A 72,089-nucleotide genomic window follows, 5' to 3' on the forward strand; every position below is an offset into this window, starting at 1 on the left:
CGCTCCGGCCCCACAAGTACCCTGGGAACACTGATACCTCACTACATTATATTTCAGAAGAAAACGCGGATTTACCAGTCCTATGCAGCAATGATGTTGCCAGAGCTTACAGTTTTAGTATTAGTTTTTCCCTTTTGGGCACTATTTCCCTACTTGCTCAGCAATAACAGAATCTCAGGGGAGACTTTTTTCCCCCTCTTTTTAAAGCATATTTCTAGACCTTTTGACTAGGGCGGGGGGGGGGGGGGGGGGGGGGGGGAGGCTTGAAGAAATGAAACATACAAATTTGTTGGGGCACAGAAAACAGGGGGCTAAGGTTTTTTCATCACATTTTCGAATTCACTATTTTTCATCTGAACTCATTTCCACAGGCAAAGTCATGGGTTTTAGACACCTGAGTCCGGTGTTACTGAAACAGCAAATGCTCCTTGCAGTCCTTCTGTGCTCTGAAAGCTGACACATTTCCAGCACTGAGCTCCCAGCCTTCATGCTTGCTGGACAGGAACAGCATAACTGCTCTGATCTTACCACGTCCAAAACCAAGATAACAAAAAAGGGCATAATAATATGAAGATCAATAAGACGATGAGAACTGCTTATTCTAAGGGGAGAAAGATGCATTGCAAAGAAAAATGCAATGAGCAGCGCCTGTCATGTACAAATTCCTACTCGCAGCTCACAGGAGACTGGAGAAACAGTGTTCTTTAAAAGGCTGCACACTTACAAATTGCCATGAACTATAACCCATGAAACTCATTGCCATTAGATGCTACAGAGCTTAAAACACGTCAAGAAAAAGATTAGTGCATAAGGATGAATTCAAACACTGACATGCACAAGGACGCAAAGAAGCTGGGGAGAATTTGACCTGGTGAGCAAGAGGGTATAAAGCAGTACCTGCAGTATGTAAACTTTATGGGTTTTTTTCCCCCAGAAAATAATGCTCCATTGGTGCTTGCCAAAGTACTCAGCCACCATCTGACATCAGGCTGAGAGCCTGATTAATACGTGTAAGATAACCTTTCTGGCACATTTCTTTAAAATTACTGATTGCATTGTAGCTGTGTTTCAGATTTTACTCCCTCTAGAACCAGACAGTCTGTCAAATGCATTCAGTACATAATATGTTTACTGAATTTCATGATATATTAGAAAGCTATTATTCAAAGGAATGTTCTCAATGGTTCATTCAGCTCTGGTCAAGGCTCTGCTATATGGGCTGCTGTCGGCTAAATTTGCAAATCCTCCTACACATGCAGCAAAATACCAAGGCATCACAAGAACAAGTTAACTTTATAAATCTTAGTCGCCTTTTCCCCTTGCTTGAAATAATGCTGCTGTTGTCTCATTTGCAAAATTCCTCTTGGGATATAATGATCTTTAGTCCCAACATATCGCTGTACTACCACAGAGTTCTTAACTTCTACGGTTTGTTTGCAAAATTAAGCGATTAAGCTTGCAGACTCAAAACTTCTCAAAACACTTTTTGTCTCAGAAATCTGGTGTTTGGAGCTACTTCATAAAACATAAGGACCCTGTCAGTAGTTGTCTCACATTGAGTACAGAGCAAAAGACTGATAACCATATCTTAGAAATATATAGCTAAACATTTATCATAAACTGCAGGAATATTCCGCAGATTATAATGAATATTCATTCATCACAAAACCTGATTAATTTCTCTTTTCTCATTCCATTCAGGTTTTAATGCATATTATGGACTGGATTCCACCTACTTCATGAGTCTTTTCCATTTTAACTCATTCCATTTGTACAGTTAGAGTTAAAAAAACAAAACACAAGTTGGCAATTGCATACTCCATATCTCTGTAGCATACTTAAGAAATTACATATTACCCAAAAAGTTAACTTCTGTTTCCACTGGTACTGGAAAAGCACTTCTAAATTAGCCTTACAGCAAAAAATCACTGTCATTCTGTTTTATTCTATGAAGATTTACCACCGGGGGTGCAAACCCTTCCCACCAGTCCAGAACACTGAATCCACCGATCCAACATGGGTTTTTGCAAAACTGGGCCTTGTTCTTTCTGTATGTCCTGCTAAGTGTTGAATATATTTTGCCTTTTTGTACAGTACAAAATTAGGGCTATCTGTGGACCTGTATAAGAGGCAAGAACAATAGCATAATGCTGGCGACACTATTTCTAGTCTGGCAATAAGCCCGGCACCACAGGCCAGTCAGAGCCTGCTGGTTTTGGCACCAAGCCATGATAGAATTTGTCATAGGGATATACCGTAAAAGTCGTTGAAAGGAGAGACAACGTTTGCAGTTGGTCTGTTAGGGAATTGAAGGCTACCTGTAAGGTCCAGAAACAGGGCTGCTATGGTCACAGCCTTTGCTCGTAGTGTTATGAATGACTGCATATATGGCAACATTGCAATTAGCAAGCACAGCCCAGGGACAGGGGTGTTTCAGGACCAGGCATGATATGAAAGCTCATACAAAATGCAGCTGTGTGCGGCAGGGCGAGGGCTGTATCCTACAGAAGCTGCACAGAAGAACTGCAAAGCTGAATTTGACAGCACAGTTTCAGGCCTGAGTGACAAGCCGTACTGATGTTGTCCACAGTGACAGAGGAGCTGTCTATGAGGATTTGACGGAAAAGATTAAAATCTTCATTAAACTTTAGCTGCTGGCAAGAAACCCTTAAGATGGTGTCAGGCAAAGGCCAGTCAACGAAACTGAAGGCTTGCAGTTTAAAAAATACAGACAATGAGGAACTGTTTGAAACAATGGTCAACTTTCAAATTCTTTTTATAGTTTGCCTTGGGTTTTTTTCCCAGAACAACATTATCTTGGTGTGAAAAATGGCATGCAAAAGTGAATAATTCATATATTTCTGCATTTTCAACAAACACGAAAGAATACTGAATGAATATACATTTGGTGCAAACTTCTGATCAAGAATGACCCATCTTTATAAGGATTATATTAAACATATATTATGATTATTAAACATATGATTTTCCTTAGCCTGCTGTTCGATTCCTTCACACATCTACTGTATTTAAATCATTATGCTCTTTACTATTTGCTCACTGTCATCACTGAAAATCCTTCTATAGCAAGAGCATGACTTCACTGTAGAAGCCTTTTAATTACAGCTTCTTCCAGTATTTTTCTGGCTTTTTCTGGCTTTCCCCAGTTTAGCTCTACCTCAGTCTCACATCCCAGCCTTGGCAGTGCCAGAGCCTGGGAGGGAAACCCCTTCATACAGGGCAGCTGGAGGGGAAATGGAGATGGAGGCAATAAGGCTCAACGGGAAAACAAAGCTTTGTCTCCTAAACTCTTCTGCCTTAAAAAAAAAAAAAAAATGCACCTCCAGTTTGCCTTAAAGGAATCGTACTTCCAAGTCAACAGGCAGCCATGACTGCCACAACAGGGTGCTGAACCCCTGCTCGCCCCGATGCACACACCCCTGGGCTCCTCTGCCGTGAGCCTTAGCACCCCTCCATCTCAGTGCCACCTCCCAGCAGGAACTCCAATGTTCTCATGTTCTTTCTCCCTCAGCTACCTTCCACTGGAGAAAATTCAACCTTGCCTGAGCTATACTGTACATATGCTATGTGGTACATATGCTGTGCCTGGCCTTGCACCTGCCGTGCGACGACGTGGACTTGCCTGGTGGTCACCATGCTGCTGGTTGAGCTTGGTTTCACTGGACACACTGTCACTCCTGGCTAGAGACGGAGTGGGACAGCGCTCGCCCTCGGGGCCACCTCAGCCTCCAGCTTGCCTCCACTCCCGCAGGCCCTGAGATAACATGGTTGGGGCAATCTAACCTTCCAGTGTTCCTCCCCATCGCTTTCCCTGCTCTTAGGAAAGCGATTCTTTCCCTATGGCTGGTACTGAGGACCTGCCTTTCAGTGTGCTCCATCCAGCTGAACTGTGTTGAGATACTCTGTCTTGCTCTTATCTTTTCTGCTTGGTTCCATTTTTGAGCTAACTCAATGACAAGCAGCCCAGCCCAAATAAACAATCCCATACATCATCTTCATCCTAAAAAAGACAATTGTTTCCCAGTTCCTGTGGGACTGGATGGTTATACAGATGGTGTGAACATCCTTCTGTATGAAGATTTTGGCGCTGGCAGTCTCACAACTGAACACTCACTGTCCCACGATGTCTCCTTCACTTACACTAAATTGTTCAGCAGATTTACAAAGTCTTGCATTCAGTGTCTCCTCCACTTCTCAGAAGAACAAGAGGCTCAGGAGAAGCTTTATTGATCAATTCCGCCAAAGTGAGCAAAAGTTTTCAAGGAGATGCTTTATGGTATTAATTTTCCAGTGGCTGACTTGACTTGCCATGCTCCATTAAGACAGCCTTCTGTACTAAGCAAGCCTTCAGAAATGGAAAATTGTGTCTTACGGTAATTTAGACACCAACCCCCCAAAAAACAAGATTAATTCTGATAGGATATGTGCTGGCACAGTTCCAAGCAGCTGGGCTTGCACAAAGCAGCCTTTTTTTCTTTAATAGATTCTGGTGAAGTTTTGTCCCTGTCTATAAAAATTGTATTATCCTGAAAATAGCAGCAATTGAGCTTTCCCTGACCTTATCTGGAAGAAATATAAAAAAAGCTCATTTTGTTACAAAACCTAATTAATTTATGCTCTCAAAGTTCATTACAAGAACATCGTTGAAAGTTATTTGGAAAATCATAGGAAGCCTCAAAAATGTTACTTGCCATCCATTGCATGGCTGTCACCCACTGATTCCCAGGGAGTACTCTGGAAGTTTTCAATGTGTAACAATTGCACAATAGTATCCAAACCAGACACAGGATTTCCTAATCTTCAGTTTCATGCTGGAGAACTACTAAAAGCAACTATTTGTGTGGCTTTCGAGATGCAAGGCCGGGTTTGCAGCATCATCACATTGCTTTTGCAAATTCTAGACCACAAGCAAGGCTGCCATGTGCCCTAAACAGAGATGCTCATCTTGCATGAGAATTTTATTCTGCACCAAGGATTATCTTTAGAAACAATCACCCTGTGTTGAGTAGTCAAAAGACATTTAAGGATTTATTTAATTTTCATTTAATGCTTTTGTCCTGTTTTTTGTTTTCACTGAAGGCAACTTGAATGTGTTTATAAAGCAAGCTTGGAAAGCTCACATAGCGAGTTCTACATGGCTGAATTAAAAAAAAATAAACAAAACTAATCCTACTACTATAGATACCTATCTGTCTTTTTAGATTTTTGGGTTTCTAGGGGTTTTTGTTGTTTGGGTTGGCTTTTTTTTTTTTAAAGCCTATCTTCAAACCATTGCTCTATTTTGGATTTTACCTCTTCCTCTTGAGCAACTGAATTTCAAATATGTCTATAAAATATCTGATTTTTAAGGACATCACTAATTTTATCCTCAAAATCATATGTATTTCAAACCCCCACCAGCTCTCTCTTTACTTATTGAAAATGCGATCAATTCAGGATTAAGGAATTGAGAAGAGGCTAAGGAAACATTCAATCAGAGTGAAGAAAGAAGTTTAAATATCTGATGTATGGCTCCCTTTATTGTACTAAGCATACTGATTTTTGAGCAAAGCGACTTAAAGAAATAGGTCATAGCTTTTGAGGAATTATTTGATACACCTGAAAAAAATAGGCAGGTTTTCAGGCACCGAACCTTAATCAGTGGTAATTCAATGGTACCTCTGTTACAATTTTTAATGTAGTTATTACCACAGGTCAGTCACCATTTTACCAGCTGTAAATCAAAGTACAGATGCAGGTAACTAAAGGTATTGTAAACCAAATGATATTCAGTTAGACACCTAAGTACTCTTACAAATCTGTGCTCTAGCTATTTGCAATGAGACACACAGGGCACCTGAAGTGGCAGAGAGATCTGAGCACTTGTACATAAATGGAACATCCCTTCCCACAATCCCACAATATAATCAAGCCAATGTTTTGCAGAAACATTCAAATACCTTTTAAGCTACTTTCACCTGACTTTTGGGCAGAAAGAAAATTCCATGAAACACAAATTGTGTAAAAACTGAAGCTAGACCTCAAACACCATGCAAACTGAATCCTAATTTGAATGCTTCCAAGTTAACGACTGTTTCCAAGACTCAAATAAAAAACATCTGATTGCATGTAATTTTTAGAGTGCTCTTGTTTTTTCAGCCCTCATGTTTCATAAATGTTCTTTTATGTGACTGAAATGTATTGGATTTGTGAGAAGTTCTATACTTAAGTTCTGAACTACATCAAACCTCCAGGAACCAGGGCCATTTCAAAGCAGATACCTCTACGTAGCCATAGATGAAGCAGCCGACAGACAAAACACCTCCAGCTCTGATGGGCCTGAACCCTGGTATTACTGACTCCTTCAGCACACTGCTTATGATCTCAGAGCTGCAATAAAAAATAATCACTACAAGACTGCAGCTGCCCATAGAGATACAGGAGATGATACCCGCAGAAAAGTGGGAGACAAAAGGGAAATGTGTGTTAACAAGAGCCAGTGGAAGCATGAACGAGACTTCATTAACAGACTCCTTGTCCCTTGGGGACTTTGCTTTGCACCCCCGCCACCCTCCCATCCAAGACAAAGAACTGGCAAGTGCAGCCCATTCACGAACCTGGCTCTGAATCAGAATGGCCTAATTAAAAATTAATGCTCTTAGCCAAAAGCTAATGACTGCTTCACATATCTTAGAGAACGAATTGAAATACTTTCATATTTTTACAAGTAAATTAAGGCTGCCTAATTGGATTGCAGCTCCGGGAACTGCGGGTATTCACCTGGACATGCTGTGATGATAGTTTTAAAGCTGATTTGAAGCCCTATTGTCATACACGGGGCTATCGTCATTACCCAATTAATTGGCTTTCAAAGCTGTTACCAGATCCTAAGTCAGCCATAACTCACAGAATTTTAGGAAATACTTTTCAATAGTATCATTAGATTTGTGTGAAATTTCCCAATTAGAGTTTAAAAAACTGTATCACCCTCACAACGTGCCAAGTCAAAGAAAATTCAACTTTTTCAGTGTGCCATGCTTTTACTAGACTATATCTAAAATGATAAGTAATTGTATGTTTTAAGAACTGTTTGACTGCATAATTTTGTACCTATTTAATTAATTTGATGTGGCATCTAAGACTATGTCTTCAGTGAAAGAGAAATCAAATGAACTATACGAATGAGCTCAGAATAAGGTATTGTGAGGAAAGAGCATCAGAGTCAATGCTCACTTCTGCCCTTTGTTACATTTTCCCTCTGTTGTGCCAGGCAGAAATAACTCCCACTTTATGATTAAAAGAAGTTCTGCTCTCAGGATTCATTGTGATGCTCACACACACATCGTCAGTGTAGATTTCATAACAAACAGGAAGACAGCTTTTACTTTTCAGATCAGAAAAATGTTAGATGTTCAAAGTTTCCCAACATCAGTGCGTTGTAAGAAAACTCACCCACAGAAAACTGCAAAGTTTCTAAATCTGTTTCATTCACTCATCTTTTTCATGATTATATTTAGACACAATTTGCTGCATTATTTTAAACTTCTTTGGGTTTTGCCTTTGATTGTCTATTTGGAGCAAATTTCTTAATGATCTTACTCCACCTTGGAAATCAGAGCTCTACCACACTGTGCTGGGAAGCACAGCTTAGCCTGACTCTCAAGTGAGCATGTATCATCGGTATCACAAGCCTGAGCCAACGATTTCCATACTCCCTGGGGGTTCTGCCGTTACATCTTCAGGAAATGTTCTACCAGGTTTTCAATGAGGAATGACCTTTAGATAAAAAGGCAGCATACAAACAGTTCAGACATCCTGGTTCAGCTGGAAATGTATTTGAAGCCGATATGATTTTAGGATCTTTTTTTTCCTGACATAAATATTCTGCTATACTTGATCCATATTACTTTGCACCTCAAAACTGCAGCATTATGTAAAATCTAGCATGTATAGTTTAGCAGCTTTCAAACTGATTATGAAACCTCAACAAGTAGAGAGCTTTCCTCAGACAAAAATTCATGATATTACATATTTGTATTAATTCAAAGGTGAACTATTTTCCAGAAAACACTAATGTCCTTCCTCATGAACCACACTTAACAATTTCAAATTTATTCTAGCCTTTTACACAAGAGGCTGTTAAATTGGTTTAAATGAAAAACAACTCTGAATTGTATTTGCAAAATATGTGGAATGATACTTGGATTGTTTGTTAAATGAAAAGTAGTTAATATAACATGAACCACAGGTGAAAACTTCAAGTGTGGATGAGAATATAAGGTCTTCATTTGCTTGTGTTCTTGCAAGACCCTCAGAGAAAATTCACAGGATGGCTCTGAGGGGCAGGCATTATATCCGGAGTTAATGGAAAGATGTGTCAAACAGTGTCCAGACTAGCAATTCACTGTTATCTATTGTGATTCTGAGAAGTTATTGCTTCTATAAACAAGTATAGAATATATTTTGGGATCACTAAACATGCTGAAGCACCTTAAGTTAAAGTTACTGTAAAAGTCTGTATTAAAGAACCACCAGTACAAGTAAGAATCAGAACACCATTAGCAACACATAAAGAATGAATGTGGATAATTAGAGGTTTCCGTGTGCCCAGGGGTATATTTAAACATTGTTACTGTTTGGGAGGAGCTGGGTAAACTGAGACAATCTAGACACAACTTCATATTACCTAATCTTTCGTTAGCTATCTTCCTTCCAAATGATGTTACTAGCCTCTTCTTTGCCCGTGATTCATGATGTGCAAGACATGTCACGAAACACAGCACACTGACTGGGAAATCTCCTAACTTAGCCAGAAGGAAATGCTGAAAGCTGGGTGTATACATGCAGGCTGGAGGAAATCACCTATTTCCATTGGGAATTAACGGCTGCAAACTGGGCAGAGGTGGTGCTTTTCCACAGGATCCTAATGGTTGGAGCACACTTGTGAATTGAAAAATAACTGAAATCCTTCACAGCTAAACAGTACTTGAATGTTGGTAACCCACCTCTCTACAGGGGAAGGAACCATTAGAGTTGTGAAGGAACGATCACAATAGCTTTCTGAAATGGATATTTCTGAATTTCTTCTGTGGCATTACAACTGGCGCTCAGAAAATTCACTGGAAAACTTTTCAGGTCAGAGCAGATCTCTGAAATGCAGAGAAATCAAGCTCTGGTCTCTACGACGTTCATCATCCCTAGGAAAAAGACACCCTAGTTCCACTGGGCTTTAAACACAAGTCTATATGAAGACCAAAGGCTTACTTTTATGGAAATTTCCGTATACAGGAAAAGTTTTTTCTCCACTTGTGTAATACATGCTCCATTTCAGTCCAGAATGCTTGAACAGATCTTGGCAATATCTGTACACCAAGAGAGAAATGGGAAACAAAGCTTGGGAATAAGGTGTGTAATTGCAGAAGTTTCCCTGGAACTGGAGATTCAAGTCTGAGCCTTACAGGACACCACCTTTGTTCCATTAATCCCAATAAGAACTTTGTTATGGACTTGAAATACTCGCAAGAGTGGGACAAACTCTAGCAAAGCTAATCACGCACTGTGTTGCAACATCTATTGTGGCTGCAAGAGCTGAGGCTGCTGGAGTGGCCCCAGGGATGGAGTCTGGGGGGCAGGAGATTAGAGCCGGCTACGTGAGGAAGTGTGGCCTCCCTGTAATGAGATCCCACAGGGAAAGTCATCCACAGTGCAGGACTGTTCCAGACTTTCGTCATATAGTGGCAGGGAAGGTGGCAGCTTATAAACACTTTTTTGCAAGGAAGTTCTCTTCATCTTCTTCCAGTACTTAAAAAGCAGAATAACGATGATACTGAGCTCCACAAGCTGTTTTTGCAGAACTGGATTAATATCAGATCACATTTTCAGATCTACACTTCTGAAGTATGCTTTTCTCAGATGATTTGTAGTACCTCCTTACAAGGCTATTTACAGAGATTTTGGCAGGACTTCTACCCCACCAAAGAGGAATTATTTATTTTCCCTTGCTAATTACAGTGTTACCTATACTTAAAGTCAGAGAAAGGGAATAGGCTGAAAATGTGACCCTGAACTATATGGGGGAGGCAGGGTGCCAAGAAGTACTGAAACACATGTAAGTTCTGTTTTCTTAGCAAGAAAGGCCCCGATTGTGGCAGCTCGAGGATATCTACATTGGGTGGTAAAGCTGGCAGCAGAAAATCAAAGAAATCTTTGCACTAAAGCAACAGTGTAACAAAAAATACGCGTCAGCTCTCCATGGCCATGCAGATTATCAGTCAGATAAGACTGTGATAGAGGGTAAGAATTCTTTCCCAGTACGGTGTTGACACTGCACAAGCTTTAATCTGTTGTTCTTTGCTTTTCGGATCTCTTGCTTCGGAACACAAACACTAACAAGTTGACAAAAGCTGTGTTTGCGCATTATAGCTACTTGCAAACTAGCATTTCAAGTTCAAGTTTAGACATACGAGCACGCAAAGCAAAATGAAGTGGAAAGCTGTGATTTTAACGGGGATTTAAACTCTTTTGTTCTTTGACATTTTGTGGCTCTCAGAATACATCAACACTTCTGTCGCATGAGTTGCCTTGTTGGCTTAGTTCGTGCTGATACAGCCAAGCATGCATTCAAGTGCAACTAGAAGTGTAGGTTTTGATGGTATTTTGCACTTTTTCTATCAGCAAGTGCTTATTATAAGCGCTGCCCAGTGGGGTATAAATCCTGTGAATCAGCCCAGGCCCCAGCTGCAGTCCCAAGTGCAGTGACTCCTCCAGCTGGACAGAAAGAGCCTCATCCCACAGTTAGAGAGCAGCTTCAGAAAGCAGCTGATCAGGTAGCTGGCAGCACACCGAGTCTGGAGGACCTGCCGCGTCTGCCAAGCACCTTCTCTGCAGAAGGCCAGAAAAAGGCAGAACAGCACTTGAATAGAACTAAAACATCTCGTAATACAACATTTTCAAGTCTGATTGTTAAGAAAACAACACACTGCATTTTTAGTGTATATATGAGGCATTTTTTATTTCCCCTTCCTTTTCATGCTGCAACACCTTCTCAACTAACAATGCTGTAATGGGAGTTGCCCAGTTAGAAGTGCAATAGGAACTGAACGACTACAAAGGGAACCCACCGCAGAAAAGGAACCCACAGCAGGAGGAATGAGCTAGCTGAGGCCCTCCCCAGCAGCGATCAGTCAAGATCAAGTAGCAATTTGTGGATTACCTATGTGATAACAAGCCCAATATTCTCTCACACCAGACTCTTAAAAACAACAGCCCTGGCTTCTGAGATGTCTCATCACAACCTCTCTCTCGCCTGTGCCCTCCTCTCAAAAATTCAGCTGGATACACTCTAATAATGATATACATGAAATACATTAGAAGATTCTCTCCAGGCATTTATGTATCCAAGCAGCAACTGCAAGTCTGGATAGTAGCAGTGTTAGCTCCTATAACAGGAATATTGTATGGACGAAAAAGATTTGGTAAGAAAACAAAAAGATGTTACTTTTGTATTTGAAATCTGAGAAAGAACTGGTACTGATGCTTCACATGGTTGGAGATCACCAAGAGAAAAATGAAAGGGTATTTGCTGGGTTGCAACAGAGACCTGCATCTTGTAGGGATCAGATGCAAACTAAACACTGCAGGTTTAGTGTTGGGTGTTTATCATTTAAGTGGTTCAGCTGCCAAGGGAGAAAAGGTTAAGCCTATTAGATGGAAAGAATCAAGATTTGGGAGTATTGTAGGTATTCAAACTTAGAGAGTATATAAGTTCAGTAACCTTCATGTGACAGGCCAGTGGCAGCTGTGGTAGTAGAATTGTCCATGTGATCATTAAAAGAGGTAGGAGCATGAGTGAAGGGGAGTTTGGAGAGAGATCTGTTACAGCCATGCGGGCCTGAGCATCCTAAGATAAAGAGCCTCAGATGCTTTCGTCACACAGTGAGTTTTTTTAAAGCTGGGTCTTGTCATATTTAACAGCACAAATCCTTCTATCCTCCTATAAAAGCATGATGCTTTTATAAGGCAGCTCTAGCTGCTGTTTGGGTATCACCTGTTTACTGCAACTATGTCACAGCTGCCTTCAGAGTGCACTTCGGGCAATTCTCACTTTAACATTTTGACTGTCTATTTCTTTTTCAGGAGACTTGAGGTATTAAAAAACCTAGGTGACCAGAAAAGACCCTGTCTTAGGTATGTGATATATCCATGTATATCTGAAAATTAAGGTGTATGGCCTGCAGTTGTTTCCCAGAGCAGAGCAGCTCGCTGGACTGCCAGCTCTTACCATCTGTCAGACATAGTTCTCACACTTCCTAAGGCTGACTTTCACACTGGTGCTATTTTCCTTAGCGATTAATAAATTCCATCCAAATCTCAAAGTGTTTCACATAGCTAGCTGAAGAATATCTCTGATAAGGCGTGCTTGTGCAGCTTAACAGACCTCCATGGAATGCCATGCCACCTTTTCCATTGAAGGAAATACAGATAAAGTTCCTGAATAGTGAATGCTGAAACCAAATGATTATATAAGAAGTAAATGTACTGCAGAAGGTTGAAAAGGAAATAACTACTGGAACTGAACTAATTTTTCGAGAAAACCATTTATTTCAAGATCTAGTTAAGTTAAATAATGGCATCGGTATACCCCATACCAAATACAGATACAACAATGCATCGCAGTGGGGAAAAAAAATGTTTCTGCATTTTGTGCATATTTTGTCTTTTCCAGAAAAACAAAACCCATGGAACTGCTTTTGGAAAACTTTCCTTAGGCATCAGGAGGTTTACTGTCTGCTTGCTTTCTTTTCTTTCATAGAAGACAACGCAGACTCCCAACACCCAAGCATCTCCATCCTTGCAAATAAAAATAATTTTATATATTCTTATAGATAGGGAAAAGGCCTGAACAGCTTACAACGTTGCAGCTGGTTGAATAGCCTTCAAATATAAAAATACATGGAATTCCCTTCTGGGTCCCACCAGTGGGCCACCTAGCCCAGTAGTACATCTTGGTGGAATGGGAGGTGAGCACATGATCTTGGGGCAGTATCTGTGGGCCCTTTCCACTATGTTGCCCAGCATCCAGAATTGTTGTATTAGGAATGCTAAAGGATGAAATCTTGCCTAATTCTTATGAAGTCCATGCATAAACTTACTGTCCTTGAATTTGTCTAATCCCTTTTGAATCTCCTGATACTATCAGCTTCCACAGCTCCTCGTGGCAGCATGTTCCAGAAGCTCAATACCTGCTGTGTGAAGAACTTTTTTATCTGCTTTAAAGAGATACTAGTTTTACTGGGTGCTCTACACCTCCGTTATTGCAGGATTTGCTGAATAACAATTTCTGCATTCACCTCATCCATCACCTTCATGATTTCATAAACTTAAATTACCAGCCCCTCCAGCTTTCTCATCTTCAAACTGAAGAAACCTCTCCCTACAAGACAGCGGTTTCAGCTCCAGGTGCTCTTCTCTCTGCTGATTCTAACTTCAGCTCATATTTCTTGAGACGTGGAGACCAGCCTGCACAGAGTCCAAAATTCAAAACCTCTCCAAGGTTTTAAAAAGTGACAAAGCAAAGCCTTTACATTAATCCCTACTGCAGCTCACCTGCCAGGTTTGACCTGCTCAGTATCATGAGGTTCTTCTAGAGTTCTTCACTATTAATCTGTCATATGAACACACAAAAGAGCTTAGCATCATTTGCATCCTTGGAAATGCCACCGTTCACTGCCTTCTCCATGTCAGTGATGAAGATGTTAAACAAAATTGGTCGGAGGACCCCATTGCCTGCCTCTTCCATTCAGAGAAGCTCCACCTTCTGCTTGCCATCTTTTAATCAGATTTCAGTCCACAAATAAAGCATTCTTCATATACCATGGAAAATTTGTTTTTAATAATGTCATTTCAATATACAGTTTATGTATTTCATGAATTGTAAAAGAAGATACTGCTGCACTGCTCATTTTAGTTTTTATTTCAAATGTTTGCATTTGGCTAGGTAAGGACTTCTCACAGAAATACACGTGGAACAGGCTGATAGTCTTCAAAGAAAACTTGTAGATCCCGCTTGGAGCCCACAGATATTTGTTGAGAGAACTTTCATGCCAAGTTCTATACCTGTGCTGTATCTCAGTTACCTCTTATTAATATTTGTTTGTCACTCTCTTTAGGTCTCCTTTTGACCTTAGAGTTCAGTTCTCCAGTCTCTGAGAACAGGGGTTAACCCAATTCAAACTGTTTTGTCTTAAAATGGGATAATTCAGTGGAATTTTAATGAATTTACACAAATGTATCTGAGATAATTTAGAATAAAGTATGCAGTAATGTGCAAAAATCAACAATTATTTTAATAAAACAAATCAAATTACTTCGTATGGGAAAGAAAATGTTTGAAAATGTTTCAACACCTTTGCGTTTCCCATTAGTCCCTCTTAGATCATGGGGAAAATGTAAACGTCACAGACCAAAAGTCCCTAGGCTTCTTTAACTCTGTGTGAGTCTCTATTCCACATGGAGTTCAGCGTCTTTCTCCTACTCCTGTACTTGCTCGTGGTCTGTTATGTGAGTTTACCAGTCACATACGGGCACCACCTTTCCTGCCCAATGTCAGTGTAAGCAGTCGTCGGCAGAATGGCTAAAGAAGGCAGCACACACTGATGCCGCAGTGACCAGAAGCTCCACAGCTACAGTGACTCAGCTCAGTGAGAAAGAGTTACAAGTCTCGTGAGTAAACGGCTAGAAAATATTTCCACAGGAAGAGGTTCATAATCTGGTTTGGATTGTTTCTGTGAAGAAGCAGTTTCAAGGCCATAGTTCTTTCTAAACAGTATCTAATGAGACGCATATTACATTAATATGTATTACAGCTTTGGTATTGCAACTTAGAGATCTGAAGTGAAAATCTGATGAAGATAATGTTTTATTGTGTGCATTCCTGGACATTATATGACAATAGCAGCAGAGATCCAAATACTTCATTACTTGCACTAATGCTTTTACTGTTTCTAATATGAGGACAAATAAACTGCACAAATTCCAAAAGAAAATGGAAATTCAATACCTATTATAAAACTCATTAAAATATCTGAGTTGATACCACTCTGGCAGTTTAGCTTAGATACAAACATATTGCAGTTTTTTTCTACAATTGTAAGTAGAAAACTTTTAAGGTTATATCAATGTGTTAGCAAGGGAAGAGTTAATCCTTTGAGAAGAAAGCTTTCATCCATAATAATGTTTTGTTTAATCTTCAACTTGTGTATATCCGAAATTGGACTTAGGCTCACAAATACAATTTTACATGTAAACAGCAAATTGAATAAACAACTCTTTATTAGCCAAACTGACCATTTTACAGAAACAAGTCAAGGTATATATACATATACATGTATGTTTGTGTTCACATACCCACACATGCATGAAAGTGTTCCCAGAATTGCTACTGGAAGGTTGTCCCTTAATGTACCCTAAATCTGTATTGGCTTGTTTGAAACTGGAATTTATCTTTTTTTTTTTTATATAGTGCATTATAGAATAAACACACAAAAAAAGAAGGAAACTGCTCTCACAGTGCTCCACAGAAGTTTTTGTGTCCTCAGCTTCTGAAACATTTGAGATTATTGACTTGCTGGCAGGCTCCCGAGGAATTTTAAGGCATCTGTGCCTGTGCTACTTATTTTAAGCTCTGTCTTCCAATGTTATGAAATCAGCAAACTCTCTTGACTTTCTTAGTAATTCCATTTCATGTGGTCTGGCTTTCAGGCAGACTCAAGAATGACATAATCGTCTTTTCCCACCCACAGGTTTTGGACTGTTGCCGCTGGTTACACCCTTCCCAGCAATGCGCGACATCAACCTCTGCCTGAGCCCATATGCCCCTAAATGGAAGACAACCCAGCGAAGATGACTACAGTGCAGTTTCTTGGCTTTCTGTCAGTCTCCACCAGAGGTAGAGTAAGGCTTCTTCCTCTTGGTTAATATTACTTAGGCTACAGCAGGAATGTCAGTCCAATGTCACACTTGTTTAAAAGGACACCGACTGCTCTCCCAACAAACCTTACTCCTGTTGCTGAAGGGAGAGCAGATACCTCCAATGTAACAGCAGTGAATAACCAAGCTCTGAAAAGTGCTTCTTTTGTTTTTTTTACTGGAGCATTTATGCAAATGCACTCCAAAAGTACAGAATTTTTCATTTCTGTAAAAAATCTGGAATTTGGCTGGTGTGTACTCATAAGCACTATCGCAATCAGACTTTGCATTATTAACAATACTGGGTTCAAGTACCAAGCTCCACAGCAACAGGATATGGAGAAAAGGCATTTTCTGAAGTTTGCTATCACCATTAGAGACTTAGAAGCAATTTACAGTGCTGCCCCACTGCCCAGTCTCGCACACCCTCTCCTGACTTCCCCGAAGACTTAGGAGCGTGTTTGTATGCAGAAGTGATGTGGCATGTTGGCAGTGCACACAAAGCAAGGCCTCCAGCTGCGCTCAGTGCAATGCTCAGGCACCGTGGCAAGGTGACGGCAGGATGCACTCAGCCTTGCCCTAGGCACAAATTCAGACTTTCAGAGAAAGAAGTACTCCTTTGCCCTTGGAACGTGTGATGTGTGCAGCAATGGCACAGCCCAGTCTGCCTTGGCCGTCTGCTCTGGACTTGCTGGTCCCTGCAGCAGTTCTGAGAAGACAGTGCCTTTATGTGCCTCTCTGGTCCGTACTGGACAGCACAGGGAGACACACCTGTTCTTTCCCTTGTACTTTCTACATAAACCTAAATACTGTTTTGCCCTGCAGATTAGCTCTAATGACAACTTGATCTGTACGCCTCTGACACCAAAACTGTCTAGTAAAAAACACCATTCATTTCCTAAGGGACATTCATTTGCAGGATTTGTCCCCAGGAGGTCTATTCTTTACAGTTATGCTTTTCATGCTTGGTCAAATTTTTAAGTACTGCACAGCATCATGGCTACTCAAACCTCAAACTCAGGACTCCTGAGAGGCATTGCTCCAGGTCAGCTTCAGGGCAACTACTTACTAGCTGGCAATTACATTGCTGCTTTAAGAGCTGGCACTGAACTGCCAGGAAAATAAAAAAAGCACGTATAGTGCTCAGGGAAACACTAGTTAAGTCCAGAAGAAATGGTAAAGAACACATAGAGTTATCACCATAAAAATAAAGGACATAACTTAAAAAGATAAAAAAATCCTGACTTCTGATTTCTTTCTCGGGCAATGAGTCAATTGTGGGAAAAAATACATCTGGGCAATGTGAGGCAATGACTCGGCATCAGGACGTGCAGGCTAAAGATAGAGGAGGAGTATTTAGAAGATAGAGTTCTCATGGGACTTTTCTTCATGATCAGGTGCACTCTTGTATCTCCACTTGGCCCTCAGAACCAAGTTCAGCGCAGCTGAGAGTCATGCTTTTCTCTCAATCCCAGCAGTGTGTGCTAATCCATTTGAACAGATCTACCAGGAAGAAAGCTGTGAGATCAGCTAGGAAATGAGACAAATTGATCGCAATGGTCATCAAAGAGTGAAATTCACTGCAACAGGAATTCCATGTGAATTGGATCCAGAGGATTATTTCCTTCTCTAGGTTCTGTTCACAGTGCAAACTACAGTAATATTTTTGTTTCTGTGATAGAAATTACTTGGCTAACAAGTCACAACATTTTAAGAAAGTGATAATATGCAAATCCCATAAAATTCCACTTTGGTGCTATTAAAAATTTCAAGGCACTCTAAAACGTGTCCTCTCAAGGCAATAGCTAAGTTTTAGGAAGTTTTTACAAATTTATCTGCCCTTTGATGACAGAATAAAATAAAAGATTATTTAGATGGCCAAGCTCTTAAAATTTTACTAAGCATCTTTAACGCTGCTTATAATGAGATCTATTTCTTCTACTAATGAGAATATTGTTACCAGCTGTTCTGACACTAAGAAAGAAAATCTGGTTTAGCTGCAGTGGAATTGTAGTTATTTAAAACGTTAAATCCACCCATCCACATTAACATCAACATGAAACATTTTCGTTTCTCATTAATACATTACACAAGCACTTTCAAAAACATGTAAAAATCTTATACACCCTGTATTTCTATACTATACCTGAAGACAAGAGTAGCTATGAAAGTATTCAACTTCTGTCATTACCTTGCAGCAAGAAGATAATAGATACTTCTCTAGAAAGGTGGTAAGAGTCTTTCTAAACTGATGGGTAGAAGGTATATATCATGATAAACTATATCAGCTGGTATTTTATTTCTGGAGCAGGTGAAGGTTAAGAATCCAAAGCACTTATCTAGTCTTCTCCAACAACCTTACCTGTGGGAATACTTGGGGTATTGCCCCTGCAGGGGTCAATCCGAATGGAAAACCAGAGCCTGAATTGCCGGCTGGGGCTACGCACACAGCACAAACATTTTCTGTACTGAGTTTAACAACATTCATGTCCTTAGTAGGTCTGCTTTTTGATAATATTCTAAAAAAATTCTTGTCAGGAATGTTGCAAAAATTAAACATACATTTCTTTAGCAGCATATGCATAAAATGCTAAAGCTGAATTTCTTTTTTTTTAAATAGTGATAATAAAGGATGATTCAGTGAGTAATGGCCCATTAAGGAATAGACAGAAAATATCAGATTATCCACCCACACATCAAAACAACCTGTACTGAAAACAGTACATTGTAACAAGTGACTCATGATGAATTGCACTCCATACTGGACAGGTTATAAACTGTATTTGTCAAATTAATTATTAATGTTAAAGCCATGTTCACCTCACTCTGTTTTTACTTCATGTCCAGTGCAAACACCCCTGCATTTAAAAGAGCTGAATTTAGTCTGCAGATTTCAAAAGATCAAAATAAAATAAAACAAAATAAGTCTTTGGAAATGCTGGCATTTTAGTACTCATAATCAAAAAGACAAATTCCTGTACTAGATATGTTTCATCAGGTAGATGGCAATGACAGTTTTCATCAATGTATTAAGTGCTTACAAATCTCTCTTCCTATTTAAATTTGCAATAAAACTTTTACTGACTTGAGTGAGGGAAGTAAGAGTAATCCAGCCTGAGGTACTGAAAATCCTGTTGCTAATTTTCAAACAGTTTAACAGAAGGAGTTATGGTACCTACATATTACTACATTATTGTACCATTTGGTTATTTTTCGTTTCATTTCACTGGTGACATAGAAGAGACTGCACTGTCTTAAGCTGCAACAGACATTCAAATGTTGCTTTTAAACCATGTAAGATTTCTTATTTTAAAATAAACTTGAAAGTTTGCAGAAAATAAAAATTAAATAACCCTATGAATTAAATCAATTTTACTGTCAGTTTTGCCTCATACAATTTTTTTTAAAGACTGTCTCTCAGACAGAAACAAGGCTGCTTCATTCATTCATGGGCAATACTTTGGCTCCATGTGCATTTATATAAGTAAGAAGAATTTTGGACCTCCTTTCTATTACATCAATAAGCTTTTCAATTCCTTTTCTGCCTCCTTGGCTCTCCCAGTATATTTTGTCAAGGAACAAAGACTGGAGCAGCTTCTCACGTAAACGCTGGCTTTTCAGCACTGAAACTGCAGATTGAGGGAATCTGGAAAAGCACAAACACATTCATCAGCTTTGCCATCGCTCTGAATTGCAATATTTATGTTGTGGTTTAGCAATCAACTCTATTGATACAGACTGAGACTCAACAATGATGTCCATGCATGCCTAATCATATGCACGTAAATTGTATCTTTACAGTTAGTAAATGTAGTGGGATTACTCACACATTTTTAGACACACCCTGTAAATGTCTTGGACCGATGATACCTATTCCCATAATTTAGTGTCTCATGCTCAATCTGGAAGAAATTATCAACGCCTTTACAAATTTAATAACTTAAAACTTACTCATTGATTCCTTGTAGTATTTTGAAGTCAAGATTGTCCTCGTTTCTGTCAAAGAAACCCTTATTGTCTATAAAGGTCAAGTGCCTTCGATCATGCCTTCTCTGAACTATGTGTGTCAGGTCAACAGCGTCCTGGTCACTACATTTCGACTTCAGTCCTTGCTGCATGCAGGAATCCTCCTTGAGAGGTTTGAATCCACAGCAGTTTCTGTCTAGTCGATTATATATCTAAAACAAAGCACAGCAGAGTGCCAAGTGAAAACGATACCGAAGTATTGGGGGCAACGTTCCACTGTAAGACAGCGCTCACGAACACAGCTGACAGGACAGCAAGCTCAGGACAAGTACCAGTAAAGTCAGCCATGAAACGGCATTGAAGACCTGGTCCCCACACTTCATGTACTGTTAGAAGCGATTTCTTAGAGAGTGTAATATTTTATCCATTGTATTTGTTATGTCAGTAGAAACTCTTTGAAAATAATGGAACAATACCACTGTGTAACTGCAATAACAAGATGGTGAATACAATTCTATTCTTTGCAGAAGGCTGTAGGTTTTTTACATTTTCTCTGCTGGAGAACAATAGAAATGGCACAGCCTGACACACACAGAGGGTCTCCTTTTGCATGACCTGCTAGACAAATACTATGCAAACTAATTGAAAAGATTAGTAAGGGGCACAGCAAACCATCGGAAGCTAAAAAACACATTTACAATCACAGAGAAGCCTCTCTGAGTTGCATTGTGGCATATACTCTAACAATATGATGGTCTAGGCTATTTTTTTCCCCATGTGAACCCTTGCATATTCATTGTACAGCACTTAGCTGGAAAGAATGCATCTGGTCTAACTTTAGTGGTGTATAACATGAAGCATCTCTTCTGACTTAGTTGTTTATGTTCCTTTGCACAAACAATGACTAGAACGAAGCACCCCCGGAGCAAAGGATGCCATTCTATGATAACCACGTAATACAGGAAGGATAAAACTCCTTGAAAGTGCTTCTACCCCTATTGACTAGATGAGAGTAAATACATAACATTGCTAGCAGCCTGAGTGCACAAATAGGCCTTAATTGCCCTAAACAGCCCCACCTGGGACCCACACACATGCCCCCTCCATCCATTGGGCCCCAAACCCTATTTAAACTCACCTCAGCCTTCCTCTAAGCCCTTTTGGGGGGTGAATTTGCTGCTTGTCCTGCTCCCTCCTGCTCCTGGATTGCCGCTTGGGGTTTCTGTTTGTTTGCCTTTGAGCTGGCTCACTGTCTTGCCTGTGCCTGATGCTTGCTGTGCTCTCCATGGGACCTATGGCTTGCACCATCCTTCCTGCTGGGCTGCCTGCCCTGGTGCTGTGGGGCTTGCCCTTGGCTCTGCTCGTCTCCCCAGGGTGCAGCCCTGACCCTTCTGGCAGAAGCTTACAGACTGGGAGTCTGGTCTGATGCATCTAGGGCTTAGTAAGTAACTTATGAAAAGTAAACATTATTTTTTGGTCCTTTTTTGTTGTATACGACTAACTCTTCAAACTGCTCTAAGCATAAAAACATTAACGTTCACATCAGCCTTCTAAACTTAAGTTTTATTTTTGTGACACTCTAGTGAAATGAACTGTTAGGACTCTTCTGATGTAGGCCTATGCTGGCTGTTAAAAAAAAAAACAACTCCTGATTTTGTTCATCAAATGGAAATCTGAGGGTTGTTTTGGGGTTTTTTTTTTAAGTTTATAGCACCATTGCCATCAGTCTTGGTGGCAGTGTTTATTTTCAAATGTGAAAATTCTGAGGAAAAGAACACATTCCTCTCTCATTAGCAGCATTCAGCACCTTCTGGCACTGTAGCCCCTCTTGCTTGTGGTGTTCTAGTTCATGGGATCCCTCGTTCAACTCATCGTAAGGCTTTGCAAAAAGTGAAGCAGAGTCCTTCTAGACAGACTCCTTTGATGTATAGCCCTAATTAATTCACACCAAACTTCATTACATGCATTAAATAGATGAGGAGATCATGTTCTTACAGACAGCCTCTTCATAATGTCACAATTCCAGTGTTAAAACAGAATGATGGGACACTCTGGAATTGATGCTGCAAGATTAATAGTTTAGCATTGCTTTTTGTCATGTATTTATGTACATGAGAGGTCCAAATTCCCAAAATTAAAGAAGCCATTTTAAATTTAATGTCCTTATTTTACTTGAGTTCTTGCAGAAGGCAAGTGGAGGTCAGCTATAAGCATTTCTCAGCCTGCTCCCATGTTTCATAGCATTTGAAACTAGAGATTAGGAACATCTATTATGGGCACCAAACTCCTTTTGAAGGCAGTATATTTACTAGAGAATACTTTTTACCATTATTCTTTATTTCTGAATGACTCATGAAGCACCGATTGTTGTTTTCTTAAACTCAGAACCCCTTCTTGGCATTTTTTTGTCTTATAGCCTTCATGTTCTACTGCTGATAAACTTTAAAGTGAAGTCTGAGAGCTCCCAGATAAATTTTTAATCTTTAAGAATGGTAAGACCTACTTTCACTCACTTTCTGGAATGCATGTTCTTGTCTGCTAGGCAAGTGGAGCTATAAATCACTCTGATACCAGCTACTGTTGTAGGAGTAATTTGTTTCTTTGTCATGTAAAGTTCAATCCTGCTGATACAGTTCAGTCTTGTTGTATTCTACTTTACTTGACTGGTCCTTCTGGGTAATAGCACTTCTGTTATGAAGATTAGAAATTTGCCTTAAAGACCTTAAAATTCAAAATCAACGCAACTCATGAGAACTTTTAAACTGGTCAACAAGAAAACAATGGCATGAATACATTAACTCTGATGCAATCTCTACTGTTCCTGCAGGGGCATTACTATGTTAAGCATCAGAATAATCCACACATGCCTTTATACTTGCTTATAGGGGGATTAAAGATGGAGTCATTAGTCAAGTGATGATCTATTTTCAGAGAAGAATTGAATGCTCTTTTTAATGTAACAAGTCTGCAAAAATGTAACCCCAAAAAAATGGAAACATCAGTTTGTCCTTGAACCAGACTGAGAAGGATGTGGTTAGGCTCTGTGTAAGCCAAGTCATGATTTTTATATTTGAAGTAATGTAACTCTATTAAAAGCTGAATTATATGAACAACCAAACACAGTGCATAAAACTAGTGCTTGCTGCAGTTTTAAATAAACCAGTAAGTGCTGCAGGAAGCTCAGTCACCTCAACTTGCCTGGTAGGCAAGGACAAGTGGAAGTAGTGCCATATCTCAGGAAGCCATAAAATTGGCTTCCAACCAGGTGGTTTTGTTCACTCTTATTAATACATGGAATGTATTGGTATTCTACTGCGTAATTGCTAAACTTTAGCCACACAAGATACCGCTGAGCAGAGCCCTGGTTTGGTGTTATTTGCAGAGCCAATGATTATATGCAATACCTAATTGAAGAACAGCAGCCATATGGTTCATCAGTTGCAGTTCCACTCTCCTTACGAAGTCACTGGCTAGGTTTTTAAAAAGAAGGAAAAATAGTCACTACAGTTGTTACCTTGATCCAGCTTTCAGCTGACCAAAACCACCTGAATTACCTCTGGGCACTGGGGAGGTGCAGGAAGAACCACACAGTAAAAAAGATGTACAGTTGTGAACATAGTCAGGAGCTATGTTGGGAGAACCAAGGAGTCAGTGTGCCTGCCTCAAGATGAAGCAAAACAAGGCAAAAGCCTTTGCTTCCTTTTTTACAAAATGAGTCAGTTAAGTTCCTGCTCTCTTTCTCTGATTATAAATTGCATCTTGGATATTTTAATCATAAGAAACAACCAGAAACAAGTCCAAACGGTGCAACTACAGCTTTTCCTCATTTCAGAAAATGAAATAAACAAGAATTACTTTTCTAGGAGTCCTATGTGTGCTCACATGACTTTTGAGGTAGATTGTTGCATTCAGTAAATGTTTTACCTGCAGAAGAAAATCAAAGAGTGCCATCTTGGACCACTCGTGATGATGGATGTCAGTACAGCCCCACTCGGCTTTAGGAACTTTACCATTCTGCCAGCACTTCTGCTTCAATAGCTGCTGATACTGCCCCCAGGTCAATCTCACTGAAGAATGGGTACGATTATCTGTTGGGATCAGTGAGGAATCCCAGAGAATAACAGGACAGGCTTGACCATCTGAGAAAGGAAAGACAGATCATCAGAGTAGTGCGATACTGTAGACTTACTTCATCATTCTTTAGACATTGCTTAAGTATCAATAATTATGCCTCTTTGCAGATGGGGCAGGAAAAATGACCAGACACTAAGAACTTGATATCCTTTGGTTAACGTGGTCTTACTCGACATCTAAAACCAGCCACCACAGAAATGGAAGAAGCATAGACATTACAAACACCTTCAGTGTACAGAAGGCTTTCTTTGTTTGAAGCAAGAGATTAATGTACAAAATAGTGTACTAAACCAAACTACTAAAAAGTTTATAGGTAGGTTAAGGAGCTATAAAGCCACTGTGAATCAGTGGTGTAATTCTCAGTGAATGGCTGATGACTTTCAAGAGCTGAGAATTTGTCAAACTATTTTTTTCTGCATAATGGGCATAGAAACACTACAAATACTTTACTCAAAGTGGATATATATAATCTTATGTATTTTAGACCTATAATATATGATTTCACAGCTTTGAAATGACATATGAGAATACTAGAGTGAGTTTAATGTGAATAAACACCTTGACAAGATTTTTTTTTTACCCAGACATAATATGAGATCTGTCTTGTATAGCTGGTATTTTGACCAAATTCTTTAGTTCTTCTATGTAAAGAATATTCTGCTCTTCCCTGAAACTAAGTCAAGAGCCTTAGCTTTGATGAATTCAAGTGTCCAGAGTTCTTAGTGGGAAGAAACTTCAGCAAAGAATTTAAAATTAGCTTTCCCAGTATAAAAACTGATAAAGAATTTCCCCCAGTATCAGGTAACGGGCAAATCTATCTTCTTGGGAAAGTGGGACTCTCCTTTTCACTGTTGATGCAATTTTGCTGCTGCCTTAAACTGTCCAGCACCCAGGATTTACTGTGATTATACTTACACTAAAACAAAGAAATCCTTTATAATTTTGGATGTAGACAGAAGACCAAAATATGTCTTGGGTACTGAAAGGAGAAACAGTTTAACCACAAAGCTGCTATTTACTAAATAGCAAGTGCTGGAATCTGTATAAAGCTTTAAAGTTTATTTATTTCATCTGGAAAGCCAATGAATGTAAAGTCCAAACTATTGCACACCTGTCTCAAGCCAACCCAGCATGCAGCTCCACCACCTCTTTAACCACCCTCCCAGTTGCCCAATCTTTCCTTAGAGAAAGTGTCCTTCCACTTGGAATGGCAATTTCCCTTTCACTGGAACCAGTACTATATCAGCACCATGCTCCACACTTTCCTCCACCGAAAAGAGTGCTGAGCACTCCTGAAAATCAGCTTCTCTACTGAGGTGCCTGGATAAGTGTTTAGGAAATTAATTTGGGAAATCCTAGCCATTCTCTTGCTCTGGCTGCATGACCTACACTGTAGATGACTTTAGCCTACTTGGGTCAACTGTTGGCTAAACTTCTTTTCCAAACCTGTTTGAGAAATAAACATTGGGAATTATCACAAAAAAAAGACAGCTTTCTTCAGGACCAAGTCTGACCCATTATTTTTGTCTCTCCAATAACAGCTTACGTAATGTAACTATTCACAAATTCTTCCACAAACCAAATATGTAAACTGTCTTCTAACAAAACAAACATCTCCTGTCTACCTACATGATAAACAATAGTAATATAAATACTTGAAAAATATGAATAATAGCTTGCCAGTTTCCATTAAGCGACAAAAACATTTTTAAAAGACCAAGGCTAAATACAGGAAATGTTTGCATTTCAGAGGAAATGGGAGCAGAAAAGATGAGCCAAAATAAAATCTTTAAACTCTGTAATAGAAATTGAATTACAGGAATATGAAGCAGCAGCTTCAGTGAAGAGCAGTGACTCGAATTTTTGACACTTGCTGGAAAAACATGATGTTGAAATAAAGCAGATTAGGGGTCCGATTCATAGCTGCATGAATTGGCGTGACCCCGCTGAAATCAGTGGAGCTCTTCTGATTCAAACCTCGAGAGAAGGGGACTGAAGCTAACTGAATGGTGAGGAGTCAGGCCTGGCTAAGAATCAGCTTCAGCCTCATACGGCCAGAACTGAGGAGGTTCAGCACACTTCAGAATAAGTCCAGTGTGTTCTGAGTGTGCTTCTTTCCTAATCAGCTTTATTCATTAACACAAAGAGCTACTGCTTTGCTGCTGCTGTAGCAGCATCGCACTAAATCTCACCTAAAGCTGGTTGACTTAATTTCGCTTTCATCTGCCATTTTAGATCTATATAGCTACTTTACTATCTAAAAATGGTCTGCAAAATGGTATAGGAAAGGTTTTTCAAAATTTTTGTGGAAACTAGCTTCCTAGTAATTCCTATAAACTTTTAAAAGTCAAAATATTTCTAGACATTGCTTAGGCCGTTAGGAGCTACTGGCTCAGGATATTCAAAGTTGAATAAACTAACAAGGTGAAACCTCGGGATGCTGAGATGAGACTCCCTCAAAGTGCTCAGACTGTTCCATGCGCATTAGGTAATGCATTGCTGCATGGCTTCTTCAGCAGCATCACCTTATGGATCCACATCACTGTGCAAGTGGTCTGTATGCTGCTGAACCCCAGAGATGCTCTGGCAAATGTTACTCTTCCATCTTGTGCTCTAACTTCTACCTACAGCATTTTTTCCACCTTTCTCAAAAGAAAATATTTTTAAACATGCCCCTGAGCGCATTACTAAAGACCAAACCTTTCACGAAGTAATTAACACCCTTTTTCAAACTCATTCACTGTAAAACAGCACAGCTCACTACTGCCACGTTTGAAATAAACAGTTTAGTTGCCCAGGTATTAGCAGGAGAGGGTAATTTAGTGTGGAAAGATGAGAGGGACTGACATGCAGAGCATTACTTTAGAGTTTAAGATAGAGTTTGGGGGGAATAGATAAGGGACAGAAGCAGAAAGCAGAGAAGTTAGGCCATTTACTTTTTTTCCCTCTGCACCTTATTTGCATGTTTCTATCCTTTGCTTATTGCTGGATGTCAATATTAAGGAATGCATGAAACGTGCATTAGTTGCTCTCTAGACTATGGGCTGCATTCTTTATCATATTTTAACTTCTCTACCCAACACAATACTGGAAATATGCCCTCTGGTACCCCTCTGAGAGCTACAATGCTGGTGTAAGTTGTTTTGTTATTTGACAGAAAACATGACAGATAAATTGAAACATTTTAGAGCATTCTGAATGCATAAGGCAGTGTTAGATTTTTCTTATTCTTTGCCCTGACATTAGCAATTCATAATATCTTTGACTGCTTTTCCACAAGTTTTGGTGGGATGGCAAGGGCAGGCTGACGGTGCAGGGTGTAACACAGGAAAACCTATGAAACTCCTTTATCATCACGTGGAGGCTGGGGAAGCAAAAGGACAAGTACAACAGCGGAACCATCTATCATGTCATTCATCTATTTGCACTAAACCAACCATGAAAGACGTTACTCAAAGGAAGAGTTTCTTGCATGTTTTATGAAATAGAAGTGGTTCTGGGCAAATAGTGGGTTCAGTCTTGAGCTTAAAAAAGCCCCAATGAATTGATTACAGCTGTGCTATTATTCTCAGCCCAAAGTAAAACATTTAGCCAAACTTATGACAACAGAAAACCAGGGGGGAAGAGCAGTGGTTGCCAGCATGCAGTAATTTAGGCTCTCAGCAAGTGGCACAATAAAACTGTGTGGCGATAGCCATGTATTTTGTACCAAGAGGTGGATGAAGAGCTCAGCCTTGTTCCTATGGTGCAAGGAGGTCCCTACAGCTGTCAGCTGCAACACAGAAGCGAGCCTGCTCCAGCCTGGCAGTTACTGCAGTTGTAGCTCAAGCCCTGACAAACAGTGGCATCATCCCAAGGTGCAAGTGGTGCTGCTGAGTTGGGGGCAATATGTGCAGTCATTTTACTTCTGTGTAAATTAAGGTGTGGTTGTGACACCAAGCAAGGTCACTTATGCCTTTTCTGTTCCTCAGGATAGGGTGATGAAATAAAGAAGATTCTCAATCCTGTGATATTAATGTGACCATCCCAAAACTCTGACACAAACAGTCAGCCTCCATTTTCTTCACAGTAGACATATTTTTATGGTTATTTCTTGGTTTACAGGCTTATCCTTCTTTGCTTATAGGTATTTTGGAGCTCTTAACATTTTTTACACGTTGTAGGTAGCAATAGGAGTAACAAATGGCTGTTTGCATATGCTCAGAATCATGCTCTTTGAGACTAGAATACTGAACTGGAAACGGCTTTACCCACCAGTACTGCTCAGGCTTTTTATGTTCCACCAATTCGTTGCAAAAATATGAGAAAGTTATCACGCCTGATTTTTCCATCTGATGGAAAAATAAGATAAGCCATAAAAAACATCAGTTAACACTCAGAAAGGTTTCTGACTGACTAGGGGAGGCAAGGGCAGCAGACAGAGGACTTGCATACAGTATTCTGCTAGACTTCAAAAAAAAAAATCAGTGGGGGATTTGTGGGAATAGGGGAAACAGAACCTATACAGGGATTTACTAAGTAGTTCTTTGAAAATGCTTTGGACAAAATGAATGACAGTTTTGAAAAGTCCATTTTTTAAGATTTTAATGCTACATCAAACATGTCCTGTTAGATCACATCACAACTGAGGCAAGCTAAAGGGATGTGTTGTGGAGTGAGAGAGATGTCAGCCCAGAAATTGTGTACATTCATATACACATGCCCAATCTCTAATCCTGCACTGCTTGCTTTCCCATATGAATAACCATAAGTCACGCAAGCTACCATGTAAAAAACTTTACAGTGCAAATGGGTTATAGAAATGAGCTCACTAATTGTTCATATTATTTCTAAGGATATTTTTTTGCTTATTTTCTCAACATAGATGTCTTCCAGATTATGCCAAACACAAGCATGTAAACAGTAGTGAGCTCAAGCAGATGTTAGATGTTGGGCATCTGAGGTCCAGCATATTTCCAGGCTAAAGAAACGGAGAGAGAAAATGTACAATAACTGTTCCAAATGCTCCGTTCCTCTTTTAGCTGGAAAAAATGAAGGGAGACCAAAACAATGTTATTTTTCCTTCTCATCACCTAGCAACACTCTTTTTACTATAGGAATATAGCCAGTTATGAGGAAAAGAAAACTAAAGAGGGCAGAATGACACTCTGTCCCAGACAGTCCAAAATATACTGGAAGGTGACAGGCATTAAGCAACACAATGGACAATTAGCCTAATAGCAGTTTTCAGAGGCTTGCAGTCTGTCATCTCCACAGCCATACTGTGCACAGATCCTCTAACTGAAATACCTTAATGCCTTATGACAGCTCTATAGCAATAAAGCTCGATCCTAAAAATAAACCAGGCACAATGTATCTTCCATGCTCTGCAAGTATGAATAATATTCAGAAGCCTCTAAAATGTTGTTCCTAGAGATTCATTCACATTGTTGTACAGGCTGCCAAAGGGAAGGTTTACAAAGCAGGAAGAAATTGAAGATCACTGGGTCATCTTCCTGCTGTCAGACTTTAGAAAGTCATTCTTGCACTTTTTTTTTTTTTTTCCCAGAAACTCAGACTGGTATATAAGTATTTGGTTTAAGCTAATTTCAGCAGCAAGAAATGAACAGCAATGATTCATTGAAATGCAACGTAATCCTTTTGGATTGTGATTTGTGACTGTACAAAAATAGCAGTTAGGCTAAAGACATTTAACAAGACAGCAATGCTAGAAGTAGACCTCTAACTCAATTACATGTCTGAAATCTGCCTTTAAATTCACTAAGTTTAAAAATTGAATTTTTAATTGAAAACTTTATACCAATCTTGTAACAGGCATATTGAGATATTTAATGTGTATATTTGTCTGCATAAGATATAGATGTGTGTAGTGAACCTCAAAATGTACAGCAAGATGCATGGAAATGTAGTTTGGATTTTTTTAATTACCAGGGGAGAGGGAAGCACTTTTTAAAAATGTTACAGTTTCCAGATGTATTAGTGCCATGCAAGTAGCAACAAACTTCAGCAGGAAGGTCCCCTACCTCTCAGAGTAGGTTATCTGACTAAATACAAAACCTCCCCTTTCCTACCACCTGTTTGAGACAACAATACTTTATTAAAGTCAATTCTAAACAATGAGAAAACCTTTTAAAAAACAGAACTGCCCATGGAATCAGAGGGTATTCTGGAATTTTTTACTGGTTTCACTTCAGGCAATCCAGGCAATCTGTACAACATCATGCAATCTATGGATGACTCCTATTTTTATTTTTTTTTTTCCTCTCCTCATTCGACTTTCATGGAAGGGAAACTGTTACCGCCTCCAGCAGCTCAGTGGTATTTGAGCTAAACTCTGGGGTACTACGTCCTTCGGACAGGATAATTGCTCTGCAGAAGTTATGCGCAGATACCAGCTTGATTTCCCTGTAACAATGGGGTTAGTTGTCAGGCTCACAGGAGTTAAAGGTGGTGGCTGTTGCCCCATTGTTAATGTGGGAGGGGGAAGGAAACCTTGGCACCCCACCTGCAAGCTGAAAACGGTAGGAATGCATTACCTTGGAAGAACTCCAATCTCCTGCTTACAGAAGGTAAGCTCCTGTTTAGCCCCAAGATCCTATCCAAATGAAAGGCAAATACCTCGCTCATGTCGAGGGGTCTTTTGACGATGCCACAGTGTCCCTGATTACAAGCAGTTCCTGTGGTGCTGGGACCTCTTGCAAATACTACCAGGACTGCTTTGCGAGAAGGTACTTCTTGGATTTTCTTTATCTGGGAATCCGCCAGCGTGCGCATGTGCAGGATGTCATCTTTGCTCAGCCATGGGGGAGAGCTCTCGCTGTAAATCCTGATGTTGTTTTCCTCAGGCTGGAGCTGTGCCTTTTTTATAGCTCCAGAAATCCCCCCAGGTCTGCGGTGCCCCCTCTCCCTGATCGCTGTTCCTTTATGCCTGTATTCATCCAGCTGGCGCTTTCTTGCTCCCAGAGCTGCTCCCGTTGTGCCCACAGCATGTGTGGCCCTCCCCGGCCGATGGCCAGCGGCCTCTTCCTGGCCCAAAAAAGCAGCTTTTGGAAAATGCTGCCCATAGGACAAAGGGGTTGCATGTTTCTTCCTGCGCTTTGGCTTCACCGTGCCTCTGATGTTAGCAGGCTTGCTGCGCTTGGACCTCAGGGTGATATAAACTACATTGGGTGGCAGCAAGGTCCCATTGCTACCAAACTGGGGTTCCTGGAAGTTCGGTGGTGACAGGGTGCCATCCAGTGGGATGCCCAGAAAAGGAGTTTGGGCTGCATCTTGGAGACTTCTGGAACTGATCTTCTGGTGTCCTCCTTTGTGCTGGGGCAAAACGTGACCCACTTGACTGACGAGGAATCCCAGGTAGATCACACATGCAGTGCCCACTAGCAGATTCCTCCTTGCCCTTGGGCGCCTGCAAGTCCAGACCCTCAGCACCCGTGGGGAGCACAGGCAGCAAATAAACAAGTTTTTGATTTTACTTGGCTGAACAAAGGTGGTCATTTCTCCAGTGAATCCACATGATGAATGCAGCATAAAGTCTTCTGTATGTCCCAGCCAGGATGATGATGATGATGCATGATTTCCCTTCCCCAATTTCTATTTCTCCTTTTCCAAACAGCTTCCAGCATGGGTGTTGGACAGAGGTTACTGATATGCCTGGGAAAATGTTTAGCACTAAGGATACTGACACTCCACCTTCTCAAGCTGTAAAATTCTTATCAGCAACCACAGGGGAAGTGACTGGCTTCAGAGAATGAATGGAGCCAGCTGCGTAAGCAAAGTTTACTGACTTGTCGTCTAAAATATCTGAAGCATCTCCTTTGCAAACTGCTAAAAGAAAACAGTAGTATTTCATTACTCATATATGGCACCTGTGGCGCTCTGTTTTTAAGAGATAGAAGTTCTAGGCGAGACAGTATGCACGTAGAAATTTGTCACAATGTTTTTCACTTTCTCATTACAGTATAAATTAAACACCAAAATCATACAATACAGGCTCAATTTGCAATCTCAGCTAGCTGTGTTCCAGCATTAAAGAAAAGTTTCTCAAAGCCAGATTATTATCAAATTTTTTTGTCTTCACTAAGCCTCATGTTATATATAACTATATATGTAACTATTAGTTAATTATGTACATATTCACTAATAAAAAATATATTAGCAGTGCCAGATTTCCATAGTTGATTATGACTATAGTTCACATGATTCATAAACACAAGTTAAAGATGAAAGACTGTTAATTCTCTTCACTCTTGTGAAGCCATAAATAGGAACTAGCTATACTTTTTCAAATAAAATGACAGTGATTATATATCTTTTCAAAGAAACAAAGATAGAATAAGTGCACATTGTGTGTGTGTATATATAACTATGAAAATATAAAATCTCTTACCTATTCAAGTTGACACATCCATCCTTCTGGTAAACTCCTTAGGTTAATGAAAATAGCTTAGTAAAAGATGATGTTCTTAAAGTATTCTAGCACATATTTCAGTTTTAAGTATGGTTCACATTTAGGAATTTCATTGTGAGCTAAATACTGTTTGAAGCTAACTGTACTGAGAGGTGGTTTGCATGTGAACTGCTGTAAACTTGCATGAACCTCATGTTATTAAAAAACAAAAATAATCAAACAACAAAAAAAAACCCCACCAAACCAAAACCCAGCAACTTCTATTTTAAATTCTGTAATGAGAAGTCCTGTGAATTATGTGCCTTCCAAAAGTGCATTCCATCCATTTCTAACTCCTGAGGGCCATCTAGTGCACTGCATGCAAACATACTGAAGAAATTATTCTCCACGGTTTTGGTTTTCTTTGGTGGGGGTTTATTTTATTTTATAATTTAAAATACACAGACACACCACCCCCTGGATTTTAGAACTTTTGGGAATCGTATGTTCTTGTGACGTTAAATGAAAAAACATAGAGTGGCTTTTCAAATGCTATTAACGTGCTATTAAACAGCTCAGCAGTGTTTCCTACTTGTGCTTTCCAAAATGAGGCATAGCATAGTCACACACAGCTGGAAAAGTTGAGGCAGAGACGTTAAGGGCTTGTGCGGAGTTAAGCCGTGAGATGCTAGCAGAGCTCTGACTTCTGACTCCTTGCACAGTCTAAGTACAAAATAATAATTGTATATTATTGAAAAAAGTACATGTTCACTGTAATTCAAGCTAATGGAGATATTTTCTTCTCCGTGATTAATACTAAGGGGAATAGACAGTTAAGGAATTCTTTTGTGTTTCAGATGAGTCCAACCTGAATTTATAAAGATTTGTGAGTGAATTTGTTCACTGGCCGCCACCTTTCTTTACTTTTTGTCTAAATGTGTATTATCAAGTTATGATTTCAGCATCTGTGACTTATCAGAAAGAGCCTTCATATCACCTACTTTTTCCAAATCTGATTTATTGAAGGGTTAGGGATTTTAAGAACTATTTCTGGCCACATCTCCTTTTTTTTTTTTTTTTTTTTTTTAAGTTCAAACTTGACTGAAGGGACGTAGCCCAAACAAAAAAATAATATTTCAAAAAGCTCCAGACAAGTGCATCAGTAAAGGCAGTAAAGATGCGGCTGCTGCTGCTGCTTAATTTTTTTTTATACTTTACAGAAGTTGCCAGAGACTAACATTATTAGATCAGTCCTAGATGCCTGAGGGTCCCTCTGAAAGAGGTCACTAGTGAGAGGCACCAGGTTTCCAGTCCATTTGACCGACGGACACTGCACGTGGCTCACAAGGAGAACGGCCTTCTATACCCCATTTCATACCAGTGCAAAATATCATCAGTTATATGGCTAAACCCAGGGCAAATAAGGGTAACTGGGTATTGCAGCCTGACAGCAGGATTTCACCCATAGTGCGTATTTACACATACCCACGGAGAAATTGTTTTTAAATTCTAAGATAGGCTTCACTTATTATTTTTTTTTAAAAAGGGGGGTGGGTGGGGGTTACACCTCCTGGATTCTGTTTTGACTTACTGCTGATTTTGACAGCAAATCATTCGGCATGAAGCTTTTATTGCAGTATAAGAAATGCAATTGTCTTTGAATTATTTGGGGGGATTTTACTTTATATTGCTAATGGGCACACAGCTGCTTTTGTTGGAAGTATATCATGCTGCCAAAATTGTTTTCCAATGCCCAGTTCTTGCATGTAGACAGCACCATGACCTGTCCATCACAATAAAGCAGTGCTGAAACACAGTCCGTTCCAGTTACTAACAGCTTTCCTTTGCTATGACATTTCTCTTAAATTTTAATTTCGGAACTTATATAAACCTCCTACTGCAACTGTTTAAAGAATATCTGGATGAAATTATAAAAGGATATGGAGAATTTATCTTCACTTATTTCATTTGTAGCCTTGAAATCAAAATGTGTTGAACCCACTGATGTACAGTGTTGACTGCTGAGGGGTTTTTTTGAGGCTTTCTAAATGTGATGATAGCAATAATATTTCCTTTATTTTTCATGTTCAGAAGGGAGAATTCATTCTTCAGAATGGATGGTGGTAGGAATCCAACTAAATAGGATTCAATATCTTGTTAATTTAGCAGGCTTTTGCCTCTAATTTAAAAAAAAATTAAAACTAACATATCAAAAGACATTCTTTTCTCAACTCTTGTGGTATGCTGCTCCAGTGCCCTTCTGGATTTCACAAAATAGTTAAGGCTGGAATGGCTATGGACTTTTTTTGAAAACAAATGTTTATTTTGTGCTTCAGGAAAGACAAAAAAAATGCTTCTTGTTCAGGTGGGTAGTATTCCTCTTTCTGCAACCATTACTAACCCAAAGCTGCAGCAGGGCACTAAGGGGCATTACTAAGCTTCCTTAGGGTATTTCCTCTGCGGTCATAAAATATTCAAGACCAATTTTTTGAAAGATTGGACTGAACAATGCTAGCTGTCTAACCAAATTCTGGCCTACGTTATTGCAATTTGCCTACCTATATTTACCCTGCAATGTCAGTTAGACTCTGTATTTATTCCTTGCCCTAAACTACATCTGTGGTATTGCCATCTGCATCCATTAAACTCAGCTTCTCATGTCATTTCTTTATATACCCATATTTCATGGCCAGTGTTATCCCTTCCTATGTTTAGGAACACAGGAATATCAGAACTGATATTGCAGAATAGCAATGAATGGAAGAGGGGAACTTAAATATAGTTTGACAATGTAAACAAAGAGCTGAATTGCAGATTTGCAGTTATTTTCTTTGCAATTGTTTAACTTCTGAAATTCACCTCCACCCATACCTGCATTAGTAGAAGAAACCAGATCAACTTCTATTTATGTGAAGGACTGTCCCCCAGGGTGCTACGGACGGTGCTGGACAAGCTAAGGCTCGGAAGTCTTCCTAGCAGGCAGGCTCTGGCCAACCTGCAGAAGAGGGGTGGGCTGAGCCAGTGACCACGAGTCACAACCTCCTGCACCCTGAGCCATCTGCTGGCAACCTCAGAGAGCACCATCCAGTTACTGAAATGCTCTGCTCCATTTTCAAATCTCTGAAGATGGGAAGACAACAAAAAACCATGGGCAGGCAGGTCTTCAGCCACCCCCAGGACAGAGGGCTCCATCACGCGCAATGGTTACTCGGGAAGACAAACACCATAACGTCACATGTTCCCCGCTTCCTCCTTCTTCCCCCAGTTTATACACTTAGCATGATGTCATATGGTATGGAATATCCCTTTGGCCAGTTCGGGTCACCTGCCCTGACTGTGTCCCCTCCCAACTTCCAGTGCCCCCCCAGCCCTCTGGCTGGCAGGGCCCAAGGAACTGAAAAGTCCTTGATTTACCACAAACATCACCCAGCAACAACTAAAAACATCAGTGTCCTGTCACCACTAAGAAAATTAACTCTATCCCAGCTGAAACCAGGACAAATAGTAACCCATTTCTGCGGAAATAACAAAAAGTCGCTAATTCACCAGAAAGTTCTCAAAACCACCTATTCATAGGGTTTACACATAAATCGCCCTCCCCTATGGCATCTCCTATAGCCTTCCTTTGCATCCTTCTTTGTCCTACCAAGTACAGTTTCTTCCTTCTCGTCTGAATTATAATTCATACTCCTTTTTTACAGCTTCTTTTGTAGGTGATCTTCCTTCTTTAACCTAGACGAAGTACAGCCTTTGGGGATAGTGAATACCACAGCTGGAGGACTTAAGAAAAACACAGAGGAAACCATTTGTAACACCGCACAGGTAACAATATTATTATTAATACAAAAAAAGCTACCTAGCAGCTAGTATGTTTTTGCTCCAAAATGTCAGATTAGGTATTAATTTTTGCCAGTATCACTTCTCTATTTTGAAGCAATACATCTCCCGTTTCTTCATCTAACGCTTCCTTCTTGCTCCAGTCAGTCATGTCAGTTTTAAGGGAGAGGGGATTTAAAGATACTTGGGCTTTTTAGTTTTCCAAGATGTCTCAGTTTGGTTCCTCACACTGTAGGTATGACTGCAGAAATTGCTGTGATTCAGCAAAGAACAAAATACTGTCTGTGGTGGACTGTAGAGCATTTTGCAATAAAAGGCATTCTTGAAGTGGACACTTGTTATATTCATCAAAGGCTCTGAAATTTGAAATATGAACGTTGTCATTTTCCATTTTAGTAAATGCTCTGCATTCATGGACTTCCTTTCCCATATACTTTTCATCTCCAACAACCTATGATTTCAATAAAACCAAACAGCACAAGTGAACGCATTGGAATCTGTCCGCACTTGAAGAGTTTCTTGCTTACTCTCAGTGTAATTTCAACTGGTGTGTTAATGAGGAAAGTAATGCTCCAAAACCAGCGTGGTTTGAAAAATAGTGAGGAACAGATGGAACAGTGAGGAACGGGTATCAGCTCACGTGGGGTAGGGACAGTAATGAGAAGTGATTGCTGATGGGCTCCTCTGAGACCCATTCTTCCAAATGAAACCAGGGGCAGGATTTTTGGAAAACATTTTTGTTCAGTATCAAGATTCTTCTGAGCCAAACCTCAACACCCTTCTCTATCCCTGGACACCTGAGAGGATGTAGATTCATGCTGGGTCCCTTACTGTACATGCTCTTGCTTTCTGTGTGCAGGCAGTTCATTGCAAAGGTTTAACATTTTTCTTAGTTTTCCTTTTTTCTGAATAATGTAACATGTAGACTCACATTGCCTTTAGAATCAAACGCACTTCTCCCCCCGAGGCTACATTTGTGATTATCATAAGGGATGTTGTTCCTCTTTCTTGGATGCACTGCAGCTAAACTGTTTCCATAGAGATGTTCCACAGTTCATCTCTCTAAATGTCACATGGACAGATAATTATGTTACAATAATTGATAGCTGGTGCACTTCCAGCTCTACCAAGTCCGTGGGGCTGAGACCTTTGTCTCCGGAGGAAAAAACCGTGTGTCTTTATTATGGGTGATGCAGATTTGATTTGCAAAATCGGAAGCGTTACTTTAGGAAGCTCGCGCGGTGTTAGCACGGCGCTGGATTTGGAATGCCCCTGGGCAGCAGCAGCGCGGCAGCACACGGGTGTGCCTCCACCGGAGCCGCGGCGCCGCCCCACCAGCGGCCGCCTAAGCCGGCGGAGGGCAAAGCGCTTTCGCAGGCCCTGCGCGCCGGAACGTACGGGTTCGCTCCGCGCTGCGCCCCGCCGGGCGGGCACCCGCCGCCACGGGGGCTGCCGGCCGCGGGGGACGGGCGAGCGGAGCAGCCCCGGGCCCGCCCCGGCCTCCGCCTGCTCAGCCCCGCCCCGCGCCGGGATGGGGAAGCGGATGGGGAGGAGGCGGGACGGGGCGAGGGGAAGCGGATGGGGAGGAGGCGGAACGGGGTGAGGGGCTGCGCAGGCCTGGGCGGGAGGCCGGAGCGGCGGGGGAGGCCGGAGCGGTAGCGCGGCGGGGCTGGGGTGGCGGTAGCGCGGCGAAGGCTCGGGCCGCACGGAGGGCCCCGCCGGCTGAGGGAGCGGGGAGCGGAGCGCCGTCAGAGGCGCCGCGGCGGCCACCGGGGTCAGGGCGGTGCCTGGCTGGAGGGGCTTCCTCAGCTCCTCCCGGGGCGCGTTGCCGAGCGGTTGTGCCGCCCCGCGGTCCCAGGGCCGGGCCTGCCCCGCCGCCTGGTGGCCCTGCCTCACGGGAGCCCGGCCGCCGTGGAGCCCCTGGGCGCAGCGTGCGCCGGTGCCGGGGCCCCGCAGCGCCTGTGCGTTGCGCTCTCCGAGCTGCTGCCCGAACTGCGGCGTTCGCTTGAGGGAGCGTCTTAGGGACGCAAAGAAGCGTTTCTTGAGCAGCTGGTCAGAGGCCGTGGTGTCCCCTGAGGACATCGCTCAGAGCCGCCTCGGGTCTGATCGGAGCCTCCTAAAACCAGGATGGGCATAGCCACCCTTGATGGCAAATAGGCGATAGGAGAAATGCATATGTCAGTGTGGCACACCACCTTTAAAAATACCTGTTCTGTCGGACCTGCCCTGAGGTGAAAGCTTGTGATGCCCTCGGGCAGGCTGCTCGGTTGCACGGCTGCCTGGTCAAACCAGAGGGTAGCAGTATGTTAGTGTTGCGTTCAGGGAGCATCATCATTTGTTGTGTCTGTACAAAGGAAGAAAATGGCGGCACATCTCTGAGGAAACTGTGAAAATACAGAGTGCAACCTTCCAGCAAAGTGAACCAGTGAAGTCAGTAGGATAAGGGCAGTGTGTGGCAACAAAATTCCATTATATTTCCTCTGCAGCTTGGAAACCCCAAGTGCCCTTCATTAAGGGCTACTGGGTGAGAAAAAACCCTTCAGTAACAGCAACTATTCCATTTGTCTCTGCTTGAGTTTCAGATACAACCACTATATTCTAGTATCTTAGCAGCTTCAACAAGCGCATCTGGTTTGGCATCTAGTAGCTATAAGTCTTTGAAGGCACGTATGCTGCAAGCGCATCTGGCAGTAACATGGGATTGCAGATAAGAAAAGAGGCTTTTACTGAACTCTCTGAAGCTCTCTGGTGTGCAAAGCGGGTGCAGGCGTGCCGGTTCATTATTTGCGCTTGACCTTCAATCAATTGTACAAGAAGGGACCTCTGGAGGTCATCTAGTCAACTCTGCTTAAAGCAGTGCTATCATTGAAGTTAGAGCAAGTTGCTCCAGGCCTTGTCCGGTTGAGCTTTCTCTTAAAGGCTTGAAAATGGAGTTGAAAGTTGGGTCTGAAATTTAGCCAGATGTGGAGCTAAGTGGCCCAACAAATTTTAAGCAGTCTGAATGAAACAATGCTCTTTCTTCATTTGAACTGGAAGTTGTGTTTCTGCTTTTGGTGTCATGATTCTGGTTCTCCAATTGCGCAAGACTTCAATGTGCACAGTGTAGAGATTCTTGGATTATAAAAAGCAAGCAGAAAAGTATATTGCCCCACAGCACACGGATTTCTCTTAGTAGATACAAAACCAAAATATTTTTGAAGTAACATTTCTCTGTACGTTAACGGAATAAAAAAGGCTGGTAAACCACTTTTGATTTAAAAGGTTCTTAGTATTTAACCAGCATAATGACTTAGTGATTTAAAGGCTAAAGTGCTGAGTCCCGCATTCATGGAGGTACAGTGTAATCAGCTTTATTGCTATGTCCTTAGCAGGATGAAGTTCCTGTGCAAAACCCAGCTCTTGTGCCTTACTTACCCACTAAATGAATTAAATGCCTTCACTCCATGAGTCAAGGTTGATGGAGTGAAGATTGCTGATCTAGGCCTTTATCTGTGTTAATCCATTCTTGTGGTGTCACAGTGTTCCATAGCCTGTGAAGTCAGTCTTTGAAGAATCCCTAGCATTGTTATTTGCACTGCTCAGTGTCTACAGGTCCCAGGTGAGACATACTTCATTGGAAGAGTCTTAAATAGAGTGAAAACTTCCAGGAGAAGCTAGTCCTTTAAGTAGGCAAGAGAGATGAAGAGTGAAAAAGATAAATGGAAACACCCAGGTGCCATTGTACCTTCATGATGTGGCTTCTAAATGTCATCTCTGTTTTCATTAAGTACTCAAATTTAACATATGCTGAGGATTTCAAGATTTTAAAGGGGAAAATTGTAGAACCTAAGTGGTCATATTAGTTGTGGGATTGAACTTTTCACCTGCTAATGCAAATAATTAATTTCAGCCAGTACTGGTGGCCCTGCTGAAGCTGTAGATAAAAGCACCACCTCAGCAGATGCAGTTCTCAGTGTCCTGAGGACTCCAGAGAAGGTAAGGCTGCCGGGTAAAATAAGATGAAAGCATGTGCAGTTGCTGATTTCTTCCTTTTTAATAGAGTGTAGTCACAGCACCCCTTACAAGAATTGGCAGAATTTCCACCATGCTATTTCAGCTTTTTTCCTCCAGGCAGTAGCTAGTCCACCGCCACTGGTGGATGTTGAACTGCATAAGGAAGTAATTTGATTCAGTATAAATAGCATTACTATGACAACAGAATTGGATGCGTAACTTTATATATGTATATATATGCCCCTTTATACTGACAGCATATTAGGTATCCCGTTGCCATTTGAAGTTAAATTTCCAAATGCTTTTCTTACATGTAGTCTTTTAAGTGTGGTATGCAATGATCATGTTACTGTAGTTGTCCTCGGAGCTACCTCTTCTGTCCATGAAGTTCTGTCCATGAACCTCTTCTATGAAGTCTTAATTCATATTGAAAGTGTATATGTGGTACTTCTGTTGAGTGTAACCTCAAGATGAATCTCCCACTTTAAAAAACCAAAAGGGAGGAGGGGAAGGGATAATTTAAATTTAATAACTACTACTTTAGATATGGATACAATAAATTTAAAAAGGTATTTGCTTTCTTATTATAGTTATGTGGAATGAATGAAGAAACTTTGAGAGGCAGCTTCTCCCTTTGTTCCCCACAGAAAATACGAAGCTTTATGGACATTTCGTATTAGCTGGAGCAATTCCTGTGATTACTTTATGATCCTACATTGATCTCACTGTGGCATCCATAGAATCTCTGTGCCTGTTTCTGACTTCTAGGCAGTGGGGCTGCAAACTGCTGTAGCTTCTTCTGCCACTTCAGATTTTGCCTAACCACTGCTTTTTCTACACACCCCAGTGTGATTTGGCTACTGGAATAAAGAATATCCTGACAGGGCATCACCCTAAAGCATCAGGGCTTCCCGTAGGCCTCACAGATTCAAATCCTCAAAACCTTGTAGTGCATCTCTGCATTCACGTTGCATGTTTTCTAACATGCTTTTCTGTGAAGCAGATTATGGAACAAAAAATTGTCTTTTTTTTTTTTTTTGGTGCATCTGTTCTTAAGTTACTTCATTCACAATGACAGCGTTTCATGGGATTCTACAGTATGCTTTGCAGACCGTTCCAGGATTTAAGAAATGGATAAGTAGGGTCCTTTATGTTTCAGATCTCTGAATTTAATACTCCATGTGTTTAATTCCACCTTCTGATTTCAGAATCTGTAAGGACCTGCAGCAAAACAACTCCACAAAAAGAGGCATCTTCAGAGCAAAGATGAACATCGGGAAAGCTTACAATACCTTTAACATGAGCAATGGAACAGATCTAGCTATTGGCTTTACCTCTTCCACAGTAGCTATCCTTCTATTTGGGACAAACTTTGTGCCTATTAAGAAGTTTAATACTGGTGATGGTAAACTTATTTTTTTTTTTTGTTGGCTTTGGTATATTTCCTAATGGGAATAGTATTTTTACCAGCAAATATGAGAGTTTCTATTGCTAGAGTTACAAATATCATCACAGCCTTAATCCATAAAGCGTGTTTTAATTTTCTTTGCTATTGTTAGGGTATAAAGCAGTAATGTATTGGTTCAGGATGTGGCAAATCTTTAGAAGAGCCTTTTTTATGTGGTGGTGTGCATTTTAACAGTGATGTTGTATGTTTCATGAGCATTTTGCAATGGAGAGTGAAATGTCCTTTCTCCTACCCTTGTGGGGATTCTTAAATACACAGTGGTTTTAATACTGTAAAAGTTGTTGGACTTTAGAGTATTGCCTTTCAGTTGTGGACCTAACATAAAAACAACCAAAAACTGAGATTGTAATACTTTTATCTGGTGACTTACTAAGAGGAAGCAATCACTTCTATTTCCTGCTTGGAATTTTATCATTTTACAGTACTAGGTTCATGTTGTATTTGCATGTTTATAGGAAGCATAGACAATTACCAGATTCCTGAATGAATAAATCTGCCATTATGTTTTGGCAAGAATGGTATCTGCATTACAGGCTGGATATAACCTCTCTCTGCTTTGTGCCAAATATGGTCCTAACAAGACAAGGCTAGACTTCAAAGTGAAAGTCTTAGTTCACCTGGCATGCAGTTAACAGGTCTGCCTTGTTGATCCTTTAGATAATCTACAAAGGTAGAAGAGATCTGTCCGAAGTTTTTGTCATCCTCAGTGTCCTGGGTTAGTGGAACAGCCTGAGCCCTGAGCTTTGAAGGAGTTTTGTCCTGTGCAGTCATCTGTGTTATCTGTTGCTAGGGTGGTGGGAGAAGTTTGCAGTAACTGAATAGCCTCTTTGTCAGAAGCCTATCAAGATTTTTGTATGTTTGAGATTCAGGGCCTGTGTAAATTTTGTCCAGCAAAGCGTCTTTTGCAGCTGCATAAAAAGAATGCATGGTAAGGAAAAGACTGACAGAATTATAATACCCCACCCTAAAATGCATCTTTAAAATATATCGTAACACAGTTCCCAGAAATTCACAAAGGAGGTGGCCACCTTTTGATTTTTTTCTGTACTGTTTTATCTAAAATATAATATTGTTAAGAGATTCACACATGCAGTATTCTACAAGTTCTCTGTTATGTGCATTTGATTTTTCCGTAGGTATGTTCTTCCAATGGATTCTCTGTGCCTCCATATGGATAGTTTCTTTGGTGGTCAATTTAATCCAGAATTGCCCCCGGTTTTGGCCTCTGGCTATGGTTGGGGGTTTTGTGTGGGCTACAGGTAAGGATAAAGAGATTCTATTCCTTAAAATGCAAAGTAATCCTAACTCTTCATAAAAAAGAAGCAGTGATAAAAACTTTTCTATATATAAAGTAGTAGTTATTTGACTTTTTAAAGTCTCAGTATTAACAGAGCTGTACCCTTACAGCAAATAGCATTTTATTATGCTTATCTTACAAGCAGCAAATTCACACCAAAAATAACTATTAAAATGGAACTGAGGAAAAGTCCACGTTTAATGTTTGGAAGTTTTTAAAACACTATCTCCTACCACCTAAGAGTTGCCTGAATTTCTTTGCCTTCTGAACAGTCACAGAATCTAAAGCTAAATATGCAAGATCACAGTCAAGCTTTTAAATTGATTTTAATTTTGTTTTTTGTATTTCAGGCAATGTCACAGTTGTCCCTGTTGTTAAGACTATTGGCTTAGCTCTTGGTCTTTTGATATGGGCTTCTTTTAATTTGCTGACAGGTTGGGCAAGTTCAAGGTGAGTATGTTTAAGTCATACATAATTAACGTTGCTAATTTTTCATTAATAACTGCAATAAAAACACTTATCACTAATAAAGAGTATTTATCATAGAAATGAGTTCTTTTTCCCTTTCAGTGGAAAGTACTCAGGTTAATTATTTTATCTTCTAGTGTTTCCTTTGTTTCAATAGGAAGAGGAATGCCCAATGACGTTCATTAACAAAATTGAGTGAATAAATAATGTCTCTGTTAATGTAAAACTAGTACACTGCATTTTTTCTTCTACAGCCTGGGCTGATAAGATAAATTAACTTCAATTTTTAAATAACCAGATTAAAAAAAAAAAATCAGTGTAAATTAAATTAGTTTAAAGATTAATTTTGTAAAGTAAACATAGCTTTTTTAAGTCATCTGAAGCGCTGATCCAATATTGCAAATATAAACTCAAGCAGAATTATTTACATGAGTAAAGTCTTCCAAGACTGGGTTATAATCTAACTACTTGTATGCAGTCAGTGCAACTAAGTGAAACTGGTTAAATTTTCCAGGTTTGGCTGGTTTGGAATTGACCCAGAAGAGGTATCCAGACCAATCTTAAATTATATTGGAGCTGGACTTTCACTCTTAAGGTAAAAAATTATTCTTAAAATAAATTTCTGTAATGTAAAATATAAATATAATAACCACAGGGACAATATAACTAAAGGGTAAATGTATTGAAGTATTTTTTGCAAATTGATTTACTGCACAGTTCATGAGCTATCCATACGTACCTGGTCAGTGTTGTATGTCAGAATAGAAACATACATGATATGCAGTACAGAGGTGAAATGGGTATTCATAATTGCAGAAATGTGTTTTTATGCTGATAGGCATGGCCAAGGCAGAACAGTGATGCACGGATTGTCTCTAGCTAGGTTGTTCAAGTGGCTCACTTCCCCAGGTTTGTGAGAGAGGAAGAACTGTCTAGAAGAATCTTGGTGAGAAAACGTCTGATTTCTGATCTGTCGGGGTACAAATCCTTCCCCTTAACTGCAGATCCCTTCCCAGATCCTTCAGGGTCCATGAAAAGCCAGACGCTTTGCATTATCTCTAGTCCTTAATAGCTCCCTGTCTTGTAACTTAAGCCACACTTACAACATCGCCCAACAGTGGTGCCCTTTGGGATCTTTGGAAGGGCTTCTACTCTTATTTTTTTGTTTATGATTTGTACAAGTGCACATTTTGGTCCAAACACAGGAAAGAGGGTCTTTGTTACATAGCAGTGTTCTTGCTTTCCAGCTGGGTGGCCAGGAAGGTCTTTCTAGGAACGTAACACTGGCCCTAAATCCTAGGGGCAGTAGGCTTGCCATAAGCGTGCTAAGCAGCCAATGCACTTTAATGCCTTTAGAAAAAGAAGGGCATTAAGAACATGGAGATGGTGGAGCCATAGTTGATTGCTGTGGAAGAGCCACTGCCTTAGATTCACGAATTTGGATTGCAGTCTTCCTCTTTCCTAAGAGTCCACAGCTTTTTACCCATTACCATTAGGTGTAGCAGATGATTTTGTATGGTACCCAGAAAATGGTAGCAGTACTGCTGTTTTTGCCTTGTTGAATTCATTCAACTCACCACCTGCTTCCTGCCTCTTTCTGAGATATTACGGACAAGTGATTAACAGAGAAGATGGTTGTGACAGAATATGTTTTCCTGGCAAGCTGCACAAAGCCTGTGTATGTTGCTCTGCAGTGCTCAGAAGCATGCATTTCATTTTAGCCTCCTGTGTGGAACCGGTATATGTTTGTCTAGTCCCTCTGGAGGAAGCTGACATCGTTTCATATCTATCCTTATTCCTTCAGTAGGAGATGAGTCATTCTTTAAATGGAGACATTCTGTTTACAATTATGAGAAGGAATCTCTAAATCATTAAAATAGCTCTCATAAAAATATAAAAACAGATCCTGCCAGTTGTGGTTGCACATACTTACCTGATTTCCTGGGGCTGGGGCACAAGTAGTTACGTTTACCCTTTCTTCTCCATTTTCTTCACTTCGTGCACTGGAGCACCACTGAGCCATACTCCTTCGACATATGCTTGACCCCCTGTAGGAGCAGCATTCCCTCACTCACATATGATAGAAGACTGAAAATGAACTTAGTTTCTTGAGCACAGAGCCAATTCTGTGCAGGTTTAAGCTTTTCCATATAGAATTTTCGTGCAGAGTTCCATCGTGTGTGTGGTTTAGCACAAAAGGGCACTGTTAACTAAAGCAGCTGTTGTTAACATGTGGTTGTAACTGCACACTATAAAATGGAGACATTTCAATCCCATTACATAGAGGAGAGATCTATAAAGTAATACAAAGACTAATTTATATACTTCCACTTAAGTTGTTTAAGACTGTTAAAAGCAATTGCATTTTAAAAATACATTGAAGTGACTCTAGGGCAATAATGAAAACAAAGTAATACGCCTACAAATATGTTTGGTCTCTGGACACTAAATGTTATGTCCTTGTGAGCTGACGTGATATTTATTGGTCTATTTTTCTCTTCTGAGTGCTGTCATATTTCTTTTTATAAAAACTGAAGTCCAGACTTCTTCAGCTTCATTAGAAAGCACACCTTTACTGAGAGAAAGTGTAAGTACTCTACAGTTGTTGTTTTACAGCAGCGAAAGTACATACCCATTTGAAAACAAGAAAGTTGCTTAATGTTAATCAGATTTTCTAGGATTTATGGTGGAATACAACCAATGCAAATGTATGTAGTTTTATGTATTTAATTTAGGGATCTTGCATATCCAGTTGAATGTGAGCAACAGAAAAGCTTTTCCCTTAGTAGTCCTATTTCGTTATGGCAGAGGTTATATGAAAGATAAAATGTATTACTTTGCTACCAGAGAAGAGGAAGCAATTTTAATTAAACTGTAAAATTAGGAAGGTGCTTAGATGAAAGGCAGCGGCGTGTGATTCTCATCCACCAGATTTTTGACACATTACAGAGCCAGGAGATTGTCAAGAATTGCTGATTCTCAGCATCAGCTGTGACACAGGTTGGAGGCCAACAAGGGTTGCTAGATTGGCTGTTGCTCCTTTGGGAGCCCAAAGTACAGAACAAAAGCTGGAGAGCAGTAGGCTGCTAGTACTATTGTACCTTACTCTTGTAGGTCGGTGCTCAGTTGCTACCTGAACAGAGAGTTTCTGTCTGTGCTCCATGTTCATAAGAGGTGCAGTCTACCAGACCAAATCACAGAAGACAATCTGATTGCAGGATTAGAATAAAGGGATGTTGCAATTTCTTTATGCTATGGGCAAGTGTGGTTATTTCCGTGTTTGCAAATAGTCCTAGTATTCTGATAGTAACACCAGAGCTATCAACGAAAGAAAAAACTACATCATAAATAAATTCTGTAGATGAAATCATTTTACATTTGAGGAAGGACAAGTTCTGAAAGTCAGATCTACCTTCATGCGGATAAAAAAAAAATGGCTAGCAAGTGCTCGATTATGTAGTAAACCCAAAGTCCATATCCAAACTCATAGTTGTAAACTTTGAGGTTCAGAGATCCAATTATCAGTTTATTTTATTTAAAAAAATAAATATTCTTCTTTCTTCAGAGTATTTCTTTAAATTCCTTTTGTTTCTCTTTCCATTTTCACTTTGTTTTCTTAGAGCAAAATGTTCTGTTTAATACAGTGTTTGACGTTTGGTGGTTTTTTTTTTTTAATCAAACTAAACTAAACTTGTGTGAAAACTCCTTGGTTTTTGCAGTCTATTAATGTTTCTGAAGATGCATCTGACTCATGGGTGGACAGATTTTCTCCAGCAAAAAAGAGGCTGATGTAAGTTATTAACAGTTCTTTTACTGGTACAGGCCAAGTAGCCAGAGAAAGTAGTTGATGAGCACAGCATAAGAGCAGAATTTGTGTCCTGTGGTTTTCCTAGCACAGCCATGCACTAATAAATAACAGTTTTTAAAGTACTAGTGTAGTGTGCGTATCTATACATACATAGCTGCACAGATAATTATTTAATTTGCACTGTTGAGTGTGCTTTATCTTGCCAGTTAAGTACTAGTTAATACTACGAAAGAACAACATTTGGCAAAGTAAGTAGCAATAGGAGCTAAGTTATTACAGAGCTGGTTTTTATCACCTGGTTGATTAGCACTCCAGCATAGAAGGAGCCTGTGCTAGTAACGTACTTCCAGGTGTGGTTTCCAAGTGAATACATCTGGAGAAGGCACAGTAGTATGGTAAGGAAATAGCAGAAGTGCTCCAAGGTGGAAGCAGCAGCTAGTGAGGGGCTGATGTGAGGAGTGGAGGCAGCCAAGAACACAATGATCTGGAGGTGGAGGAGGGGACTAAAAAGACAACAAACCTGGTTGTTTATAATAGTTACAAAGAATAAGTAGACTGCAACGGTGAGGCTGAGGGATGGAGCATTTTAATTATTTTGTTTGTTTTCTCCTAGCTCTGCTTTTAAGAAAACCTAATTAGTTGATTTCTTTTGTTTTCGTATGATTCATAGTCTTAACTGCTGTATTGGATTTGCTTGTGTGGATTTTCTACTTCCGTAATTAATGCTAGGCTATTTTCTCTGATTTTTTTTTCACTTTTTAAAGAGGATGTAGTCTGGCTGTAGTAGCTGGAATACTCTATGGTTCCAGTTTTGTACCAGTGCTTTACATCAAGGACCATGGAAGAAGAAACGAAACTGTGTACACAGGAGCAAGTCAATTTGGTAAAGGCTAATAGATCACTTCTACTTGATTTCATTGTATATTGTGTTCTCCTGCTTTTGTAAAGGCATAGAGTGCAATTCTTGATGTGCCTGAAAATATGTTGTGACAGCTTACCAGTTCTGCATTACATGTCGCCGTAATCATAGTAGTAGCACTCCTTTTTTCTCAGAGGTGAATTACACCATTAAAAGAACAGTGAGAAACAGCCCAGAGGATACCATAATAACTCGTAGCTATGTTTCAGAAGGCGTTAGATACTAGCACTCTCAAAACACAAAATTTGTATGCCTGGAACATGAGGTAAACAAGGGCAAGGCTGCCAGTTGCCCAATTGGTACACTGATAGAGGAAGAGCTTGATCAAAACTGATGATCAGAAGAGATATATAACAACATAAGTAATTAAAACCTTGTAGGGTTTTGAAATGGAAACCTTTTGATGTAAGTCTAATTGGCAATTTCAAACAATGTTTCCCCAGAAGTATTTTCCTTAAGGTTTAGTGTATAGTCTGTCAGGTCTTAAGAGCAATGTATTGCTGAGACCGCATAATGTTCTCATTAAGAAATTGTTTGTTGTCATCACATACGATTTGTCTTGAATACTGCAACTTACGTATTCCCCAGCTAGACAAAACAGATGTTATCGTCACTGTAGCTGCCTTTCCTCTTGGGAATTTACAGCTCCAAGGAGATAGAGATCACCTTGCTACCTGCTTCTGCTTTGCCAAGTCGGAAATACTTTTTTTAGCACAAATGAAGTCCATAAGGGATTTATTATTGTTAATGATTATAGTGGTCAAAATTGTGATACATTATTAAAGATTTTTAAAAAAGGATAAAACTGTGCTGTGTTTAGCTTATACGATACGTGGAGTTGTCTTGCCCTTAAATGTACAGAAAACAAACAAGGCTATGCAGGAACACAGGTGTAGATGGTCAGGACAGGATGTAATTATGTAAAATCCCCACCCTAGTTTTGTAGCCTCATCTGAGGATTTTCTTAAGGTTTTAATAAACCAATTCAGTAGTTTGACTATTACTAAGGTTCCAAAAATAACAACTGGCAGAAATGCCTAAAAGCCCATAAAAAAATGTTAGGGTCAACGCAGCAATTAATTCATGTTTAATGTATGTGTGATTGACCAATTCCATCCAGTCAGACTAGCCGCTGTCTTCATCACAATTGAATGTGAGTTGTTAGCAGTAGCACCTTACGTGGTTTTTTTCTTATGCAAATGCTGTCAGTGAAATAAAGTTAGTTAAAATTAATAACTGATGTTTTAGGCTGATATAATTTTGTCATTTCTCTTTCAGATTTAGATTATGTTTTTGCACACTTCAGTGGAATATTTCTTACAAGTACCATTTACTTTTTGATCTACTGCGCAGTCAGGAAAAATAGACCTAATGTTTATCCTCAAGCCATATTGCCAGGTATGACTTTTATTAAAATTAGCAATTAATTTCAGTTATTCTGACCATTTTGCAATAATTAGTTCAAGCTGTATGTGTTTGAATTGTAATTCACCTTTCACTTTTTGGTCTCTTTTGAAAGATCACTCCTATTAGGTTAATTAATTAAGGTTAAGAAACAGTGATAAATTTTGTTCTAATCTGAAGCTAGAACAAAATGACATTGCATACAGCAGGTTTTCAAAATTTCATTCTGCCAGAGTGGAGAGTGCATTGCCCAGAAAATTGTGAACTTTAATTTGCTACTTCAGTTGTACTAGCCAATTTTATCGCTTGACCTTTGGTTTAGATTATCGGAGCCAGCTTGTTAAAGTGGTTAGCATACTAAAATACATACAGTTTCTGTATTGTGCTACAAATATAAATGTTCCACAAATTGCTGTCTATACCTTACTGTGCATGTTGATGATTGGGATCTGTTTTTTTAGGGTTTGTTTCTGGTGTGCTTTGGGCAATAGCCAATTGCTGTTGGTTCATAGCCAATCACTATCTCGGCGCTGTGGTCAGCTTTCCGATAATTACTGCAGTAAGTATATAAAAAATAAAATCTCTGACTAGAATTAAGTGAAGGTTTTTGGTTTTTTCCCTCCTGTTTGTGGAATTAAGTTGAAATTATGACATGTCTAAAGCATTTGAATCAAGAGTATACATTGCCTTTTCTGCTTGTCTGTGCTAGGCTTTGGTTTTCTAGGAGGATATGTGGCAGTGACAGGCACCATCTTGGCAATGCCAAGCTTAAAACCCCAGAAGAATTGAAAGTGTGAGTCCTGAGGCTATGTAAAAGTCAAAGCTTTGTAGTCAGAACTATATCAATATTGAGTAGTAAACTGAAGTGATTAAAAGAAACATTTTATGCTTTCGGCCCAGCAAGTACATTTTGTTCCGGATGTTCTTATTTGTGACTTTTATCGTCTAGCAGTCATTTTGGTTGTCAGGTATATTTCCTGTTTACAGTTCTTGAACAAACAGAAAAGATTAGGTATTGCTGAAAAAATGTTCTTATGCAAATGAGGGGAAAATAGGTTGGCCCATTTTGTCTGGTTTATTCCTAGTTATGATACCATAACCTTTAAAGCACCGTTTATTTCCAGAAGCTGCATAAATTCCATTACTATGTAAAAATAAAACTTTGCCTTTACTCTCTTCCCAATCTGCTAGATGGTGATGCAAAAGCGGATAACTTCTGACAAATGAAATTTCTTAAGTATCAAAACCAAAGTTTTGCTGAACAGCTGTATTTTTAGAAGCAAACTAATGAAACAACATTAATAGGGATTAAGCTTTGCCTCAAGATGCAGTAAATCAGAATAAACTCTGCAGTGTGCAATGAAAAAAAGACAGGCTTGGGATCATTCTAATTATAAATTGGAAGGATTAATGGAAAGCAGCTTTAGTAACTTAGTTATCAGTATGCCTAAAGGGCAAGGATGTAAAGTCATGAAATGAAAAATGTAAGGACAGCACAGATGAGAAACTGCCGGTCTGGACCACAGGTTCAGAACTGCTGCTTTATTTCATCCCAAAGTGAATTTCAGACAGCTATTCATCACATTCCTTTTAGAATTTGTTTAATTTCTAAAATACATTCCTCTCACAGTGTACGTTATCTAAAAAGTGAAATAACACCTTAGCTATTATTCAAATAATAGTTGGTAATTTCACTAGGAAACAGCACCCACAGGTGTGAGGCAGTTTCCTGCTGGCCTGAATCTGTGTCCTGTCAGCTGTACAGAAGATGGAGAGAAGACGATCACTGTCCAAACATCTGTTTCTGGGAACAGCTCTAACGGGAAGCATTTATAGAGCCAGTTTTTGCTTCATTTTCAGCTAATACTTTTTCATCAGTCGTGAAAATTCAGATCACTGCTCCCACAGGGGAAAAACGATATTACTAAAAGTGCCTGGAAATTGTCGTTGTGTATCGCTGTCTGCTGTTAGCTAGGAAATCTGTACAGCAGCATCGGAGATAACCAGTATTTTCCTGACCTGGCTGGCTGGCTTTGTGCTTTGTCCAGATGCCTGCTATACAGGAAATGCATGTATGTTCCAGTCTTTTGATACCGTACTGAGCGATAAAATCAAACTCTGTCCAACTAGTTAGTCATGCCAATAAAGGAAATGTTGGGAATATCCATGGTAGCTGCTAATAAACCTGAATAGTCCTCTGAAATGTGGTAACGTCATGGACTGTACTTTGGACTGAAGTAAGGCGTATTATTTGGAGCCTACTACAAGAATGTGTAACAGCCAGCACAGACTCCAAAGTGCAATTTAAAAAGAAATTGTGCCTCTGGCTAAAGAGGCAAGAGACTTCTTTTTTTCATTCTTGAATATTTTTACTGTGTCTTACTTTATAAAGATTTCAGTGATGTTTTTGCCATGAGTGCTGTAATTATGTGGAATGGAAAGGCCTAAATTTGTTATCTGGACAAAATTCAACCACCCTGAGAACAGTAGTGAGAAGGCAGTACATTTTAATGAAGAGCTGTAATGTACAAATGAATCTTATCCTTTAGGGTCCTGGCCTTGTTGCTGCAATGTGGGGAGTCCTTGTATTTAAAGAAATCAAGGTAATCTTATTAGGTCTCTTACCTGATCTCTTCTGCTTGTCTCTAGCTGTAGGAACAGCATGAGTTGGTGTACAGCTGTATCTCTGTTTCTCTTCCTTATCTCTGTTTCTCTTCCTTACAAGTATTGCACTGTGAAGCCGAAAGTCGTATCATACAATGCTAAGTTTTCCACGAAAGATGAAGAACTGTGAACAATTTTTACAGGAATGAAGATTTGAGTTCCGTAACTGTATGAGCAGCAGTAGGAGTAAAGGAAGACTGTAGCAGGGCCAGGAGGATGTCAGGCACAGCCCTAGAGCAGCCTTTATTCGAGATAGTTCTTTCAGTGTGGGCAGGGGAATGAACAGTTGTCCTAATAATCACATGGACAAGTAGACTAGACTTTTAGGGTCAGGTTCACCAAAGGACCAAAAAATGAGGTGGAGGTTAGTTGGCCTTGTCGGCTACTATAATGTGGAGATCCTAAGCTCATACATACGGCAGTGATTGCCTAGAACAGGCTAATTTACTCTACTGGATATTAACATATATGGCAGAAATTAATTTTTTAAGTAGAATTTGAAGCATTAAACACTAGCAGCTTAATCCTCGGGTTCACTTAGCTAATCTGTCCAGGATCCATAGTTACCTAATTTGCCATTAGACATGTTCTTTCCTAATGTTTCTGGTAACTGTGTAAAATGTGTTAGGCACATTTCTGGATCAGGAACTAGAAGTTCTCTCTTTCCCCCACTGCAGATCAATGTTTCGCCAGACTAAAGACCAACATGTTCATTATCCAAGTCATTGTCACTCACCAAGTCTTTTATCCTTCTCATACATTTTAGAAGTCTATGCATAAGTGCTTACTCCTTAAAAATAATCTGAAAACAGGCAAAGGCCTTTAAAAATACTCTTTGAAAAATTGCTGAATTAGTTCTGTAAATATTTTCATAAGTGTATGGTGCCATAGATTATCTGTATTAAACTCTTTTGAGCAGCAAATACATTACAAACTTTATATAAAAGAAAATGGTATAAAGTTTACCATTTCATGTTAATGGATTTATTCATTTTGTCATAAAATGAAACCCTAGTTCTTTTATTTTAACTTTTTATTTTCTTTTGGTGAAGTGATATCTATTATGACAACATGATACTTCTCTTTTTCTCTCCCATTGCCTATCCAGGGACTGAAAAACTACATTTTACTTTCAGTAGCATTTTGCATCATTTTGGCTGGATCACTCTCCACAGCTTTTTCTAAAGCTTGAAAGGATCTTCTGGACCAGTAGATGGTGCTACTGTTTAATATAAATAGAAAGACAATATTGGTATATCGCAATATATAATAACTTTCAAAACGTATGTCCAGTGTTTACCCTGATTTGCTTCAGACAAGTGGAAAATAAAACTTTTGCTAAATGTTCCTATTTGGCGTGAAAGAATCTGGAAATGATTGTTTCTGCATGTCTTGGAACACTAAAAATATCAAAGGATTTTATTAAAGCTAAATGATTTTACAGTTAATAATTTTTTTTCTGGTTCAGGTACTAAACTTCATGTCATCATAAATTGCAGTTCACTGTGGTAATGGTGAATAAAGGGATTTTAATTATTGGGCTGTAATACTGTATGTATTTGCAAGCTGATTTGTTTTACTATAATGTTCTGTCTTAGTGACTTGATTATAAAATGTCTTGTAAAAACTCTTATGGAACTGATACACGTGCAGACGTGAAACATTTTTAATTTAGAAGCATTATTCTTTAAAGCCATCAGTTTACATAAAAACACTGTCTTCCAATCACTTCAAATTTTGAAGGAAATAGGGGGGAGAAAAAAAGGTGCTGAAAATAAATTACTTGTGTTTGCTGCTGAACTGTTTAGTTGCAAGAATATTATGTAGAAATCGGTAAAGGATGCAAATAGTTGGGGAATATTGTTTGGCTTTTTTGTTTTGGTTGCAAGTAAACATTACATTTCTGCACTGCAACATGAGCTAAGTATGTGATTCAGTTTGTTTCCAAATAACTTTGAGCTTTTTCTGAATACTTAATTTTCTATGTAGCATATTCAAATCTTAAAAATTATGTATGTCGGTATTTATTACAGTGAAGCATCATGCTAAACTACCCAATCATTGTTCTGCCCAAAGCAAAAGGTTATGTATGTAGATGTAAATTGCTTCTGACAGTTGTTGTCTAACTTGTTTCTTTAAAAAAATAAACAAAAGAAGTAGTTTTCACAATATTTTTAGGCAAACTAACCAGATTCTAACTACCTGTCCTGCTAGAAGCCCTGATATCTAAAGGAAATTCCCCTTGAGGAATGTTACGACCACACTAACGTGGAGAACTTTTTATTTTCTTACTGATGGCAGCTAACCTTTATGTATTGAAAGCAAGTTGTCTGAACCTCCCCTTAGTCTTTTCTTCAGTATGTTGGACAACCCTGGCTCCTGCAGTCTTCCCTTGTTTGTAATGCGCTCATCATTTTTCTTGCTCTTTCCTGACCTCTCACTAAGTAGACTAGATCTCTGTAGAAAAACTGGACGTGGCAGTCAGCCTACAGTCTGAGAAAAACCAAGAGAAGCAGCAGTAAATATTTTTTTTTTTCATCCAATTTGCAAAGCCTGTTTGTGATTACACATCGTTGTATGACACTTTTTGCCATCACGGCTTGATAATTGTTAATGTGCTCAGACTGCAATCATAATTTCTCCTTTTTTTCCTTCCACCCTTTTTTGTCTCCTGTTTATCAGATTTGATCGTAGAACTGTTACTTAGCCTGCTTTTTCCCATCCTGTGTTGTTGTTTCCTACCCAAGTGTCAGAACTTGGTGTCTGACAGGGTTTTTTTCCCCCTTAAGGCATTTTGTTAATTGTGCTTTGTATGTCAGCCCCATCCTCCAACAAATTGGGAACATTTTCCAGCCAGATGTCATCTGCAAATTTAATAAACATGCTCTCTAATTATTGTCAATAATTTATGAAAATGCAGCATGCTACTAGCCTTTACTTACTTTTTGGAATCTAATTGAACACTTTTCACTCTGACAGGGAACAATTGAATGTTCTGGAGTACAATTTCCCTCTGTCTTATGGTGGGTTTATTTAGACTGCATGCTCCCAGCTTTTATTTAATGTCTGATAGAGTTGTTAAAGATACATGATGTGCACCACCCTAATACCTGATACCCAGTATCCAGGTCGGGCACAATTGCTTCTTGACAGATCCTTGCCCGTTAATCACCTAGCCATTGTTCTGTTAACAAGGAAGAGTTTGTTCACATGTTTTTGAAATAACTTGAATTCAGTTGGACATGTCTAGTTTCCCTAGATCAGTTTCCCTTCTTAAAGATCACAAGAACTTCTATATTCCTGGAATATACGCCATGCTGGAAATTTTCTGATAAACAAAGAATATTTTTTTTTCCACACAGTTACTGAGAAAAACACTAGCCTTGTAACTCACTATTTTGCTAAAATAATTATAACTCAATACAGTGGTTTTAAAGACTGTGTGATTACAGCACCAGTCCACTTTGATGTACCAATGCAATTGCTCAGGGAAGATCATCTGTTTAGTTTACTACTACCTGCAGGTCACCTTCCACATTTGGTTGAAGCCTGCAAGGACAGTCTACGCTAGTCAATGAGGTATGCTCTTCACTAGTTTATTTTAAGCAAAATACTAATGCCACAGTCTGGAAAAATGCTTGGAAAATGTTCAGCCAGAATTCTCGGGGTGCAGACCCCTGACTGTGTGAGCTGGGGGTGAGCTAGCCTGTGCACGCTGCCAGTGCCAGGGTGGAGCTAGCTTTAAGGAGTGTGTAAAATACACTTTGTACAACAGGTCTCTCAGGCCCCAGAGCACCTCCAAAGGAGAATAGGAGCAAGAAGAAACAAAGGTCAGAGAACCAGGAGATACAAGAGTGCATGGCATGATTAAGAGCTGAACTAAGCATCAGAAAACCGACAGAGCCTTTTCTAGCAGAGCAAAACTCTGGGAAGAAAAAGAAAGAGAGGAGCAGATGAAGCTGTGTGGAGATGTTTGGAGGTTCAGTGTGTCACAGCTGAAGCAGGATCTGATGGTGTCTCCCAGTTGTCTTCCACAGCTGGGCAAGCCACAGTACTCGCTGAAGGGTCAGTGCCGAGGGGCTGTCGTGCAATTGCTGGTGTGCCTGCACCTGCTCTGCTTGGCACCTGCACCCCATCTGTGCGAGGAACCAAGCGGGGTTGCCCAAGCCCGGCCACTGGATCCTACTTTATCCTTAACCCTGGGCAGTGGTTCCCATCCTGCACGACAGGGAGTGCCACAGGCCATGGCGGCGGCTGCGGTACCTCGAGGCTCTGCTCAGTGCTGTGAGTATCCTGAGTGAACGTCTTGGGTGTTTCAGATTTTTGGTCCGTAACTTACAGTGACAGGACAAGCTGGCTGCCAGGGCTGTAGTGGGAACGTCACGAAGGTTAGCAAGCAGTAGAACAACTCGTCCTGGCAGTGCCTGGTTTTCCTTGCCTCAGTTCAGATTCTGCTTTGCTCGTTGCATTTGTAATTGTTGTGGGTTACGGTGAATCTGAAAATGTTCTATGGCAATGGACCTGCTCCATCCATCCCCCATCAGAGGACTGGCCGTGTCTCATGCTGGTTGTGCAAAAAAAGTTAAGCTGACTGTCCCTTGGCAGTGCGTTTAGGTTTTGGTGTTGGGTGTAAACTGTTACCATATGCTTCAGCTTGCTGTATGAGGGATGCTCTTACGTTAATGTCTGGATGTGATCCCAGGGCGCAGCTGAATCGGGGCAGGAGCATCTTCACATTCCCTGGTTTCTGTCCAAGGGCATTTGCTTTCTGAAACAAGCCGAGAAGCTGAACTGCTGACCCTAGCGATTGCCACGCAGTCGTACGCAGCTTGGTGCAGTTCTCCAGTCTATGTTGAAATGCTATCAGATGTGCAAACTTAATTGCTGACTGCTAGGGCGTTAATTAAAACTCTTGCTTGTGAAGGCTCAAGTATGACCTTTATTAAATGCTTTCTTAGCAGCTATCCTGGTGGGTTTGTCCTGCCAACAGCAAAAAAAAAAACAAACCACCCCACCTCTTGCAACTCTTTTCTGTGAAAAATCCCTTGCAGTAATTAATCAGGATTTATGGTTTAAATACTTATTTATTCCAAAATACTTTCTTTTGATGTTCACTTGGAATATATTGGATAAATATTCCAATCATTTCTGAGATTGTCTTGTTCCTGAAGTTTTCGAGTTTGAAGTAACACTGGCACTTCTTTCGTGTTAAAATGCTGGATTAACAGATATCTGTTTATAGAGCTATTTATACAAAACAGTCTGGCAGCAACTCAGTTTAATAAAATTCTGCAGCTAATATAAATTATCATGGCTGTGTTTATATCAGCATGTTTTTATATCTGTGTAAGAACTGACCCAGAATATTTCTCTTCTTTTTTTTTTTTTTTTTTTTTTTTTAGGTGATGGTGGTAATTTTTCTTTTTTCATACATAACTGAACAAAAAACCAAAAGTAGGACCAAGGTAGAAGATTCACATTTCTTGCAGAAAACTATGCTTTCAAATATTTGTGCCTGTTTAATAACTTTGAAGAGTATATTTCAGCTTGCTTTACGAATTTGTCTCTGGTAATGCTTGGAGGCAAACTAGCCTTTAAAACATAGGTAGTCTGGGATTTTCCAAGTCAGATTTTTGTGCAGTGCTGGGAACCAGGGAATTCAGTCTTTTTTAGATTTTCCTTACCTGTTTATTCCTTTCCCTATGTTTATTATCAATTAATTTTCTGAGACTTGCTGCCCTTCTTCCAGATTTACGTTCCTTCATAGTATTAGTAAAAATAATTATCTGGAAAAATAAATTGAACACATTAATTCCTATGGCTTCAAATGAAAACAGTGAAAACTGGCATTGTTTTTATCCCTATATACATTTTTATGTGTTGTCTATAATTTTCTTTCTGAACCAATATTCATGGTTGGTTAAATGTTAGTTCAACAGTCTGACCTGATCCTTGAGCTTCCTTGCATCTGGTGTGAAAAGAAAATGACAGCCAAGATGATGCATGCTATCGCTTAGTGTCTTTTTATTTTTATTTTGACCTTGCTTTCAAATAGAAGACTGAAGTTTAATACCATATTCCATAATTACTGAATGACTAATGGATTCCACCTTCATTTAGCTATATAGTGACTGCGGAGCATTGTATTTTAGCTGGTACAGCTGAAGTGATGGTTCATGCTTTTTTCATGCTTATCACAAAACATTTCTTAAAAATCTAAAATTTATTTTCTCTCGAAACACCAGACAGTTGCTGTGCCTCTTACTGCACCAAGGGGCCTGTTTGAGAGCCTGAGAGAGGAAACAAGGCTCAGAGACAACGGGACCTGCGTTAGTCCTGCTGGTGTCAGGGCTCCAGGCACTGTGACACCACCCTGCGTTTTCAGATTGTGTAACTAACTACTGATGACCTTGGGGTTTGGTACTTATATAGCAACCTATACATTAGTAATGAAATCAATTAAAGTTGGAGATACATTAGTTATTTCCCACGCCCTTGCATTTTTCATGCTGTGGATCTTCTGAAAACACGTCCTGTAGAACTGGGAGGCAAACCACCCAGCTGCCAGGGCCAAAGCAGGGAAGGGGAGGGGAGGGAGAGGGTCTTCTCACTGGTTAATGAAACGGGAGGAGTGGCGGCAGTAATGGTTCTGAGCCCTTTGCTTTGATAGATTAGATATATATGTATATATAGAGAGAGATTGCTATATATAGATACAAAATACTGTCTCTCACTGAGCCCGTAGGCAAGCCTGTTGTTGCTTATTTATTTATTTAATTATTATATATTTATTATTTATTTTTATATATCTATTATTTATTTTTATATATTTATTATTATTTATTGTTGCTGTTCATGGACCAGAGAAAATATTACAGCCTCTACCTGATGAGTCACGTTTTGGTTTTGTTTTTTGTGGATGGAGCCTGGGGAGAGGAGGGCTCGCTCAGGCGCTGCTGAGTGATTGCTGCCCCCACTGAAGTGACACGTCTGAGCTTCGACCCTAGCCCCGAAGAGCCCCAGGAATGCGAAGGGCACAGGCTCTTCCCACATCCAGCTCGGGAGAAGGGCTGATCCGGTACTTAACTGGATAGTAGTATTCCCCATCAAGCAACGCTTTGACTCTGCAGTTCGGTTTCCAGTTGGTTTTGGATGCTGTGGAAAGGTTGGAACTTGTATAAAACCACATCGTGGCTTGTGTTCCCAGAAGCGTGCTGTGCCCCCCAGTTAAAGGCAACTGGTGGACACTGTTGGCGGGTTGTGAGTCCTCTGGCAGCACGTGCAGGGAGCGTGCGTAACGTCGGCTTCCGTCCTGCCCCGGGTATTTGTGTTGGGCATTTGTAAGTAGTTGAAATGTAGTTCATAAATCCATACAAAAGCTACTACTTCTACCGAACCAAAGCTGGATGTGATTAAAAAAGTGTGCTCGTTTGAATATTTCTAGAGGTTGGCAGCATTTACTATTATGATGGTTTTAAAAGATATTTTTAAAAATGAACGACACACTTGGACTGTAGCAACATACATTGTATTTTCATGGCTTTTGAGAGGCAGTTTTCTTTCACTCTTCTAACTTTGCAGACATCCAAGTCATATGCTTGCCTTGTTTTCTTCTCCACTGGTTACACTTATTATAGTTCAGTGCCTGATACATTCTTTCTCTTAACTTGGCAAATAACAATCCATTCAACGAAGCAATATTGAATTTCATAAGAAGGAGGGTAAGCTGAACAATGTGCTTGTATTCATGCAGGTACAATCTTACGGTTTTGCTGATACCAAGCCAAGCTATTCTTTAGCAGATAACACGTTTTGTTTTAAATTACTTTTTATTTGGCAATCACCAATCTTGCCACATCCCCTGCATCTCCTTTGTTTAAGGGAAATCGTGGTACCATTAAGATGGACTGATCTAATTAATAGACTCCTGCCTTAGAATCAGTTGGTTTAAGATGCTGCCCGCTACCTGACTCTTCGCTACTAACAGACACCTCACAGTGAAAGCAGTGGTTAGGATTGTGAGGGGGTTTGTGTATTTATGGCCAAGAAATTAGGTAGATTAACTTGCTTTGCTGTGAAAAGGTCAACTGAGGAAATTCTGGGAGCGGTGAGTGGCACTCAGCCTGGCACGTTAAGAAGAGCACGTCCTTGCTATTCTTTCTTTATCTGATTGTTGTGACAGAACTGCTGTTCCCTAAAATATTTTTTTTTGTTTTCCTTTGGTAAGAAGATTTAGCTTTAATTTTTACCTGAAGATAATACATTGCAAACATCTGTAAATTTACTGTGCCCTGCTAGGCTTTGCAAATTTATTTGCTCCCTGTCCTACTTAGCATAATTTCCTTGCCTTTACAGGTAATGTCTTGAGTTTACTAGAAATTCAAAATCTTGGCTGCTGTAAACACAGTTTTTAGGTTTTTATCAGCTATGCTTTAGACATTGCATATTAAATACTGTTTGCTGTTTCTGGTTAGGGCTGATTAAGGATGTGATGTGTAAAGTTTGGTGGTCTCCTTCAGTTTTAAGTCTTCGTAATATGTCAGTGCAATAACTGAAGCTGAAAACACAAGAAAATATCTGTTTGCTGGGCCTCCGTGAAATATGCCCTGACCAGAATTTGGTGACCTCTTACATGAGGGAGAACCAAAACAGCATGGTTGGACTTCAGCTAATGGATTTCTATGTAGCTAGAAAGCACAAAGAGCTGCTACACCGTGAAATCATTTCTGAAATTTTAAAAGGAAGAAAGTTTCAGCAAAACTATTCCCCTCTGCCTTACATTAATTTGTCACATATCTGTTGCTAGAAGCATTAGCTTTTAGATCAGTGACAACTTGCTGATGGAAAATTATTCAGCATGTCAGATTTTAGGGCTGCCATCAAAGCATGGCAAAGAATGCCACAGATCAAAGGGACTGACTTGTGTGTATCTGCAAAATACAGTGACCCTAAAGGTGTAAATGTCGGTAAGCGTGTGTATAGGCATATGGAGATACACCCTAAATTGGATGCTTATAATTAAGAAAGATCTGGGAATTGTTGCAAATAGCTGTCTGAAAATGTCAAGTCAGTGATTAGCAGCCGTTGAAAAAATGCTCACGTGTTTGAAATTACTAAATGGAGAAATATCACTATGCCAGTGTACAATTTCAGTTCACTGATCTCTGAAATACATGTATAATGGATTTGTAAAAGTCATCAAGAAACAACATAATCTTCCCTTGTACAGATTAATTATTTATTTAAGTAGAACAGGATGACTCAGCCTGAATTGTAGAACCAAAATGTGAAAATAACTTCCCAGTACATTAATAATATGAGGCACATGACTCAGGAATGATTAGTCATGATGGGTTACAATGCAAGGACAACTGAACATACAACAAAGTTCTGTGAATACAAAGTCTGAAAGATTAAAATGAGTTTTTTCAAAAAAAAGTGTAATCTGTATTTCAACAGTCATTCTCAGAAGACTTAAATAAATAGGTTCTGAAGCAATTAATGCAAAATAAGGCTGTTTCTGACTATCAGTCACTCCAGCTGATCTGGATGGAACCTGTGGCTCAAGCCTGTAAGCCACCTGAGGTCCAGGAGGTGGTATCTTCTGATAGAGACTTGTTAGTCCCAGTCCCAGTCACTCGAAGACTAGGATTTGCAGACTTTGGCTATTCTGCTACATATACGGAACGCTTGATATTCATTTCATTAAGATGGTCATATCAATTTCATGGCTAGATTAAGTATATAAGCATCTTTTCAGTGTAACTTTTTAATAACTCACTGGAATGTTCCCAAGCACGTAGATGTCATGGGGAGTACTGACATGCAATGCTTAAACTAGAACTTAAACTCCATCATTTAAAATCTGTTTACGTTGATCAAGAATATTAAAAGCCATCATTATACTAAAAGCTTTTGAAACATGCATTCTAACACAGAACCTCACACCACCACAGACTGTTTCTAACAGGTGTTTAGAATTCAAGCTGTACCATTTGTTTACATTGCATCTGCTGTGGCATCTGCCCTGCTGTTACTGCACAGCCAAGACATTTTTCCAAGGAATCCACATGTGATCTCTTAGTACAGGTGGGGAGCACTTTTGCTTAGGGGTAATTGTATTTTTTTCTGCGACTTCTGTGCAAATTTGTGACCGTGGCTGTGTTAATTGTGATGGCAAACACAAGGAAAAGTCTAAGTCAAAAGGCAAAACTCCAGAAGGCAATAAAACAGGAAACATTAAAAAGAGGCAACTGAAAAAAGCAGAAGGAACATGCTAGAAATAACATGATGAGAAATATAAGCAGAACAGTTATGTAGGAATTCCAGTAGAAGGACAATGAGCTTTTAATAAGGGTATGTGAGACAGGCAGGAGTTCCGGGAGTACTGATGCAGATCAAACCAAAAGCAAGATGATGATCCTTTCAGTGCACTGTAGCAAAAAAATTAAAAAGCAATGAGGTTATAGTCACAGTTTCTGATTACCTGAGTTGAGGGGACTTTCAGCAAATCAGTTTGAATCTGGCATATTGAACTGGTTAGGCTTGTAATTTAGGGGCTGTGTGGTGGTTTAGTGTTAACTGGGTCAGCCTAAGGACTCAGAATCTGTCTCCTGCACCTTACACAGTGAAGTGCAGGATGCTGAGCTGGGCAGAGTCGTGGCACGTTGCTGATGCCCGCAAACAGTTTCAGTATTTCTCACCGACCGCTTGGTATGTCACCAGCGTAACTTACTTTCCTAGTTACCCAAGTAATAATTTAGTAATATTTCTGTCCATTCCATAAGGGAATTAAATGCTCTGCTCACTTTACAAGGAAAAGAACCTTTCCATTTAAATGAAGTACAGTTCTTAACAAATAGTATTGAACTGATCCATATACAATCAGCTTGGTAATAAGGCAGTATCTCATTAGCTTTCCTAACATTATCATTAAAAAAAGGTAGTTACGGGGGAGAAGATACTTCTGCTGCTGGTGCTATGATCCAGGCTGCTGCTTTTTCAAAAGATAGAGAAGGCTGTGCATGAGGAATGTTAAAGAAGGGGTCCAGCTGCCAACCTGCTTTCTCTTTTAATTCAGGCTGTGTTACTTCTCTATAAATTCTGCACTTCTGTATCCTGCTGAAGCTCTTTGTCAGATTTTTAAATATGTAAGTCCAGGCCCATAATCTGTTCCTGGAAACAGCAAGTACGTGTCTGTGTATCATATTGATGCCAGGATAAAGGGATTATCTTGTTTTCCAGAATCTTTTTTTTTTTTTTTTCGACTTTAAAGTAAGATTTAAAAGCATGTCCTTTTCAGGTCAGAGGCGCCCTGGTGTGAATGAGCCGCGGGACAGGCACACGGTGGGTGAAGTCGCAGCCTCCCAGCAGGGTGCCCACAGAGACATGAAGGAGGGAGGCTGAGATCTGCCAGTCCTGACAGGATAGTGAGCTGGGTGGACAGAATGTCTGTGCCTAACCTGTTCCTGCATGGGGAACTGGGGTGTGCAAAGAGAAAAAAATAATTTCCTAAGAAAGGATGCTCTCAGAGCAACTTGGCTGACAAGAAGAAAGAGGTAATTTTAAATGCAGCGCTTTGGTCAGAAAATGATAAAAATCTTTCTCTTGGTAGCAGGGATACTTCAAACTATTCCGTAAAATATTCTTATTCTGCCCACATTCTGTCTGTAGAGCTGGGCACGTGCAAGGCAGAAGGGGCGGGTGATCTGCCCATTCCCGTGACCGTTCCCTTACCCTCACTGCTGAGCAAATCACTGTTGTAAATAAAATCTAAATACTCATAGGATCACTGTCCGTTCCTGAGATGAATCTTAGCAACATTTTTACCATGTTTTTTTCTGACACCTGCTCCAGTATTTCTTCCTAAACATGGATAGGGAAAAAAAAACCCAAAACAATTACATGGTGATGTAACCGTCATTGGTGTGCCCAACATACGGGAACTGTTAGAACTGAATGAGGAGGTTGTTGTGGTAGTTGTACCTTGAAAACACAATCATAGCGTTTGTTAATCAGGCTTAGAGAGATATAAAATCTTCTGAGTGGTCCCGTATATTTACATGACATAAGCTTGTAGAAGCATGTTGATGCTGTCTCCATACTCTTTATGCCACCCATATTGCTTGCAGCACTCTCTAACCTCTTGCGTGCTCTGCTGTGCTAAACCTGCTGCTCCCTTCTCATTCCCTTACCTTCAAGAGAGCTCAGCAGCAAAGATCTTAAGCAAAGGAAAGATATTCCTCAGGCTGTATGGAGAAGAGCTACCCCTTTCCCTTCTTAGGAAAGTTTACCTTCCCATACTTCGGTTAGATCTCTGAAATTGGGTTAAAAAACAGTAACTGGTGGCTCTGGTGTATTAAAACATAAAACTCAAGGTTAAACTTTCTTTGAAACAATTACCAAATAACAATAGCTACAAAAACCAGTCTGGCCATAGCCTAAATATCTATTTCTTGTAGCCCTAGGTCTGGTTATCAGGATTAAGTAGCTTCAGAGAATTTAATCTCTGTTATTTTATGGTACTAATAAGAATTAATTACAGTAAAAAGACAGTACAGTCCGTTAAAATTACAGTTTAAGTGAACTTTTAGGCTTTTATCCCCCCTTTAATCTTTCTATACTTCCACATTATGCAAGGGGGAGTAAATGTGGTTATCTGCTGCAACACTTACTCTGTATTTTAGTTTAAAGATTTTCCTGTCAACTGCAAATATTGAAGGTTCAGAGAAATTACATCATCATGTGTTAACCTGTGCTGGGAGTAGTCAAATGGCTTAATATGAATGATCCAAAAAAACCCCATGCATTTTTAATTTTTTTACATATTCATTATGTTTCCCATTTGTATTTATCTTCCTTTTGAAATCTATGGAGTAAGACCTGAGGAAAAAAATATAGATGTATATAGAGATTTATATAGAAGTATAAAAATGTGTAAAGAAATGAACGTAAAAGGTCACAGCAGTGAAAAACTGCATAACAGCATTACAAGTTCAGGACTGCCAGTTATCATGTGCCCAGGTTTCTAAAGAAGCTATGTTTTCAATAACTGAAGTAAAATCAAGGGCATCTTATGCAAATAACCATTCCAGATTTACATTCTGGGTTGCCTAATTACACTGAGGAGGAAAAATTATCCTGGCTTTCCAGAAGCCAGTAAGGTAGAAAACCAGCCTCCTTAGCTCAGCTGGGCAGTGATGGAAAGAGGAAGACTTCGGGCACTGTCCCAAAGCAGTATGTGAAGAAAGGTGGTTTTAAAACTCTTCAGCAGAAGTAGATGTGTTTAATCTGAAATACTTTCCCCTCTTTAGCAGTGTGATCAATGAGCAAGTCAAACAAATAGAGGAGTATTGTTCATGGTTTTGCTTTTCAGTCAGTGAATACAGGTATAGCTGTCTTGGAATGGGTTTGTCACATCTGCAGAATATGGGGAAAGAAAGAAAAACTAGTAATTTTCAAAGGCCAAAAGGGAGTTAAAAGCAAGTAGAAGTTTAGTTTCTGAATTCACAAAGATTCTTTAAAATCATATCCTAAGTAAACGACCCGAAGACTAGATTTGATCTAATTCCTATTTTCTTTAACAGAGAAAGAGTTGAAGAATAACAGGTTTTGGCCAGGATGGTATGATATTGCTCTGGCTGTGATTACATCAATGTCGAAAATAACCTAGTAGAATAACATGTAGAAGTGTTCACTGAAAATTAAGAGATCTATAAAGTAAGAGATAAACAGAATGTACAGAACTTGCTTGTCCATTTTAGTGAACAAAGTTCTATAAATTGAAATTTCTCCTATATAAACTGCCAGCACCATGAATAGCATCATGTGCAATGAGAAAATGCCTGGTTTATAACTGCTTTCACGTCTTATCAGATATTTGTTGAATGCAGTAACTGAAAGCTCTTTCAGACTAAAACTTAAATTTTCTTTTGCATGTGGATATTAAATTCCTAGTATTAGTAACATTTTGTAATTCAGTATCTCAGAGTAAGTTATCTATTTTCCAACTGTTTTTTCTTGTACTGTGTGCTATGTAAAACTTCAAGTGAAATAATGTTCAGTATTGATTTTTTTCCCTTACTGTAATAGATTTTCTTGATTATTAAATCCAAAGAAATAACATGAAATGATCATGTAGAGAAAAGATGGTATAGTTCTAAATACTAGTTACTATATCTATTTTATAATCAACACTTTAAAAGGAAAAAATCATTTCTCTCTTGACTCTTGTCTGCCTCTTCTGATGAGTGACTGATTATTTTGACAGCTAGAATTGACCAATTCTACTTGAATTTTCCTGCTCAGATAAATGCTTGGCAGTAAAAAAAAAAAAAACCAGCAGCAGAGACTCCTGTGGTTAATTGTGCTTTTCATAAATTTTAGTTTGCAAAAACAGTACTCAAACACTAAAGAAAGGACCTGTGGTTGCAGAAGAAAGGACCTGTGGTTGCAGAACTTTTCATTTTCTTTCTTTCTTTTCCTGAGGCAAATAGGTGCTGAAGATGCTCTGTGTTAAAAGCTGTAAGTGTGCTGGCTGTTAATTGAAAACACAGAAGTACTGGGTTTTTCTTTGCAAAGTTATTTTCCTTCCCCTGAAATTAGGTAAAAAGAGGGGTGAAAGTCATTTTTATTGTGAAAGAAGTTAATACATGGACAATATTCAGAAAGCATTAGTAAACCTTGGTACTGCAAGTAATATTAACTGATGCTCAATCTTTCCAGTTTACTAGATGGAAAAGAGAAAAGCAGGTGAAAATACTGTCGGTATTGGAATACATATCTATTTAAATCATCAGATTTTGGAGCCAGTCATAAGATCCAAGTTGCATTGCTGGCGTTATATGCCATGTCCTCTCAGCAGATCTGCTTTGAGCATTCTCCATGGAATGCCATTGCCTGTGAAAAGCTCACCCACCTTCTGTCATAGCTGTTGCACAGAGCTCTGGTGTCCCCTCTCCCTGTCCCAGCACTGGAAAAGGGGATTCAGTTGGGGGCCAGTTGGTTCTCAATTGTCACATTGTTGTCTCTAGAAGTAAAGAATAGAATTTTCTTGTTGAGCCGCATTTGAATTCACATACACGTAAGTGGGCAGTATTCCTCGTTTACAAGTAGAGGATCACATGAGACTGTCGTGTGCTTGAGCTCGTTGTAGTAACGAAGAGGTTGTCTGTATGCACAGAGAAATTCTTACAGAAGTGTTAATGTTGAAATCATATCAATTATTAAAGTGGAAACAAAATATTAGATCTTTTGTAATATCACAGCTAGCTTTGTTATACTGTACCTGAGTTTTTTTAGCGCGTCTGGGGCCTGTTGGAGTCTCACAGCCTGTGTAGGGACCCACTCTCTCTCCCTGAGTGACGAAATGGCATCGGATACGTGCAGTCCCGTTGCACACTGCTGCCTTATTTCTAAGAAAACTGGGTAACTATGATGAAGGAGCCAGGACTTAATTTGGGCAATGCTATTGTCCAAATCTCATTCTTGGTTTAAGCAACTGATGGCTGCAATATGTATATCATTTAAATGCTCGTTCTCATGCTAAGCTTATAAATGTGTGCTAAGAAGGCTCAAAATTTCAGGTTGCCTGTCAATCAATTGCCTGTCAATCTATATACTCAGTTTCCTTTAAGTGACTTGCAGACATCCTTGAAGAACAAAAGATTGAAAGAAAATGCATTCACAGGTAAAAAATGAGCTAAAAATCAAGATGTCACCATTAGAAGGGTGTCTAACTACTAAGCTTTGACACGTCTTTTCTCATTCAGAAACATCATCTCAAAAGTATGTGAAGCTGCAGGCTCTTGCTTCTAAATATTTTCAAGTCATAGATTCCCACATGTTTTCCTCTGCAGGCTTTTCCAGTTCAATACATTTCTAATTATTTAGTTCCATACAAAACATGAATGCTTAAGTATGTGTAAATTACAAGTGCTCTTACATGGAAAAATATTTACTTTAGCAGATTCTCATGAGTGGGGCATCAGCAATTACCAGGAGGACAACTGCATTCTTGTGGAGAGACTGCTTTAAACATCCACATTTCTGATTTTCACCTCCATTTGTCTTCAACCTGACTTCAGTTATAGCATGAGCTAATCTGGTTGGGTGGGTGGGTTTGTTTCTAGGAATTTGGGGTTTTTTTGGTTGCTTGGGTTTGTTTCTAGGAATTTGGTTTAAGATCATTTAAGGGAATGTAGGAGAGTGTAAGACAGGAAGAAACGCACTGGAAAAGCATAGGGGGGTTATTTAATTTAGATGCAAATAGGGCTTGTAAAGAACAGTGTTGTTTCTGGAGCTCTAGCTAAAGATTTAATATGAAAGCATTGCAAAATCCATCTGTTAGGAAAATAGCATTTTAAAGCTGAAATCTCATAATGCAAGTCCTGACAAAGGGGAAAGTGTGTGAAATATGCCTTCTCATAGCATTCAGGGAACGGGAGAAGTTTCCCAGGGAAATGTAACTGTTCTGAGACCAAGGTAATTGGGGCTGCAACCTTTGAGAAGAGGTGACTTTCCTCTGCTCTCATGGTTTAAACAGTTATTGGTAGGGGTATAAAATGAAGTGGCATAGGGCCATGTTTCAGAAACTTCTTCCCCTCATTGTCTCAAAGACTTCAAAATGATCTCCCCTTTTTGGTGACATTCTCTTAGGTTTTTGTTTTACTTGAGGCAATTCATTATTTTATCATTTACACAGCACATGAAGGTGGGTTTTTATTTTCAATTTTTTTAGAGTGTCGTAGAAGACATTTTTGTATACACATTCATAATTAAAAAGTTGTTTATTGCTCTTTACTTTTCAGATGTTCCTCACATTAAAAATTCTTTTATTGCAAAATATGCATATATCTGTGCCTTTATGATAAAGGAACAGAGATTGTTATCTCTAGTGTTACTTGCTCTGAATAATTTATCAAATTATTTTTACAAAGGGAACTACAGTATCTGTCTCACTTATTTCTTCTTAAAGGAATGCTTGATTTGTCTGTTGTGATATAGAATAGCTAAGCTATCAGACTTGAAAAAGATGTATAAAGTTGTATAGATGGATTCAAACTCGTCCTGCCTTTTTGCAAATCAGGGACAAGCCCATCTTCTGGATTTAAGATCAAACGTTTTAGCTGATCCCTCTTCCGTGTAACTAATTTCCAAACACTGAAACAGAACAACTGCCTCAAAAGTCAACTCTCTCTTGTGGTGTGGAACCTGGACCTGTTCACAGTGGCCCGTGACAGCATGGGTGATACGGCCACAATTGAAAATGTTTCACCTGGAATTGGTCCATGTCAGTTGCAAATGGTTTACATGGTACTGACTGAATTCAGCGTTAGCAATAGCGAATGGTGTATTCACAAACAACAGAGCATGAAGAAAAAAAAAGTAAAAACAGTTGGTACTCCAGTATTTTAAAGCGGATGCACACAAAACAGCGTAACAAACTTGTTATTTCACTTTTTATTCAAAAACTTTAGCAAATAATGGTAAAAGTGGTAAAATTTCAAGCAAAAGAAAAGGGAAACCAACTCGCTGATGTTGAATATACCTTTACAAGAATCCTCTTTCGGCTAATGGCTGAGCATCATGTTCTTAAACATGGTAACAAGAGAAAACTGAGGGATATTCAGTGGTGGTATTGCTGCTGTTGCTGCAAAAGCTACCAAGAAGAGGTAAATAAGGCGTCATCTGCAATTTGAAAGGAAAAAAAAATTAAAACATGCTCTTTGTGGACTTTTTAGTTGGATTCACGATTTAATATAATCTTTGTAAATTTACCACCCACCACCCCTCCAAAGTAAACTGTTACAACTCCTCTGAGGTCAACAGAACTCACAACAGAACTGTTTAATATTTTACAGTATTGCAAATCTACCTCAAAGTTGAATAATGTTAGATGTATTCAAAGTAATTATTATTACTGCTTTAAATCCTTAAGATTAATATTAGACAGGTTTTGAGATACAAAGTGGAAAAAATTATTTTCTATAATGTTTTCATTTCTAATTTTATTACACTGAAATAGTCACGTGAGAGTTGTGATACATACAGAGTTACCAAAATAAAAAGTTCTTTTAAAACACTGTAAGTTCTTTTCCATAGTTAAGTCTCTGCCAGATAAAATAACAATATGCTGTATTCAAATGGGGAGAAGCTGTTTGCTTTAAGGAATGATTTAAGACTCGGTAATCTGAGTCTTAAGTAATCAATTGTAATTAATCAGGCTTAAAACTCAGTAACCTGAGTTGTAAGTAATGACTTTGGACTATAATATATTTGGACTATAATAATAACCAGCTATACGTTTATCATGGGATCTATACTGCCACTACAGACTTGGTACCGAGATCCCATTCTCACTGAAGTCTGCAGCATCGTTTTTACGAAAGACGTAAAATATTGGGTTTGACTCACAGGCTTTTTATATCTTCAGTCTTTGGTGACTGACTACAAATTAAACCAGTCTTCCAAACAAACCAAGGCAAATAGCCATTTGGTTGGTGATTTTACTTGTAACTTCTCAGATGTTGACCTAGATTTAAGGCTGGGAGAACGAGATGTGAATGTATGAAGTGGTGAGTTTACCAGTTCATCAGTGAAACTGTGCAAGTGCAAGGTAACTTGCAGGGCTGGTCAGCTTCTGTGCAGAAAAGTGTTGCAGGATGCTTTCCGTCTGTTGTGAGAACTTGTAACCAGGTAAGTAAAACAGGGGTGGTAACATCTGGTCTGAGAAGACGTGACCATTCGGTGTTGTTCAGAGCCGTTGTGCTGCTGCAGCTGCTGCACCCCTGCCTGCCATCAGAATACCAGACCGGGTACCTCGTCTGTGAGCTAGCAAGACAGAAGTGACACAGAAAGCCAAGTATTTTATTGCCTTTATGCAATTCTGTACTTTAAAAATGTTTATTTTGAATGGATGAATAATTCTGAAATACTTGGTACAGGTTTCACATTAAGGTGCGACGTCAGGGGTGAGCATTACTTAAACCCAACACAAAGAAGAAATTCCCAGAACATCACATTCTTTTCTAACATGATGTAAAACTAGGTTTGATTGCTGTGGCTTAAATTCTATAGAAGGTTTACTTTGCTAAAGTTATGTATATAGCTAAATATATAAAGACTATTGCCTTTGGCTTTCAGTTTAAAAATTAATTCACTGACATCATCACCGCATAGTCCTTTAATGACTATACCCTGCCTTCCAGCTGCACAAGCTTTAAGCATTCTAGTGTAGCATATGTCACAGTGAGTCAGTCTTTCTGAACTGCACTTGATTTAGCCATTTATTTCAGAAATGTATTCCAGGAATTTCTAAGACACTAATTAAAAGTGAATTTTCAGGTTGATTCTTTCTGTCGGCCTCCAGTGTGTATCTACCAGGGAAATCTGCAGTCAATATATGTTTTTTTTTCTAATGTACTGGAGCCAGAACATTACTTACATACGAATTTTGAAATACAAACAACAACCTGAGGAGTATCAAACAAGTATAAACTGCTAAACAGTAAAAAAAAGGTGTTGGAAATCAGAAGCTCATATGCATCATAGTTCAGTATTATTTTTACGTAGTATTTGGAACAGCTTTTAGCACAGATTTCCTTTTTTCCTGTGTTTGGTTGTTGTTGGTTTGGGTTTTGTTAACACAGTGTGATCACATTTTTTGTAGACTCTGGTCCCTACAGTTAAGAGCAAATGAGGGTATTTTGCTCAGCAAAATTAATTGAGATAAGAATTGCTATTTATACTGAAAATCAAGCCTTTCTTTCAAAACGT

General features: G+C 39.5%; 2 protein-coding genes across 6 annotated transcripts; one reads left to right on the forward strand and one right to left on the reverse strand.

The window, feature by feature from the left end:
* Nucleotides 1–15,312: 15,312 nt before the first annotated feature.
* Nucleotides 15,313–32,669, reverse strand: GASK1B (golgi associated kinase 1B). Its single transcript, XM_005438642.3, has 5 exons — nucleotides 32,456–32,669; nucleotides 30,603–31,893; nucleotides 23,857–24,071; nucleotides 19,918–20,144; nucleotides 15,313–19,612 (listed from the first exon to the last, which is right to left on the reverse strand). The coding sequence occupies exons 2-5, from the start codon at nucleotides 31,594–31,596 to the stop codon at nucleotides 19,405–19,407; spliced, it is 1,644 nt and encodes a 547-aa protein (XP_005438699.2). The 5' UTR covers nucleotides 31,597–31,893; nucleotides 32,456–32,669; the 3' UTR covers nucleotides 15,313–19,404.
* A 5,205-nt stretch (nucleotides 32,670–37,874) lies between these two features.
* TMEM144 (transmembrane protein 144) lies at nucleotides 37,875–59,207 on the forward strand. Of its 5 annotated transcripts, none has more exons than XM_055714659.1 (13): nucleotides 37,875–37,947; nucleotides 40,182–40,267; nucleotides 41,494–41,690; nucleotides 42,890–43,012; nucleotides 43,401–43,500; nucleotides 44,033–44,113; nucleotides 46,024–46,105; nucleotides 47,238–47,308; nucleotides 48,091–48,209; nucleotides 49,524–49,643; nucleotides 50,111–50,208; nucleotides 52,199–52,252; nucleotides 53,422–59,207. In XM_055714659.1, the coding sequence occupies exons 3-13, from the start codon at nucleotides 41,552–41,554 to the stop codon at nucleotides 53,503–53,505; spliced, it is 1,071 nt and encodes a 356-aa protein (XP_055570634.1). In that variant the 5' UTR covers nucleotides 37,875–37,947; nucleotides 40,182–40,267; nucleotides 41,494–41,551; the 3' UTR covers nucleotides 53,506–59,207. The 5 variants fall into 5 exon arrangements, with proteins under 5 accessions (XP_055570634.1, XP_027660326.1, XP_027660328.1 ...); XM_027804525.2 differs by lacking the exon at nucleotides 37,875–37,947 and adding an exon at nucleotides 37,955–39,890; XM_027804527.2 differs by lacking the exon at nucleotides 37,875–37,947 and adding an exon at nucleotides 37,955–38,816.
* Nucleotides 59,208–72,089: the final 12,882 nt, after the last annotated feature.

This window comes from Falco cherrug, chromosome 1 (genome assembly GCF_023634085.1).
Source record: "Falco cherrug isolate bFalChe1 chromosome 1, bFalChe1.pri, whole genome shotgun sequence".
Taxonomy (NCBI): domain Eukaryota; kingdom Metazoa; phylum Chordata; class Aves; order Falconiformes; family Falconidae; genus Falco; species Falco cherrug.

Excerpts from the sequence above, each read along its gene's own strand:
- GASK1B (XM_005438642.3), bottom strand. The coding sequence starts at position 31,596 with ATGCTGCATTCATCATGTGGATTCACTGGAGAAATGACCACCTTTGTT. Across the intron at positions 24,072-30,602 it reads GAGATTGGAGTTCTTCCAAG|ATGGTCAAGCCTGTCCTGTT; the intron begins GTAATGCATTCC and ends TTCCTTTCTCAG. Across the intron at positions 20,145-23,856 it reads TCTTTGATTTTCTTCTGCAG|ATATATAATCGACTAGACAG; the intron begins GTAAAACATTTA and ends GCTTTGTTTTAG.
- TMEM144 (XM_055714659.1), top strand. The coding sequence starts at position 41,552 with ATGAACATCGGGAAAGCTTACAATACCTTTAACATGAGCAATGGAACA. Across the intron at positions 41,691-42,889 it reads GAAGTTTAATACTGGTGATG|GTATGTTCTTCCAATGGATT; the intron begins GTAAACTTATTT and ends ATTTTTCCGTAG. Across the intron at positions 52,253-53,421 it reads TTGTATTTAAAGAAATCAAG|GGACTGAAAAACTACATTTT; the intron begins GTAATCTTATTA and ends TTGCCTATCCAG.